At 46.8% G+C, this 65,906-nt stretch overlaps 2 long non-coding RNA genes across 3 annotated transcripts; one reads left to right on the forward strand and one right to left on the reverse strand.

The window, feature by feature from the left end:
• Window positions 1-33,077: 33,077 nt before the first annotated feature.
• LOC129619500 (uncharacterized) lies at window positions 33,078-43,364 on the reverse strand. 2 transcript variants are annotated; one of them, XR_008697910.1, is made up of 4 exons: window positions 42,139-43,364; window positions 36,696-36,882; window positions 35,507-35,854; window positions 33,078-34,133 (listed from the first exon to the last, which is right to left on the reverse strand). It is a non-coding gene; the product is annotated as an uncharacterized LOC129619500 (long non-coding RNA). The 2 variants fall into 2 exon arrangements; XR_008697909.1 differs by lacking the exon at window positions 33,078-34,133 and having other exon boundaries at window positions 34,419-35,854.
• Window positions 34,073-35,232, forward strand: LOC129619501 (uncharacterized). The gene is made up of 3 exons (XR_008697911.1): window positions 34,073-34,209; window positions 34,490-34,604; window positions 35,108-35,232. It is a non-coding gene; the product is annotated as an uncharacterized LOC129619501 (long non-coding RNA).
• Window positions 43,365-65,906: the final 22,542 nt, after the last annotated feature.

The following is a 65,906-nucleotide window of genomic DNA, read 5'->3' on the forward strand; positions in this document are numbered from 1 at the left end:
ACAGAGGTCCAAGACGACATCTTTTATCTGGACTGTGGTACACAGCAGTTTGGGATGCACACCAACAGCAAAAGAAATTGGCATAAGGACATTGTAGTCTTCGGGACTGTCTCAAAATAAGCTCCGTCATTTCAGTGTCTAAGCGCAGGTTCTGCTATGAATGATCTTTATGCCCTGCAAAAGTTGGTTGGTGCAAGAAATATAAAACCTATCTTAAGGGGCTTCCCTGATAGCTCACTTGGTAAAGAATCCGCCTGCAATGTAGGAGACCCCGGGTCGATTCCTGGGTTGGGAAGATCCCCTGGAGAAGGGCAAGGCTACCCACTCCAGTATTCTGGCCTGGAGAATTCCATGGACTGTATAATCCATGGGGTAGCAAAGAGTCAGACACGACTGAGGGACTTTCACAACATAACATGTGGATTGAGGGACTTCAGTGGAAGATCCTAATAGGCAGCTTGCATACTGTGCAAAATGAGTTAAATCGGGTTCTGTTGCAAAACAAATTTTATACACAGTTTCAGCAGCAGATATAACGAATGCCACCAGAAAGTTATTCGCTTCCTTTGTGCATCAAAGGTGAGAAATGACACATTCTGCAAATATATAAAGATACAGATGTCAGTAGATATGGGGGGGGGGGGGGGAGTAGGATCTGCTTTGAGGGGAGAAAACAAGCCTGGGTAAGGGCAGGCAGAGGAGTGGGTCCTGCCGCTGACATTCACCAAGGACGCGGTGATGGGGTGGGCACCCGCTAGCGGCTAGCTCCGCCCCTGTGACTCCGGAGATGACCGCTCTCGAACCTTGGATCTGAGCCAGGGAGACGCGGACACACGCTGCAGCAGCCGGGAGATGCGTCCACCCGATAGAGAGACCTACCGCGTCGGTGCCGCGTTGCACGGCCGCCTCACGCTGTAGCGGAGACTGAGAAATGAGGGGCGCCGGCGGGGCGCCTCGGAGCTGTCAGCGCCGTGGCATCAGGGACGCGCAGTAAACAGCATCCTTTGCAGTCCCCGGGGGAGGGAAAGCCAAAACAAAGACTGTGCTCCCTGCATTCTACGGCGAGAAGCTGAACGCGCCATCGCCTATCCTGTCCCTCCTGGAGGACCTAACAGTGTGTGCGGGTGAGCCTGTGCGCGCGCACGAGTCTGTAAGCACGTCCTTTGCGCGAACACACTCACAAAAGCATATAGTAGTCCTGCATGAGGACTGAGTCAGGAAAACACGTAGCGCCTGCAACTTAGCCTTAAATGCATATGAATCCTACAGATATTTCAGTACACACTCCACATCCTCATTTTTCATCATACTCCTCCGTGTGCGCACGAAGATATAATTTGTGTGTTGGGGAGTCAGCTGAGCTCCGCTGACGTCAGCACCTCGAGCTTTGTTCCGTGGCCATCAATCAACCTGACTGCGGCGGCCCGCCCACTGCGGTAAGACGCATGCGCCGCTGGCTAAGCCCACCTCCCCCGTGAGTCAGTCCTTCAGTCGCTCAGTCGTGTCCGACTCTTTACAACCCCATAGACTGCAGCACACCAGGCTTCCCTGTCCATCACCAACTCCCAGAGCTTGCTCAAACTCATGTCCATTGAATCGGTGAGGCAGTCCAACCATCTCATCCTCTGTCGTCCCCTTCTCCTCCCACCTTCAATCTTTCCCAGCATCAGGGTCTTTTCCAAGGAGTCAGTTCTTCACATCTGGTGGCCAAAGTATTGGAGTTTCAGCTTCAACATCAGTCCTTACAATGAATATTCAGAACTGACTTCCTTTAGGATGGACTGGTTGGATCTCCTTGCAGTCCAAGGGACTCTCAGGAGTCTTCTCCAACACCACAGTTCAAAAGCATCAATTCTTCGGCTCTCAGCTTTCTTTATAGTCCAACTCTCACATCCATACATGACCACTGGAAAAACCATAGCCTTGACTAGATGGGCCTTTGTTGACAAAGTAATGTCTCTGCTTTTTAATAAGCTTAGTTACCTTACTGGCTTAGTTAGCCGTTGTACTCTTGGTATGTTTTGATTTTATTAATTAAAAGGAAGATAAAAAAGCAAAAGAAATGTTAAAGGACTGTAGGATTGTGTTTCAAAAATGCTTTTTTCCCATGTGAAAGATTGGCATGGTGAGATTAGAGGCACATTTCATTGGTAAATATGTTCTTGCTAAATATTACAGTGAATTCGGTGAAATTGTGTCAGTATCTCCTCCCTAGAATAAATGAACCTCTGGATGCTGCTGCTTCTCTCCTCTTTGTGTATCCATGTTTAAAATTATGTGGGAATGTTTTTTATGCGTTGCCAGTCTTTATATGTTATGCTTCTCAATTATTTTTACCAGTTTCACCACATAAGTTTGTGTGATTATGTTAGCTTTCTAATGTATTTATTTCATTGTGTAAAGGAAATGAGAGAGATGAATTAAGCATATCTTTAATTGAATTAGGCTTATGGATTAAGCACAAACGGTCACAGATGAAACATAGTTAATACTTGCAAAGTTCCTATGGGTTGTAGGATAACAGTAGGAGGGGCGCTGTTGGGCAAACTGCTAAGCGTCTCATCACAGGCACACAGGGGACGTTCTGGAAAAATCACAGCTCCTGCTCTGAGAACTTGTCTCTGGGCCTGGATACAACAGGATTAACTCTCTTGAGTAAGCAGAGGTAGCAGATGTTTCCTGGATCCTCAGAGTTTCCAGAGGTGGAAACCGGAATATGGGGAAATCACTCTGCAGAGAGAGAGCCAGGCGCTCGGGGTCTGTCTTGGGAAAGTGGCTGTGAGTGAGCACCGATCAGTTGCCTGGAGCTGCCCTGAGAAAGGGCCACACCTAGGAAGAAGCAAAGGCAGCATCTCGCAGTGCTGGAGGCTGGCAGTGTGAGATGGAGTCATGGGCAGGGCCATGTCCCCTCCGAGCCTGCTGGAGGCTGGCAGTGTGAGATGGAAGCGTGGGCAGGGTCATGTCCCCTCCGAGCCTGCTAGACCCTGGCTGGCCTCTGCCAGCTTCTGGAGGTGCTGTTGAGCCTTGGGGTCCCCTGACTGCACCACGTGACTCTCAGCCCTGCCTTGGGGGTCCCACGGCCTGCTCTCGGCCTGTCCTCTGCTGTTCTTCTGAGGACCCCAGTCCTACTGGTTGGGACTCGCCCAGATGACTTCATCTTAAGTGTGCCAAGACCCTATTTCCCCACGAGGTCACAGTCTCAAGTACGGGTTGAGAACTTCAGCCTAACTCTTCAGGCGACGCGATTCCACCACAGCTGGTGTTTTGGGGTTGTACCGTTTGGATGGCCTCTAACTCAGCCCATGAGGAACTTGTCCTGAGTTTCTCAAACCATGCAACTAAGAGCAACAGAGGGAGTTAAGTCCGGAGCTTTCGCCCTGTCTGTCCTTACAGGGTTTCAAGTCTGATGGTGTTAACGGCCTGGACAAGACCCAGGTCAGCAGCAGCAGCTACAGGGATACCCTGATCCTGGGGGTAGGGAGGGTACTGATGAGGTGATGTGGGGGCAGACCTGCCAGCAGGGAGGCTGGCTTCTCAGGCACCCGGGAGAGCAAGGGGACAGCAGGGCCCACGCCAGGAGAGGAGAGGAACAGAGGAGACTCCAGATGCAGGCTTAGCGCCCAGGCTGCCCCTGGCCCTGCCCTCTCTCCCTGTCCTTCTCGGGTTGGTGAGGTCTGGGGAGGCAGAGATGACCCTCCATATGCTGAGCACAGGTGGACCAGATGATTGGCTGGAGCTTCTATTTCATCCTGATGTGTGCCTCGTTGTGTAGAAACTCACGGGTGACTACGATGCGTGTTAGTCTATGAAAATAACTCACATGTAAGGTACAGCCAAGTCAGTGATTTCCATCTGTCTTCCACTGAATCCTAGAGTTGGCAAGAGGTATCCCAAGGAACACTCCCCGCATGAAGGGGAGGGGTCCTGTGTCTCCCAGCTCAGGGCTGAAAACGGCCACTTCATTGGCATGAGTTCTCTGGCACTCATAGTACACATGCAGTTTGTGAAGGATTCTATCTGGGTTGAAAGAGCTGAATAGGTTAACTAAGTAATTAATGCCTTTATTCGTAGGACAGATACATAGGGCACCTGTGTTTGAAGCATTATTCTAGGTGCATAACATACATCCACTTGTGGAATTATCATCCTATTGGATGAGGGATAGTTAAGGATAAGACATAATAAAGGCAGATGTTATAATAGAAGGTAATCCATGCCTTGGGTAGAAATACAGCAGTATAGGGGAATCGTAGGACAGTAAGAGCAGAATTTGCCAAGAGGGCGGCACTGGAGCAGAGCTGGGCTGGCGAAGCAGTTAGTAACGTGGGATCCATGCAACAGCTCTGATTAGAAGGAAGGACTGAGGACAAGCACACAGGGCAGTTCAGAAACCTGCAAGGCCTTCAGGTTTTACTGTGTGACATGGAGGGCCAGGCACTGCTCCGTCGTTCAGATGAACGACACTGTCCTACAAGCATCACAGAAGGATCTCTCGGCCCAGGGCTGAAACTGGGCATGTGGAGAGGAGACGCTGCAGAAATCCAACGTAAAGTGATGCCATTCAGAGCCACGCAATCGTGGTCAGATAGTAAGATGCGGTCATGTTCTGAATACATTTTGAAGATGGAGCTGACAGGATTTCCTGTGGGATGTCAGAGAGGCATCAAGGGTGACTCTAAAGAAATAAAACCTCAGTTAGAGGTGAAGGTGAATATAAGAGTGGAACCCCAGATCAGAAGAAGAACCGAGTACTCCCTTCAACTGGACAGAACGTCCGAGGGAAATGAGGCTAAGGATGTGTGTTTGCCACCAAAGCGTGATCGGGTGGAAGTGCGTATGAGCACGTGCAGAAAGAGACATGGAGATGGGAGAGCAGAGACTTTCTGAGAGCCATGCAGAGCCTGCCAGCCTTCATCAGGGCTTTGGCTTCTGCTTCTCTTTAGAGAAGAGCCAGCTCAAGGAGTGTGTGGGTCAGAGGAGCGATCTGATTCCCGTTTGTAAAAACATCTCTCTGAACAGACTTTTGGACATTGTGGGAGAAAGAGAGAGAGGGTGGGATGATTTGAGAGAAGAGCTTTGAAGCGTACACCAACGTTCGCCACGTGTAAAATGGATAGCCAGTGGGAGTTTGATATATGACACAGGGAACCCAAAGCCGGTGCTCTGAGATCACCTGGAGGGGTGGGGAGGGGAGGGAGGCGGGAGGGGGTTCAGGAGGGAGCGGACACGTGTGTGCCTACGGCCGACTGATGTTGATGCATGGCCGAAGCCATCACAACGCTGGAAAGTAATTTTCCTCCAATTAAATAAATAAAGGTCTCTGGCCACAGTACTGACAAGAGCCCATAGGGAGGTGAGGTTGTGGCAACCGTGCCGCAGGTACAGCTGGCTGGAAGCACAGAGAAGAGCCAGCTGACTTCAGGAGAGACGTGCTCCTAGTCTCTTCACTACTCGCCCACCATGTGCTGCCATTGTGGCCGTGCCAAGCCACACAGCATTGAAAGTGCATCCTCGGTGTTGCTGGCTGTACCCTTCCTCATGGCATACGTTTCAGGCTGGTCATGTCTACTGGATAGAAAACCAAGAGGAATTCTTTCACATTGCATCATGTTCAAAATCTCAATGGACTGAAAATTCTCCACGTTGGTATTGCGAGAGCAGTCATCCAGTTGTAAGAAAAAATCATTTTGTCTAGACTTATTTTTTCTGCAGTTGGATTTCTGCATCACTATCAGCTCCGAAATGCAGTTCTTGGATGCAATCTCAAAAACGACAGAATGATCTCTGTTCGTTTCCAGGGCAAACCATTCAATATCACAGTAATCCAAGTCTATGCCCCAACCAATAATGCTGAAGAAGCTGAAGTTGAACGGTTCTATGAAGACCTACAAGACCTTTTAGAACTAATACCCAAAAAAGATGTCCTTTTCATTATAGGGGACTGGAATGCAAAAGTAGGAAGTCAAGAAACATCTGGAGTAACAGGCAAATTTGGCCTTGGAATATGGAATGAAGCAGGGCAAAGACTAATAGAGTTTTGCCAAGAAAATGCACTGGTCATAGCAAACACCCTCTTCCAACAACACAAGAGAAGACTCTACACATGGACATCACCAGATGGTCAACACTGAAATCAGATTGATAATATTCTTTGCAGCCAAAGATGGAGAAGCTCTATACAGTCAGCAAAAACAAGACCAGGAGCTGACTGTGGCTCAGACCATGAACTCCTTATTGCCAAATTCAGACTTAAATTGAAGAAAGTAGGGAAAACCACTAGACCATTCAGGTATGACCTAAATCAAATCCCTTATGATTATACAGTGGAAGTGAGAAATAGATTTAAGGGCCTAGATCTGATACATAGAGTGCCTGATGAACTATGGAATGAGGTTCATGACATTGTACAGGAGACAGGGATCAAGACCATTCCCATAGAAAAGAAATGCAAAAAAGCAAAATGGCTGTCTGGGGAGGCCTTACAAATAGCTGTGAAAAGAAGAGAAGCAAAAAGCAAAGGAGAAAAGGAAAGATATAAACATCTGAATGCAGAGTTCCAAAGAATAGCAAGGAGAGATAAAAAAGCCTTCCTCAGCAATCAATGCAAAGAAATAGAGGAAAACAACAGAATGGGAAAGACTAGGGATCTCTTCAAGAAAATCAGAGATACCAAAAGAACATTTCATGCAAAGATGAACTCGATAAAGGACAGAAATGGTATGGACCTAACAGAAGCAGAAGATATTAAGAAGAGATGGCAAGAATACACAGAAGAACTGTACAAAAAAGATCTTCATGACCCAGATAATCACGATGGTGTGATCACTGACCTAGAGCCAGACATCCTGGAATGTGAAGTCAAGAGGGCCTTAGAAAGCATCACTACGAACAAAGCTAGTGGAGGTGATGGAATTCCAGTTGAGCTATTCCAAATCCTGAAAGATGATGCTGTGAAAGTGCTGCACTCAATATGCCAGCAAATTTGGAAAACTCAGCAGTAGCCACAGGACTGGAAAAGGTCAGTTTTCATTCCAATGCCAAAGAAAGGCAATGCCAAATAATGCTCAAACTACCACACAATTGCACTCATCTCACACGCTAGTCAAGTAATGCTCAAAATTCTCCAAGCCAGGCTTCAGCAATATGTGAACCGTGAACTACCTGATGTTCAAGCTGCTTTTAGAAAAGGCAGAGGAACCAGAGATCAAATTGCCAACATCTGCTGGATCATAGAAAAAGTAAGAGAGTTCCAGAAAAACATCTATTTCTGCTTTATTGTCTATGCCAAAGCCTTTGACTGTGTGGATAACAATAAACTGGAAAATTCTTCAAGAGTTGGGAATACCAGACCACCTGATCTGCCTCTTGAGAAATTTGTATGCAGGTTAGGAAGCAACAGTTAGAACTGGACATGGAACAACAGACTGGTTCCAAATAGGAAAAGGAGTTCGTCAAGGCTGTATATTGTCACCTTGTTTATTTAACTTATGCAGAGTACATCATGAGAAACGCTGGACTGGAAGAAACACAAGCTGGAATCAAGATTGCCGGGAGAAATATCAATCACCTCAGATATGCAGATGACACCACCCTTATGGCAGAAAGTGAAGAGGAACTCAAAAGCCTCTTGATGAAAGTGAAAGTGGAGAGTGAAAAAGTTGGCTTAAAGCTCAACATTCAGAAAACGAAGATCATGGCATCCAGTCCCACCACTTCATGGGAAATAGATGGGGAAACAGTGGAAACAGTGTCAGACTTTATTTTGGGGGGCTCCAAAATCACTACAGATGGTGACTGCAGCCATGAAATTAAAAGATGCTTACTCCATGGGAGGAAAGTTATGACCAACCTAGATAGCATATTCAAAAGCAGAGACATTACTTTGCCAACAAAGGTTCATCTAGTCAAGGCTATGGTTTTTCCTGTGGTCATGTATGGATATGAGAGTTGGACTGTGAAGAAGGCTGAGCACGGAAGAATTGCTGCTTTTGAACTGTGGTGTTGGAGAAGACTCTTGAGAGTCCCTTGGACTGCAAGGAGATCCAACCAGTCCATTCTGAAGGAGATCAGCCCTGGGTGTTCTTTGGAAGGAATGATGCTAAAGCTGAAACTCCAGTACTTTGGCCACCTCATGCCAAGAGTTGACTCATTGGAAAAGACTCTGATGCTGGGAGGGATTGGGGGCAGGAGGAGAAGGGGACGACAGAGGATGAGATGGCTGGATGGCATCACTGACTCGATGGACGTGAGTCTCAGTGAACTCTGGGAGTTGATGATGGACAGGGAGGCCTGGCGTGCTGCGATTCATGGGGTCGCAGAGTCGGACACGACTGAGCGACTGATCTGATCTGATCTGATCAGCTCCTGGATGGATGGGACATGAGTTACCTTGTTCGGCACAAATACACCCAGTATATGCAGGCAAACATCTGTGATATTAGGTCTTCCTTAGTGGCTCAGATGGTAAAGGATCAACTTGCAATGTGGGAGACGAGAGTTCGATCTCTGGGTCAGGAAGATCCCCTGGAGAAAGGAATTGGTACCCACTCCAGCATTCTCCCCTGGAGAATCCCATGGACAGAGGAACCTGGTGGGCTGCAGTGCCTGGGGTTCTAAAGAATCGGACACAACTGCGCGACTAACACTTTGATTTTCACTTGCATCTGTGATATTCTCTTACACCAGAGTCTCAGTCACCGTATGTGGTGTTTTAGTCTTATTGGTCTGAAGTCCTTCTTTATAAGACGTCCCCCGGTGTACCAGGGCTTCCCTGGTGGCTCAGAGGCTAAAGCATCTGCCTGCAATGAGGGAGACCCAGGTTCGATCCCTGGGTTTGGAAGATCCCTCGAGAAGGAAAGGGCAACCCACTCCAGTTCTTGCCTGGAAAATCCCGTGGATGGAGAAGCCTGGTAGGCTACAGTCCATGGGGTCATAAAGAGTCGAACATGACTGAGCGAATTCACTTTTTCACTTTCCCCAGTATACCAAGTCTACTTGTAAAATACTGAACTTCTATTTCTCTCTCTCGCTCTTTTTTTTTTTTTTTTATTTCAATAGTCTGTCCTTCAGGGAGTTCTATTGGTGTATTAAATACTGATTTCCTTCTGCTTTGTTTGTAAATGCCTCTAGAATTTTAATGGCTTCATTGCTTTATTAGCCAGTTCAGTTCAGTTCAGTCGCTCAGTCGTGTCCGACTCTTTGTGACCCCATGGACTGCAGCACGCCAGGCCTCCCTGTCCATCACCAAAGCCTGGAGTTTGCTCAGACTCGTGTCCACTGAGTCAGTGATACCATCCTTATTAGCCAGTGCACCTCTGCAAATACAGTTCTCTGGTTTGAGCACTGTCTGTGACTGCATAAGCAACCAAGAGCAGACCCCGGATCACACTTCTGAAGAAAACTAGTGAGACTCTCGGCCCTAATTTCTTTACAATAACTTTCATCACACTCCCTAGGTTTACTACTACTAGGGCACTAGTGGAGGTAATAAATAAAGTTAAATAACACAAAATGCACGGCTAAACGCATACTTACTGCTGAGAAACTCGAAGCTCTCGTAGATCAGAAACGAGCCAGAGAAGTCCCCTCTCACTGCTGCTTTTCAGCATTGTCCTGGAATTGGTTTTTGTCCATTTTTCCCCCAATTTGGTTTACACACATAACTGTAAAAGTTTAAGGTGTGCGGCACAGTGACCTGACTTACATACACTGTGAATTGAGTTTCAATAATATCCACTGTGCCTTACAATTACAAAAGCAGGAGGAAAGGTGCTCTTTTAAAAGTTTGTGATGAGAACTCAGGATTTTCTCTCTTAACAACTCTCCTGTATATCACATAGTGATGTTAGTGCAAGTTATCATGTTACATATTGCATCCCCATTCCTGTTTATCTGTTAAGTGGAGACTTTTGTTCATTTATCTGAAATTTTAGAGAAGTCTAACTACTGCAAGCAGATCAGGGCTGGCCTGAACGTGGAGGGTTGGTTGACAACCGAGAGAACTCTTGGGTGTGATGGAAACATTCTATAACCAGATTATGGTATGTATGGTATTTGTGTGTATTTATATGCCCTCTTCTCGTGGGCATCTCAGGTGCCCCTCCCTCCTCCAAGCCCTGGCTCAGAGCCGACAGCACTGGAAACCACAGCCACAGAGCTGAGCCTGGGACCTCGGTGGACAGGAGACCCTCTCTCCCTTCTGACTCACACTTCGCAAAGCAGCGCTCTTGGTGATACTGTGTTGCACAGAGTTTTCAGTGAAACATCTTTTTTTGGTTTTTCCACCATCCCCAGCCTATGGGTGGATGACATCCTGGTGGTGGGGAGTGCACTGTATTTATCTATACCATCATCTAGTTGGTATATACACAACTGTACTGCTGTATACATTTGCCAAAACCAATCAAACCGCACACTTAAATGGGGTGTGTTTCGGTGTGTGAAAATCATTCTTTAACAAAGTTAAAGTCGACTTAATGAACTGAGTCCTAAGAGAGAAGAAATGTGAAACTCCAAAGCTCAGGACACCAAGCCCAGCTCTAAAAAGCATGCCAAGTGGCTCCCCGGTGGCCATAAGGGTCCTTCCGCCCACCAGGGTGAGCTGGGGAGGAGGGTGGGAGCTCTGTAGAAACCATCCCTAACTCGTATTACATGAAAATTCCTGTTTAACGGAAGGGAGACACTGTTCAGTGGGTGGCGCGTTCAAAGCATCAGAAAAAGCCAGAGTCCAGGCACAGAGAACCCTGCTCCCCATCCCGTCCTTCTCCTGGTTCCGCGGGGGTCAGGGGGTGGGGCGGGGACCCCCCCAGTGCCCGCCTCCTCCGGGGCCCCTTTCAGCCCCTCCCTCAGCCCAGCCCTCACGACCTGGAACCTGGGGCATCGGGAGGTGGGCGATCCTCGGGCTGGGGGGAGAGCGGCTCAGCCCACTGCTGCCGAAAAGGGGAGCTGCCCGTGGTGGCTCCTTTCAGAGCCATTTTCATTTTTTATAGCTTTGGGCAATCCACAGTGTAGGGGCCCCAAGCCACTGCAGAGCAAACACGTGAAAAATTCACCACAGCCCACATTAAATATATATGGGTTTAGCTAAATTATAGGAAACTAGTTGGTATACTTTTTGCGGACATTTAGTTACACACATTTATTTCAAATTTTCCGTGTTTTCCCCACCCACAAACGGCAGCCAATATTTTCCCCCTCTGCCATCCTTAAAAATTTTGAAATCTCCAGTAGAGTAGGCCTCTGTGCCCACCAAGCCTAACATGGTAAATAGTCTTTCCCTTCACATAGCTGTTTCCAACACCCTGGTTGGACTATTTTTTCTCTAAAGTTCCCGTTTCGTTTAAGGAGCACTCGCCCATACCGGGGTGAGCGGACAGGGCAGAGCGCTTGTCGCCTGCCCCTCCGGCGTCCATCAGGCCAATCTTTGGCCTCCTCCCTGTTCACCTGCCCAGGCTGAGGGGCTGGGCTGGGCTGGGCCGGGGTCTTGCATCTCTCACCAGCCCCGGGGGAGGGGGGGCAGAGTGGGGGCTGCTCCTTGTCCTAGGCTGGGTTCCTGTCTAAGTAGTTCTTGAGGAAGAGTTCCCAGAGGAGCCAGTCAGGAGGGGAACACAGGAGAGGGCAGAGAAGAGTGAGCAGAAGTGTGCTATGGAGGAGGTGGGGGGGCGGGGGAGAAGGGGGACACAGCTTCCACGGCAAGCCTGGGGCTCTGGAGCGAGCATCTCGCTGCCCTCACAGGCAGGCAGAGAGCACCTCAACCTCCCAGGACAGCCCTCAGGAAGGGGCACTTGAAGCCACTCTCAGGGGACGTTCACAGCGGCAGGGCCCTGGAGAGGGGCTGCAGGTCTAGGGGCCTCGCCGGGCGCAGAACTCTGGTGCCCAATGCATCAGCAGTGGGGTCTTCCCACCACCATGGATTTCCAGGATCCACTCCCAAGACAGAGATATTTGCAGAAACTTCCCAGGAATTCCAATTGCAGACAAGTTTGGATTGCACTGAATTTTAACTGGAATGGCACTGGCTTTAACGCTCCCCAGTAACAGGCATCCACGGCCTGTTTCTGGCACCCTCTCTGATGGGCATCTCAGGTGCCCCTCCCTCCTCCAAGCCCCTGCTCAGAGCTGCCAGCACTGGAAACCACAGCCACAGAGCTGAGCCTGGGACCTCGGTGGACAGGAGACCCTCTCCCCCTTCTGATTCACACTTTGCAAAGCAGCGCTCTTGGTGATACTATGTCACACAGAGTTTTCAGTGAAACCTTTTTTTGGTTTTTCCATCATCCCCAGCTTACGGGTGGATGACATCCTGGTGGTGTGGGAAGTGGACTGTATTTATCCGGGTAATAATGTTGTCAGGATCTCTGCTGGTCCCATACCTCCTGTGGCTGGTAAGGACTGAGGACCGGGGCCATCTTTCTGAGGAGATTCCTTGGGCTTTCTTGCAGGGTAAACCCCTGGCAGCCTTTAGACCAGTTCTGCTGACACAGGAACTGCTCAAGCCAGCAATTAGCCTATCTGATTCTATCATTTTCTCTGGTTCTAGAAGTGATCTAAGTCCTCTCCTCTTTCTCCTTGTCATGCTTTTCACCAGAAAGAGCAGTTAATTCCTCTAACACATCCAGTGTTGATCCTGAGTTCTTGGGGTAAGAAGACTGTGTGTGTGTGTGTTACACGCATGTGTCCTTTTCACTTTCCACTCTTCTGTATCCATCAAACTGCCTACTGTGCAGACACTGAGCACGTGTCAGGCTGTCTCTAATCACAAAGGCTAAGTTGAGAAAGGGTGGGTGTTCAGCATTTTTTGATGTCTGTAACCAGGTATATGACTCAAGTTTCATGAATGACCTCATTCTAAATTTCCCTGCATGTGAAGGAAAAAATAATAGGAGGTCTTTTGAACATTTTCTTCTATAGTTAGCCTGCTCCATTAGCTACAAAAATCATAGTATATGAAAACCTCAGAGCTTCTAATGAGCTGTTAGAATATTTTAGTTTACAATTATCACCTAAAATGAATAGTTTTGTGGAACAGAAACCATTTGTACATCAAACTGCCAAATATCTGTAGGCTTTATGTGGTTTTTCCAGACACGCTCAGAGAAAGACCAAGAAAAGCAAAGAGGGTGTTGGTTTCATGCATGTTCCAAATTACTATAAAATGCATATAAAATAACTATTTCATATGCATGTATGCATGCTAAGTTGCTTCAGTCATGTCTGACTTATTGTGACCCTATGGAATGTAGCCCACCAGGCTCCTCTGCCCATGGAAACTATCCAGCAAGAATACAAGAGTGGGTTGCCATGCCCTCCTCCAGAGGATCTTCTCAACCCAGGGATCGAGCTTCATTTCTTGGTCTCCTGCATTGGCCAGGGGGTGCTTTACCGCTAGTGCCCCCTAGGAAACCCCAATGATTTCATATATACTAGCTCAAAATGCAGGTCTGTTTTGTCACAGATAATATAAGCATGTCTGAATAAGAAGATGAAATGTGAAGATTCAACTCGTATCATATTAATCTCATCCATGTGGGCATCAACTTGTGTGTTTCAGGTTAGAAAAGTCTTGACGTGTTTTTAGCATAGCTGTCTTGACTAATCTGATATATGATGATCACTAACACTTTGGTTGAGATAAAAAGTCCAGTGACTGCTACTGTCAGATTACACAAATTATCTTCTGTTGGCATGTCTGGGAGTCAGGGGAATTCAAGGAAAAGAGAGTTGGGTGACTTCGGGGTCTGGGGTTCCATGTCACCTCTGGCACTCACAGCTGTGTGTCTCCTTGTAATCACATCATTGTTGAAGTTTGAAAAAAAAAAGAAGGTGTTAGTTGCTCAGTGGCATGCAACTCTTTGGGACCCCATGGACTATAGCCCAGCAGGCTCCTCTGTCCCTGGGATTCTCCAGGCAAGAATACTGGAGTGGGTTGCCATCTCCTTCTCCAGGGGATCTTACTGATCCAGGGATCAAACCCAGGTCTCCTGCATTTCAGGCAGATTCTTTACTGTCTGAGACATCACCACATCATTGTTGAAGTTTAGATCCAGGCAAACTGTAAGTCCACTTCCTGAAGTCCTGTGGCATTCTTGTCTTGAGAATATGGCTTACTGAAGGCTAGTTCAAAATAAATCTCAATTGAAAAAGACAGCATGTTATAGAAGAAAGTAACTGTAACACATCTAGAAGTTAAACATACTGTCCAACCCATCTGGCTGCTTTTCTTAACATTTGGACTGTAAGATGGATGCCTACAATATGTAAACAATTCAGCATTTGCACATAGAAAATGGCCGTGAAGCTAGAATAATGAGACAGATTTTAATGCCAGAGATACCTGAAATTTTTTAAGAGCTGCATGTTGGGAGACGCTTTTCCGTGTGTCTTTTGTGGTTCTGAATGACTTGCTCCAGAGGCACCGACCATGTTTGTTCTGGACAGCTTTTCAAGGACGCTTGCATGTGACCAGCCTTGTGAGACAGAGCTAGAATCTTCCTCCCCAGCAAAGCTCAGGCATGCTCAGCATCCAGTGTGAAAAAGATAATGTCCTCTTCCTGGTGAAGGGCACACTGGCCCATTATTGAAACCCAAGTCAGGGCTCTTCTCGTGGACTACCAACAACTGCAAAGTGAAAGTCCCTTTGAGTTGCCTCATGGGAGCTGGGGTTTGGGGGTGCTCTGAGCTACTGGTGGCAGTTGAAGTTGAAAGTGATAAACCATCTTATCCCCATGAACACACATGATCTGTGCAGGCTGACATGTTAGCTCACAAACAGGGAAAGGCTCAGACCCCTCGCATGTCTTAACTGAAGGTTGAATTTGCACAGCTTTCCTCTGGGGATCACTAAAACTGACAGTCATGATGATTAATAGGTTTCTTCTTCCTGGTAAGTTTTCAAGTATCAGTGCCCTTCTGAGAATGATGTTATAAGTTGCTTAAATCTTTGATCCTTCATCTCCTCATTTATAAAATATGAATAATGGTGTGATCCTCACAGGGGGATTGAATGAGACATCACACGTGGAAATACCCAGACAATGCCAAATGTTACAGACACTCAGTTTTCATTTGTGGATTTTGAATTTGACATGTCATCAAGATTTGTCAAAGAGCACAATAGGGAAAAAAAGAGATTAGCCTTCAACTCAGAAATTTAAAAAGTTAAACAATACATAATTCTCAGTTCTTAACTGAATTCTAAAAATATTAATTGTTTAAAGTAAAAATAATAAAAATATATTCTTGGGTGAAGAATTCATGAAGAAGTAAAATACGTCAGAACAGTAGCAAAGAAGACAAGGATTGGGAAAAGGAAGTAAAGAGTTGTGAGTTCTTTTCTATATGCACAATATTTTATGAAGAGTAGTGCAAATGTTATCGGAAGTATATTTGAAAATTTTAAGATGCAGAGTAGGCTCTAGGGCAAACATATACACACGAAGGAAATACAACTAATAATCCATTTATGGCAATAAAATTGAATTGTTAAGAAATTAAATACATTATGCCATATGGTAGCCTTGTGTGAGAAATAAAACATGTGCATATATTGAAAAAACTGTCAATGCAAAAGAAAACAGCAGAATAGGGAAGTAGACAAATAATAGGTGGAATAAATCAAAAGCAAGATAACAGACTTAAACCCAAACATACTGATAATCTCAGTACCTGTAAATGGTCTAAAGCAGGGATTTCTGCCAAGGGCCAGATAGTAAACATTTTATGCTTTTGCATGCAATACGATCTCTGCTGCAAATACATTAACTATGCTGTTGTAGCAAGAAATCAGTCATCCGCTTTCCACCAATGAATGGGGGTGACTGTGACCCAACAAACTTTATTTACAAAACTAGGAGATGGGGTTTGGTGTAGGGTCCATAATTCACTGTTGTCTTGTCTAAACACTTCAATCAAAAGGCAACAATATGGAGATATATATTTATGACAATGATAAGCTAATAGTAAAATATTGGAAAAACATATTTTATTAAAGCACCAATCAAAAGAAGTGGGCCTTAGGAAGCATCACTATGAACAAAGCTAGTGGAGGTGATGGAATTCCAGTTGAGCTATTTCAAATCCTAAAAGGTGATGCTATGAAAGTGCTGCACTCAATATGCCAACAAATTTGGAAAACTCAGCAGTGGCCACGGGACTGGAAAATGTCAGTTTTCATTCCAATGCCAAAGAAAGGCAATGCCAAATAATGCTCAAACTACCACACAATTGCACTCATCTCACAGGTTAGTAAAGTAATGCTCAAAATTCTCCAAGCCAGGCTTCAGCAATATGTGAACCGTGAACTTCCAGATGTTCAAGCTGGATTTAGAAAAGACAGAGGAACCAGAGATCAAAATTGCCAACATCTGCTGGATCATGGAAAAAGCAAGAGAATTCCATAAAAGCATCTACTTCTGCTTTATTGACTATGCCAAAGCCTTTGACTGTGTAGATCACAGCAAACTGGAAAATTCTTAAGCGATGGGAATACCAGATCACCTGACCTGCCTCCTGAGAAATGTGTATGTGGGTCAAAAAGCAACAGTTAGAACCAGACATGGAACAATAGCCTGGTTCCAAATTGGGAAGGGAGTACATCAAGGCTGTATATTGTCACCCTGCTTATTTAACTTCTATGCAGAGTACATCATGCAAAATGCTGGGCTGAATGAAGCACAAGCTGGAATCAAGATTGCTGCAAGAAATATCAATAACCTCAGATATGCAGATGACACCACCCTTATGGCAGAAAGTGAAGAAGAACTAAAGAGTCTCTTGATGAAAGTAAAAGAGGAGAAAGAAAAAGCTGGCTTAAAACTCAACATTCAGAAAACTAAAATCATGGCATCCGGTCCCATCACTTCGTGGCAAATAGATGGGGAGACGGTGGAAACAGTGACAGATTTTATATTCTTGGGCTGCAAAATCACTGCAGATGGTGACTGCAGCCATGAAATTAAAAGACACTTGCTCCTTGGAAGAAAAGCTATGATAAACCTAGACAGCATATTAAAAAGCAGAAACATTACTTTATTGACAAAGGTCCATCTAGTCAAAGCTATGTTTTTCCAGTAGTTATGTATGGATGTGAGAGTTGTACTATAAAGAAAGTTGAGTGCTGAAGAATTGATGCTTTTGAACTGTGGTGTTGGAGAAGACTCTTGAGAGTCCATTGGACCGCAAAGAGATCCAACCAGTCCATCCTAAAGGAAATCAGTCCTGAATATTCATTGGAAGGACTGATGCTGAAGTTGAAACTCCAATACTTTGGCCACTTGATGTGAAGAACTGACTCCTTGGAAAAGACCCTGATGCTGGGAAAGATTGAAGGCGGGAGGAGAAGGGGACGGCAGAGGATGAGATGGTTGGAAGGCATCACCAACTCAATGGGCATGAGTTTGAGTAAACTCTGGGAGTTGGTGATGGGCAGGGAGGCCTGGCATGCTGCAGTCCATAGGGTCGCAAAGAGTCGGACACAACTGAGCTACTGAACTAACAACTAACCAAGCCGTTGCCTTATTCGGGGAGCCCACTGGCTGCTGTGACCCGCCATTCTCTAGTTCAAGTGCGTGGACCTGGGCTTAGGTTTCCCTTCTCACTAGGCTACAGGGTGTGTGGGCACCCCAGGCTACCAGCGTCCTTGTCTAGTGAGGAGCTCCCATTCGTGATGTGTAAGTCTTCTCAGAATTCTCTATCAGTGTCTAAAATATCTGTCTTCCTTCTCTTCAAGCAACCAAAGCAGTGTTGTCAAACTTTGACCTTTAAGATTATTCCAAAAGTTTTGAAATCTTACAGGATTCCCAAAGGACAAAACCTCACAACACTTTAGAAAATAACAATGATAATAACTAAACTGACAACAGTAATACCTTGCAATAGGAAGAGTACTTTCCCCAAGTAAAGTGTCACACAATTTTGAATCTTACTTCAAGTTTGTTATTATCATTATTTTGAATTTTCCACGGGAAATCAGACCAACAAAGGCTCAGAAGGTGTATATTTTCTGAATTATACTAAATGAGTAGAGATCTAAATTTTAGGGAGTTTTCAGTACATATGCCAGATTCATCCCCAGCGGAAAAAGAAATAAGAAATTCCTGGCAATTAGAAGACACATGGGAAATTGCTGGGGTAGGCAAATTGTCTTCCAAAGGCGCACTCTCATGAGCAAGATATAAGAGAGTCTACGGACTGGTCACCTGGCTGATTCTGTCACTCCAGTGGACACAAAGGATCTCTCACTGTGGCTTTGATTTGCATTTCGCTCTTCACGTAACTATTAGCCCTGCGTTTCTGCTTCTGGAAAAGTCTGTTCATAGGTTTTTGCCCATTTCCCTGCTGAATTTTTGCATTTTTCTTATTGATTAATATGAGGTATTAAGTACTCTTGATATCAGTTCTCTATTGGTTACACTTTACAAACATTTTCTCCCAGTTTTTACCTCACTTTCACTTTTTTTAAGATCTCATTTGGTAAACAAAAGTCCATAAGTGCAACATCATGGATAAAGATCGTCTCATTTTTTTTCTTTCTGAGTTTGTGTCAGACAGCCAGGCGGGGTGAGTATAAAAGAGTGCCTGCCAGGTAGCTCTGGAGAAGACAATGGCACCCCACTCCAGTACTCTTGCCTGGAAAATCCCATGGATGGAGGAGCCTGGTGGGCTGCCGTCTATGGGGTCGCACAGAGTCGGACACAACTGAAGCGACTTAGCAGCAGCAGCAGCAGCCAGGTAGCTCAGAGAAAGATGTTCACCACGGAACTCCTTACAAAGATGTTGAAAGAGCTGAAAAGATAATGAGGACCAGGAGACAGCCTGGGGGGGTGACCCCATCAAAGGTGTGAGCATCCCTCCGCCTTGAGGAACAAAAGGGAACGTGGAGGAAGGAGGAAACCGACCTGAGAAAAAGCAAGCAAAAGGCCTGGACAGTTTGAAAGTATTGCTGTTGACGTTTTAAGTTCTTCATCCATTTGGACTGGATTTTTACTCATGGTGTGAGGTATGGATCTGATTTTTTTTCCAGATTGTCCTGGAGGTGACAGAATTTCTTGCTTCTCTTCCGGGGACTTGAGACTTTTTTAAGAGAAGAGGATTCAGGGAGTCCTCAGAGCTGTGCGTCTCCCCATCAGCCCCTGCTGCTCACCCCTCCTGCCTGTCTGCATCAGAAAGGGGGGCCCTGCCCCCGAGCTGCTGCGGGAGCACAGGTGCTTTTGAGCAACAAGAGAAGCCCCTGCAATGAGAAGCTGGTGCACCGCACCTAGAGAGACCTCGATGACCTCACCTAAAGAAAACCCCTGCACAGCAATGAAGACCCAAGGCAGCCATAAATAAATAAATAAAAGCTATTAAAAAAAGAAAAGAAGTGGGTGGAAACCAAACAATGGCTTCAAGCTGTTGTGGTTTTTTTCTGACGCTGTTGGACCAAGGGCGGGCAATCTTCCACCCGCTCAGGTCAGAGTGTTATGCAGAGGCCACCCAGGGACCAGCCAAGGACTCTCCACTCCAGCCCTTGCCTCAGTGCATTCAGAGAGAGGGACCAGGGAAGCAAGTCTGATAAAGGAGGAGACTGGTTTAGGACACAGCGTTACAGCAAGACTGAGGCCAGCAGCTGGGAAGGGGGCACCCAGGATGCCCCCCGGGACACCCCTAACGTTTCCTCTGGTGCAGCTGGCCCCACCTGAGGGAGGAGGAGATGCGAACGGAGGAGCAGGAGTCGGGCAGGCTGCGGAGGCAGGAGCCAAGGAGGAGGCCTCTGCCACCCCTTGGGGGAGTCCGAGCAGGGGCGCTTGGGCTTCGTCTCATGATCTGTAAAGACCTGGAGGAGGAAATGGCCACCCACTCCAGTATTCTTGCCTGGAGAATCCCATGGACAGAGGAGCCTGGCAGGCTACAGTCCATGGGGTCCAAAGAGTCGGACACAACTAAAGTGACTTAGCACAAAGATCTGTAAAGTCAAACAGCTGGACCACACCATACTTAAGATGCTTCCCTCCTTTAAGATTGCATTTCTTCCTTGTTTTAGATTAAAAGTGAAAGCAAGCCCACGCTGTCTCACTCTGGGAATCAGGTCTCAGACGCTGGGCCAAGTCCTGGCTGGTGACACCCAGGGTGAGATTAGGTGTATTTCCACTGGTATGTGTGCCTGCTAAGTGAGTTCAGCCGTGTCCGATTCTTGGTGACTCCATGGACTGTAGCCCACTAGGCTCCTCTGTCTATAGGATTCTCCAGTCAAGAGTACCGGAGTGGGTTGCCATGGCCTTCCTCAGGCAATCTCCTGACCCAGGGATCCAACGTCTCCTGCATTGGTAGCAGGTTCTTCACCACTAGCACCACCTGGGAAGCCCCAAAATTCCCGCTGGAATAATTTCCACTGGAATTGAATTAAATGGTGAAATGAGAACAGGAAGGTAATTTTGAAGATCTTGTTTTTCTGAGGAGAGAAAATAACCTATAACATACTTCATCCTCAATTTCCCAAAAGAAAAGGGCTTTACATAAAACTGTCTTTGAAAGATCTGCCATAAATTAGCAAGGCACTTTTTCATGTCCATTGAATTTTGCTTAGAGAGGAAAGGAATGTGTCCTTCAGCGTCAACTGAGAGTTAGGAAAGAGTAATTTAAGGTTTGGACAAAAATGCCAAACTTCACATCATCAATGCACATCCTTATTTTTCATATTAGTAACAACGAGAATCACATCCAACCTAGAAAAACTTCCACTTGAGAACTTTTAAGCAGCTATCTATTTATGATCTTACTTTTCCTCGCTGAACCTCCAGGAGGAAATGGGCTGGATTACTGCTTTCTGCAGCTGTGCAGAGAGGGCGTAGGACCCCTCTCTGTGGACGAGGTGGGGGCTGTGGGGGCTGTTCCTCCAGAGGTGACTCCAGCCCAGGGCTTTGTCTCCCGGACCAGACGCCATCAGCTGATGGGACTGTTGCCCTGGTGGGCGTCACCAGAATCCATTCGGTGGTACAGAATAGACTCATTCATTCAGCCTGGGTGGCACAGGCCCCACCCAGACGTGTCACAAGTCCCCGTCCCCATCAGTTCTCTGTCTTTCCCTTCTTCTTCTGTCCTTTCTTCTTTGCTCTGCTTCCCATGGACTTGTTTGCCTGCTCAGGGACTAGTGGGTGTCACGCATAGACGGCGTCTATAAATATTTACTGAGTAACTATACTGAGTAACTAAAGGGACACACGAAACATGGAATGTTTACAGTGGCTCTGAAGGTAAACAACCTCAGCCACGCCATTTGTCCCACTGACATGATTAAAAGTGAGAAGATTCGTGCAATGCTATCCTATTTCCTGGCTTGGTATCCGGGAGGGATCTCTAAGCAGAGCAGCCTGAGAGTAACGCAGACACGAGTGCTGAGCCTCTGTCAGATACCAAGCCACAGTGCTCCCGGCAAGATCCTGTAATTTAACCCTCACAAGTCTCTTGTATGGTTGGGGTGCCTGGCAGCTACTCACAAAAATCAAGGCCTGATGTACAGAAAGAGCTTCCCAGGTGGTGCTAGTGGTAAAGAATCTGCCTGCCAACGCAGGAGACATAAGAGATGTGGGTTCGGTCCCCGGGTCAGGAAGATCCCCTGGAGGAGGAAATGGCAACCCATTCCAGTATTCCTGCCTGGAGAATCCCATGGATGAGGAGCCTGGAGGCTACAGTCCACGGGGTCGCAGAGTTGGATGCGGCTGAGCCGCTGAGCACAAGATATAGAAGGGAATATTTCAGGTGTGTGTTCTGTATCTTATGAAGCCTGTAAGAAGATTGGGAAAGAGGCTCAGTAAGCAGAAACCAAGAGAGGTTAAGGGATGCGGGCGAAGGTCAGGTCCAAGGGACGGTCCGCCAAAGACGCCCCCCACACTTCTGCCCTCCTTTCCAACTCACTCTCGTGTTGTGACCCTCCCTCAGGGTGCAGCAGCTTGGGTGAGAGCGTCTGATTGGTTGGCTAAAGTCACAGGCTCACATCCTAGCTGCCAGGGTTGTGGGCTTTTCTGGGGGAGAGGTGGGTCACCTCCACCAAGACTCATAATACAAACCATTAGGATCCAAAAGAATGTGTGCTCGTATCTTGAGTAAGAAAAAAAAAAATCCAACTAGCCGTAGGTAGTATTATTCCCGGGCTTCCTTGGTGGCTCAGTGGTAAAGAACCCACCTGCAATTCAGGAGCCAGAGGAGATGTGGGTTCAATCCCTGAGTCAGGAAGATCCCCTGGAGGAGTGCATGGCAACTCACTCCAGTATTCTTGCCTGGGAAACTCCATGAACAGAGGAGCCTGGCGTGCTCCAGTCCACGGGGTCCCAAAGAGTCGGACAAGACGGAGCAACTTAGCAGAGCACAGCACTGCCACACCCGCTTACAGAGGAGGAGACCCAGGCTCGGGAGTTACGTGAGCCGTCGAAAGCCACACACGACCAAGTTGTATTGAGATGCTGAGGGATGAGCCGAGGCCTGGGGGGCTGTCCTGCCTTTTCACTGACCAGGGAGTTCATTCAGCGTAGCGCAGGTTGAGCAATTACTCTGAGCCAGGAAGTGTTCCTGGTGATACAAGTACTGGGGTGAGCCAGCTACCGTCTGCCACGGTGCTCCCCATCCTCTTGGTGTTTACAATCTAGTGGGGATAAAGACATTAAACGTGTAAGCTTGAGATGAAATAAACAAGGGCCACTTTGTTGCGATTAAGAAGAAAAAAATACCATAGGGGAATTTAAAGTTGAACGCGGTTTGTTAAAGTTGTCTGAGACAGGAGCTTTTATCTGAGTGGGGGCCAGTGGCAGGAGGAATGGGGGACACAGTGTCACAGGTGTTTCAGGATCCAGGAATTCCTGGGGTTGGAAAGGGCTTTACTTGCCCGACAGGATCACAAGCTCCTGTGTCTCTTCAAAGACAACCTTGACTAGAGTCTGCCCAACTCTCGTTTTTCCAAGGCCAAAGTAAACACGTGTAACCATTAAATGCACGAGAAGATCTGAGGGGTTATTGATCGTTTCATGTCATGATGCATTCTTGACAAAAGTAACAAAAAGCTACAAGCCTGCAAAGAGCTGAGGGAGGTCTCTCTGGCCTCGGGGAGCTTCGTCACCCCAGAGGTCGTCCTCAGTGGTCCTGATGTCCGCGTGGAAACCAGAGATGCAGAGAAGGAGACAGAGCTCTGGGAGGTGGGAAGTCCACCCTTCAATCGAGGAAACATCACCAGACCCTCTGCCGGTTTCCACAGCCCTGCGCAAGCGTGCCGGTGCTCCAAGCAGGAACCGTCTTCTGTCCACGTCCAGCTGGGCTTGGCTGAGCTTCAGGGACAAACGGCTGCCGTTCCTAACTTGTGGGGACGGCACTACGTGCTTCCTGCTCACGCTGCACGTTCACTGTGTGTAGGTGGCCGGTCTTCACTCCCTGCGGTCACTTAGGAATGAGCTCAGCAGGGACGGACCTTGGCACATGCGAGGAGAAGGGCCGTGGTGGCGGATACGCACCGACTCTTCAGGCTTCGTCCTTCAAGTGACACGTGGCTCTCACCAGAGCAAGTGACGGGGTCACCGCCAACTTCAGAGAGGGTGGGAAAGTGCCTGGATGGGGGGAGAGAACTGAGACCTTCACCAGGAAACCTCGAGAAAACCACGGGGCAAGCGTAGCCCTGGGCTTCGGGGGGTCTCAGGAGCATCACCAAGGTGTGCAGCCAAACCTGCACTCTCCCCTCCTTTAAATCTGGCTATCCACCAGGATCCATTCACGAAATCAGAAACTACTGCAGGTATTTCAAGCCTGGAGGAATTTAGTTCTACAGCGTTGGAAACGCTGAGAGAGGGACAGGGAGGGGAGGCAGGAAGATCAACAATGACCAGATTGATCTCGAGGGCACTGGTGGCCCTGGGCTGGGGTCGCCAGGCCTCCACCGCAGCTGCACTGGGCTTTGCGTCTGCCACTAAGATGCCCCTTCCCAGGGGCTTAACTGTCACCGACGGTGTGCACACAGCTGCACCACTCGCCGTGGTGGGGCTTGACTGAGGTCGCGTCATTGTTTTTATTTACAAATCAGAAACAGAGCCACGGACACAGAAAACAAGCTTATGGTTACCGAAGGGAAAGAGGAGAGGAAACAGTTAAGAGTTTGGGATTAGCAGGTACACACTGCAACATATAAAACAGGTAAGCCACAAGAACCTGCTGTATAGCACAGGGAACTTTGCTCAACAGAATGGGAAAGACTATGAACAAGAATATATACATGCATGTGCCGGGGTCCAGCCCTGGCTGATCCAGGGTATTCGAAGCGGGGACGGCGTCAGCGAGGATAAGGATACAATAGCTTCAATTAGATATTAATTAAAGATATAAAGAGTAATAGAATGAGGATAGCTCAGTAGGAAAATTCAGTGGAGAAAAGAGGCTGAGTAGCTTGGTTTACGCGGGAGACCAATAAAACTTCAAGACAAGAAGTTTGCACCACTTACGTAGGCCGCAGGTGTCCTTCCGTTCTCCCGAAGGAGAGGAGACAATGAGGCCTCCCCGGTCGGATCTTAGAAGCCCAGGCATAATTAGCAAGCATGGCGGGTTCCGCGCTCCAGATGGAGACTCAGCCGGAAGTTGAAAGAGAGAGTGACATGGGGAGACCCAGTTTTGGTGAACAAGGCCCGCACTTTATTTTCCAAAGTAGTTTTTATACCTTAAGTTATGCATAGAGGATAATGGGGGAAGGGGTGGAGTCATGCAAGGACAGCAGTTCCTGGTTCTAATCGAAGCCAGGCTTTCAAACTTATCATATGCAAAAGTTCAGGTGAATTACATCATCTTCTGGCCAGGAGGCCTGTTAACATTTTAAGAAACTTATTTTTTTCTAAAGGTGATTATTCCAAAGTCAGGCACCAGCCTCCAAAAAAGCATTGGACAAAGCTGCATTTTACATTTCTATACACCCATTATATCAATCAATACACTGCCAAGGACACAGTAGGTAAGGAGTATGGAGACTTAGCAGCAAACATTGGCTCAATAAGTGAAAAACCCTTCACCAATACAATTTCTAATCAATCTTTTAACTACTCAAAAGAATCTGTGTTTAGACAGTTTAGAACATCTCCTGCCTCTCACAGTTGGGAGGCTCTGAACAATCACATGTGGCCGGAAAAACCTATTCAGGCAGGCTAGAGGATTTCCAAAGGAGTTTGTAGGTTGAAACACTGTCACACCCAGGAATTATTAACTGGAGCTGTAAGCTAACTCTTTTTTCAGAGAGAGGTAGTGGGGGACAGCCCCCCGTAAAGTCAGAGGTATAGGTGAAAGCACAAAGCAGAAAGTAGGCAGACTCTGGTTTGGGGGGTAGATGCTCGAGAATTTCCAGGGGGACTCCTGAGGCTCGATCCCGCCTTTGCGTATGCCGAGCCTCCTTCCTCATGACCTTTGTCATGGGCGGAGTTCCTCACACTGGCTCCCGGCAGGGATAGAATTCCAGTTGAGCTATTCCAGATCCTGAAAGATGATGCTGTGGAAAGTGCTGCACTCAATATGCAATATGCCGGCTCCCGGCATGCATGCATAACTGAATGACTTTGCTGTTCAGCAGAAATAAGGCAATGTTGTCAATCAGCTATGTGAAAGTCAAAGGTGCTCAGTCATGTCCAACTCTTTTTGACCCCAGGGACTATACAGTCCATGGAATTCTCCAGGCCAGAATACTGGAGTGGGTAGCCTTTCCCTTCTCCAGGGATCTTCCCAACCCAGGGATCAAACCCAAGTCTTCCACATTGCAGGCAGATTCTTTACCAGCTGAGCCACCAACCAAGCCCAAATCAGCTGTGTACTTCAATTTTTCTTTTTTTAATGGCTGTATTGTGTTGTTGTTTAGTTGTTCAGTCGTGTCCGACTCCCTACAACCCCGTGGACTGCAGCCTGCCAGGCTCCCCCGTCCATGGGATTCTCCAGGCAAGAATACTGGAGTGGTTTGTCATTTCCTAGTGTGGGTGTGTAGGAAATATCTTTACACTTAGGCAGCACACATTAAAATATTAGAGGGTGACAGAGCATCGATTTGGCAAATCACTTTCAAAAATGCAGGTGAAAACCCATGCTGTGTACTGTCTGGATTGCAAATATTTACAAATTTGAGATTATTTAATTTTTTTACATTTAAAAGCTGACGGGCTTCCCTAGTGTCTCAGCGGTAAAGAATCAGCCTGCCAGGGCTGAAGACGTGGGTTTCATCTCCGATCCAGGAAGGTCCCACAAGCTGCAGAGCAAATAAGCCCGTGAGCCAGCACTCCTGAGCCTGTGTGCTGCGCTTCTGAAGCCGGCACGACCTACAGCGCGAGCCCCACGACAAGAGAGACCCCGGCAGTGAGGAGACAGCGGCCACGGCTGGGGAGAAGCCTGTGCAGCAAGGGAGACTTGAAGACGTAATAAATAAGTAAATTATGTTTTCAAAAAGGAGCTGAGCTTGGGAGCGTGAGTAGCTCAACTGAACAAGAAATATCCTCTTGCCTTCCCCGGGTGAAGCCACAGCCTCGCTCTTTGGGAACACCTGCCAGTTCCCAGGCCAGGCTTGCTCTGTTGGCACCGGGACCCTGAGACGCTGGGTGGCAGCCACCGCTTGGACTTTAACAGGACTCTCACCGTGTGCCCAGATGGACATGTCTGCTCTCTGGGAACTGGGACCATTAGGACGTTGCAGACGCCTTCCATTGGGAGAGCGGGCTCTCTCAGAGGGTCAAGAAAGAGGGTGGCTGGACCCCTCTCCTCCCGCCCTGTCCCCAGCCCCCCAGGGCAGGGCTGCTGGGGACACAGCCCCTGGAAAGGTCACTGCTCGGGGTGCAGACTTTTTTAGTAGCTCTGGGGCACCTCTTTCCAGGGCATTCCTTATTCTTCAAATCAACTCCATTGACGTGAATTGACGTACCGTGAAATGCAACAGTCTCAGGTGCAGAATTCATGGGTGTTTCTTGGGATTAGAATTTCTATTACCTCAAATATTTCCCCATACTCCTTTGCTTTGTACTCACTGCCCCAAACCACTGATGTGGCCTCTGACAGCACCGTCGCGCTTCTGCTAGAATTTCCTGGTGATGACTCACACGGTCTGTGGTCTTCCATGTCTGCTCTCCTTGGCTTGGTGTCATGCTATGGGGACTCGGCCCTGATGGGCTGTTTGAGTGACTGTGCCTTTCTTCTGCCTGATAGAATTCTGCTCCGCACACACACCGCAATTTGTTTATAAGAATCCCGAAACCAGTAGCGTAAGTCCTCCAACCTGGTCATCATTTTTAAAAACTGTCTTGGATTTTTCAGGTCCTTTGCATTTGCAAATAAAGTTTAGCATCAGCTCATGGGCTTCTACCAAAATGCCTGTTGGGTTTTGATTGGGATTGCATCGAAAACCAGTCAGTTTGGGGAAAGAAAACATCCCAACAATATCGATTCCTCTGTGATGTGAAGGTGAAATCTCTCTACACTTATTTGGTCCTTAATTTTTTTCAACAATTTTCTATATTTTTTTGTTTGAGTTTACAGTATAGATTGCCAAACTCTCTATGCTGTTATTTAGCATGTTTTGTTTAATCTATCCCTACGTATTTCACTTTCTGATGCTCTTTTAAGTGATCAGACTCAAATTGCAGTTTTTAGTCAATTACTGCTGGTATACAGAAGTATAGTTAATTTCTGTGTATTGCTCATATAATCTGCACTTGCTAAAATAATTTTTTTAGTAGCTTTTCAACAGTTTCTTGGGAATTTTTCTGTGTAGACAGTCATGCAGTCTGTAAAGAAAGTCAGCTTTAATTTTCCCTCTCTAAGCTACATACTCGTTTTCCTCCCCTTACATTATGGCATTGTGTGGGGCCTCCCAAACCAAGTGGTGCGAGTCAGTCTTCTCGCCATATTTCAGATCTTAAGGGCAAAGCAGTCTTCCACTTTGACATACAAGGTTGGCTACTGTAGGTTTTTTTTTTATTGTGTGCTTTATCATGTTGATGAAATTAATTCACATGCCTAGTTTCCAAGAGTTTTATTTACTACAAATGAATATTAAATTTTGTAAACATCTTTTTTGAATTTATTAAGATGATAAAATTTTTCTAGCCCATTGATATGCTGAATTATTCTAATTAGTTTTCAAACATTAAATCAACTTTACTTTCATGAAATGATACCCATCCATTTATGATGTACTATGTTCCTTAATATTGGAGAAGGAAATGGCAACCCACTCCAGTGTTCTTGCCTGGAGAATCCCAGGGACAGGGGAGCCTGGTGGACTGCCGTCTATGGGGTCGTACAGAGTTGGACACGACTGAAGCGACTTAGCAGCAGACTAGGCAGCATTCATTTTGTGAATGTTTTACTGAGGTCATTTCCACCTCTGATCATAAGGTATATTGATCTGCTTTTGGAGTCAGGATCATATTGGTCTCCTAAACAGAGTTAGGAAGTGTCTCAACTCCTTACCATGTCCGTGAAGGATTTGAGTATAACTGGTGCTGCTCTCTCCTTCCGTATATGATATTCATAGAACTCGCCAGGGAAGCTACCTGGCCTTGAGGGTTTTGATTGTTTGGGGTGTTTTGTTGGGAATATTTTAAAGTAGAATTTAGCTCCTTTATAGATATAGAGCTACTCAGATTACTAATTTCTTCTTGAGTGACTTTGGTAGTTGGCAGACTTTGCCTTCTTTATTTCATTTTGTCTGCTTATAGTTTGGTAATTTTGCTGACTTTTTCAGATAACATAGTTCTGATTTCACTGGTTTTCTTTACTGACTTTCTATTTCACTGATCTGTTCTCTTTAACTTTTTTTTTCATTCCTCTTGCTTAGGATTAACTTGTCATTTTCCCTTATTTCTTAGAGTTAAAGCTTAAGATTGGTCTGAGACCTTTCTTCTTTGACAATATAAGTATTTTATGCTAAAAAAGTTACTCTCTTGGCACAGCTTTATCTGATTGCCACAAATGATGGCACGTTGTGCTTTCATTTTTGTACAATTTAGCATGTTTTCAAATTTTCTTTATGGTTTCTTCTTTTACCCCTGGTTACTTAGAATGCTTTGTTCTGTTTTCAAATATTTGGATATTTTCAATGTAATTTCTGTTATTAATTTCTGATATTTTGCTGTCATGAAAGGAGAATATGCTTTTATGCTCTCAGTTCTCTTAAATCTATTTAGACTTGCTTTATGGCTCAGAATATAGTCTTTCTTGATAAATGTTTTATTTGTACTCAAAAAAAATGTGTATTCTGTTGCTGTTGGATGGAGTCTGATACAAAAGTCAAGATATCAAGTCGGATGGTAGTTGTAAGCTGAATGCGTGAGTGCTCAGACACTCAGTCATGTCTGACTCTTTGTGACCCCATGGACTGTAGCCTGCCAGGCTCCTCTGTCCAAGAACACTGGCGTGAAGTGCCGTTTCCTCCTCCAGGGGACCTTCTGAACCCAGAGACAGAACCACCGTCTTTTACATCTCCTGCACTGGCAGGCAGGTTCTTCACCCTAGCACCACCTGGGAAGCCCATAAGCTAGATAAGGGCCCCAAGTAAGTCCAAGCCCCAGGACCTGTCTATGTTGCCATATATGGTAATGGGGACTTTGCATATGGGATTGAGTTAAGGAAATTGAGATGAAGTAATCCTCCTGGCAATAAGGAGTTCATGATCTGAGCCACAGTCAGCTCCTGGTCTTGTTTTTGTTGACTGTATAGAGCTTCTCCATCTTTGGCCATAAAGAATATAATCAATCTGATTTCAGTGTCGACCATCTGGTGATGTCCATGTGTAGAGTCTTCTCTTGTGTTGTTGGAAGAGGGTGTTTGCTATGACCAGTGCATTTTCTTGGCAAAACCCTATTAGTCTTTGCCCTGCTTCATTCTGTATTCCAAGGCCAAATTTGCCTGTTACTCCAGGTGTTTCTTGACTTCCTACTGTTGCATTCCAGTCCCCTATAATGAAAAGGACATCTTTTTGGGGTGTTAGTTCTAAAAGGTCTTGTAGGTCTTCATAGAACCGTTCAACAATAAACTGTGGAAAATTCTGAAAATTCTGAAAGAGATGGGAATACCAGACCACGGGACCTGCCTCTTGAGAAACCTGTATGCAGATCAGGAAGCAACAGTTAGAACTGGACATGGAACAACAGACTGGTTCCAAATAGGAAAAGGAGGACGTCAAGGCTGTATATTGTCACCCTGCTTATTTAACTTATATGCAGAGTACATCATGAGAAACCCTGGGCTGGAAGAAGCACAAGCTGGAATCAAGATTGCCGGGAGAAGTATCAATAACCTCAGATATGCAGATGATACCACCCTTATGGCAGAAAGTGAAGAGGAGCTAAAGAGCCTCTTGATGAAAGTGAAAGTGGAGAGTGAAAAAGTTGGCTTAAAGCTCAACATTCAGAAAACGAAGATCATGGCATCTGGTCCCATCACTTCATGGGAAATAGATGGGGAAACAGTGGAAACAGTGTCAGACTTTATTTTTCTGGGCTCCAAAATCACTGCAGATGGTGAGTGCAGCCAGGAAATTTAAAGATGCTTACTCCTTGGAAGGAAAGTTATGACCAACCTAGATAGCATATTCAAAAGCAGAGACATTACTTTGCCAACAAAGGTTCGTCTAGTCAAGGCTATGGTTTTTCCTGTGGTCATGTATGGATGTGAGTGTTGGACTGTGAAGAAAGCTGAGCACTGAAGAATTGCTGCTTTTGAACTGTGGTGTTGGAGAAGACTCTTGAGAGTCCCTTGGACTGCAAGGAGATCCAACCAGTCCATTCTGAAGGAGATCAGCCCTGGGATTTCTTTGGAAGGAATCATGCTAAAGCTGAAAGTCCAGTACTTTGGCCACCTCATGCGAAGAGTTGACTCATTGGAAAAGACTCTGACGCTGGGAGGGATTGGGGGCAGGAGGAGAAGGGGATGACAGAGGATGAGATGGCTGGATGGCATCACCGACTCGATGGACGTGGGTTTGAGTGAACTCCGGGAGTTGGTGATGGACAGGGAGGCCTGGCGTGCTGCAATTCATGGGGTCGCAAAGAGTCGGACACTACTGAGTGACTGAACTGAACTGAATCCTCCTGGGTTATCTCCCTGGGACTTAAATGTAATCACAAGAACCCTTGTGACCAGGAGGCAGAGGTTGATTTGAAGATGCTACAGGGCTGGTCTTGAAGATGTAGGAAGGCACCATGAGTCAAGCAATGCAGACAGTGTGGCTTTAGAAGATGGGAAAGCCTGGAGATCAGTTCCCTCTGGAACCTTGTTTGTTTCCTCCTGCACTGCTTAGTGTGACGTCTGTAAACCCTGTTTTACAGTTTGTCTGGTTTTACAGTTGTTTTAGTTAAGAGGGTAAATCCAGTCCCTGTTACTGCATCTGACCTAGAAGTTCCCCGCAAATCTTGTATTCGCGCAGTGGATGGGTATCGTCTGGACATCGCACAAAACATGATCTGCTTGTGGGTGTTCTGGACTTCAGTTGTGAAGCCACCCTTGACCACTTCTCTAAGATCCCTCCCACCGCCACCTACCATAGCTGTTCTGCCATTCCCGCTTCCCTTAATGGAAAAATCCATCACTTTTCCAAAATTCCAGGCCGGCCTTGCTGTATGTTTGCACCGTCTTCTGGGGTCTTGCTAGGATGTTATGTCCCTGGAAAGCACTCCAGGGAGAGTAGGCAGGTAGTGGGGAGACATTTGAAGAAAAGGAAAAAGGTTAAGTGGCCTGGTCTGATCCCTTTTTGAACATGCTGGTAGTTAGACCTCATGACAAATGGCATTTTCTAGACGAGTCCTTGACTATTGAATGTTTAAACATCTTATTGGTATATAATTGCTTGACCGTGTTGTACTGGTTTCTATTAAACGCGGAAGTCAACCAGCCATCTGCACACACGTGTCCCCGCCCTCCTGGGCCTCCCTTCCTCCCTACCCGTCCCATCTCTCCAGGTCGTCACGGAGCACTGAGCTGAGCTGCCTGCGCCATAGAGCAGCTTCCTATTGCGCTGGGGTAGTGAATACACGTCAATCCCAACCTTCCAATTCACCCATCCTCTCCTTCCCCTCCCACCCGTGTGTAAACCTAAGGTCAATAAACCTAAACTCTGCGGGTTTATGGCACACGGTTCCCTGGAAGATGTTACATCAGCCATGCAACTCTCTGGGTATAATATGAAGACATTTCATAGCCTCTGACCTGCCCTGCTGCATGAAGTGACCTGCTGCATTTTGCTTGGGGACCTCAACACTACTGCCTAGGCCAGCATCCTCTGTGTCCTGTGGAAGTGAGAGCCCCAGAGGTTCCAGACCCCTCAGGGCTCTGCAGGCACCTCCAGACCCCGGCAGCAGAGATCTGGACCCTGGGCACCCCCCGATCCAACCACACTCCCTCCGTCCTCCTGGGAGCCCGCATACCCTCAACTGGACTTCAGTTGCATTTGACAAAGATATCTGTCTGGTTTCCAGAAGAGAAAATGGATATCTTCTTACCCAGGGGCCTCAGCAGAGCCTTCCTGCTCACCCACTCAAGTCAAGAGCTCAGACTCCACACCCATCAGCTGGACCCCGGCCACAGGCTCCTCTTTGGTCTCGGTGGTCCCTGAGGTCACAGGCATCATCCTCTGGGGGAGGTGGCTCTGAGCCGAGCGCAGCTGAAGTTCTCAGCACCCCAGGTGTGCTGTGGGGCCCCAGGGCACGTACAACAGCATTCGATCTGGATGTTTAAATGCTAGCTGGAAATCACGGAGTCATAACGGCCTCCCTGGTCATCCTCCCTGGGATGGAAAAATACTGACCCAGCTCCTGCTTCAGCTGGCACCTGGCACCACGCTTGACGCATCGTGGGTGATAGATCACCCTGCAATTCCAGCTCGCCGATGAAACGCCTTCTCCCCAGGAGCTGCAGCCCAAACGGCGTGCGTTCGCTTGAGTCATCCTTTCCTCTCGCTTCCCACCAGCGCCCCTCCACCTTATCCGGTTGGCTCCCGCTCCCAAAGGCAGAGCATCCAGAATCCGAACACCTCCTCCCCTTCCGCGGCTGCCGCCCTGGCAGGCGCCCAGACTTCCACCAAAGGGATGCTTTGAAGATGTAAAGGAGGTAATATCACTTGCTCTCCTTTGCTCAGAACCACCGTGGCTCTCTCCACTCCAGTCTGAGTCCAAGGCTGAGACCTGACAACCGCAAGTCCCTTAGGGCCCCTGACCCCGCTGTGGACACAGCTCCCGACGTGACGGCACGCGGTCCGACCTCGGGGCCTTTACCTGGCACGCCATCCCTGGACACCCTCTTCAATGGGCTGACCAGATAACCGGCCATCCACCAGCGAGGCCCATACGCCGCCCTTCTGTTAGGAATCACGGCTCCCCCACACTTCTTCCAAACCCCTGACTCCGCTCCGCTTCTTCACAGCGTCTCTGTCTCCGAGCATAGGAAGCGGTTCACTTATGGATGCTACCGTTGTTTCTGTCTCCTCCACTAGACTTCCCACCCCACGAGGGCAGGTCTGTCCGCTTTGCTCCTGGGTGTGCCCTGGGTGCCTGCTCCATGTTTGTGCCCAGCAATTTGCTTCACTCCATCAACGGCTGACCTGGGGACGCCCTGACTGGTCATCTGTCCAAACATGACCCAGGTTTTTAAAGCATTCTCATGCCCATAATGGAAGGTCTCGAGGTTGAGCCCTAAAATGTGAACTTAACAAAACGATTTGTTTTCAAAAGGTTTTCACTCCTAGATTGTATTCCTCGGTTCAAATCTGGTTGGAAATTAAGAACTGTTTGATTGATGTAACTGAAAAGGCATTTGAGAGAATATCCTTTCTCCAAGGAATTTTTCTCTCCGGGGCTTCTGCTAAAAGCAGCCTGGGATTCTAAGAGTCTGTTCTCTCTGCACGGCCGTACCCCACTGTCTTCACGCCAAGCCCACGGCCTGCACAGGTGGGCGGCCCAGCTGGTCCCGGCGTGTCTGGGGGAGGCTCGCGGCAGCTGACGTCAATTGGCAGAGCTCAGCCTGGAGAAGCCACACTCAGCCCGCCTCCCACAGGCTCCTCTTTGCGCCCAGTCCTGTGAGCTCACTTTTGCTTCTCTGTACTCAGATGCATCTTCCACCATCTTCTCAACCTGGAAATTCACGACCTTTCTTTGATCTTCAGTCTTATTCTTAACCTGTGAATAGGGCAGTAAAAAAAAACATAGGAACGTAGGAATTAAGTGTGAATGGGTTTCCCTGATGGCTCACACGGTAAAGAATCTGCCTGCAGTGCAGGAAACCTGGATTCAATCCCTGGGTGGGGAAGATGCCCTGGAGGAGGGCATGGGGACTCACTCCGGTATTCTTGCCTGCAGAATCCCATGAGCAGAGGAGCCTGGCGAGCTACAGTGCATAGGGTTGCAAAGAGTCGGACATGATTGATGGTCTAACGCTGAGTGTGAAGGGTTAACACTTCATGACACTTTTACTTATTTGTTTCTCAAGGTATTGATGTTAATTTTTTTTAATATCTGAATCCATTCTTTTACAGTTTTACATTTTCTATCTGAAAGTAGGATGAGGAGTTTTGCAGAGAGGAGCTATGAAACGGTGTGAAGCAGAAGATGATGACGACTGATGTGTCCGTGCTACTCACTGGCTTTAAGGTCTGAGAATTTCTCTTATTTTCACTTTGTGTGTGAAGACCAACAGTGTCCCTGGTTAGGCTTATTAAACAGTAACACCTCTTTGTCACCGTAGTGTCCAAATGAACCAAGTAGGGAAATCACACAGCAAAGCCTATGGTAGTTTTGTTATCATTGAGGAGGGAAAGACATCCCAAAGCAGCACAGTTCATAACATGAAGAGGAAACGGTTTCTTTAAAAAGCTCATTTATCTAGCATTTGCTTTCATCTGAAATTTCTGTTGCTATGTTGGCTGTTTAGTTTAACTACAGGGCTTGAGGACCCAAGTATCCAAAACCAGAAACAGAAACAAGGAGGGTGATGGAGCCCCGCGGAAAGCCGCACTGCTGGCCAGCGAGCCCAGGCCCTGGATGCTCAGGGCCCCTGCGCACAGCAGGAGCCTGGCTCCTCCTCCCCGGGGACCTCCCGCCCGTGTTTTCAGTGACAGCTCGACAGCGTGCAATTCCCCCTCCGTTTTCCTCAGGCCTCTCACTCACCCTGGGAAGTTTCCAGCTGCGTCCTGACCCAGTGAAAGTACACCTGCTATCTTCTCTGGTTTTCCAGAAGATGCTAGTGGTAAAGAACCCACCTGCCAATGCAGGAGACATGAGAGACCCGTGTCCGATCCCTGGGTCAGGAAGATGCCCTGGAGGAGGAAATGGCAACCCACTGCAGTGTTCTTACCGGGAGAACCCCATGGACGAGGAGCCTGGAGGGCTACAATCCACGGGGTCACAAAGAGCCAGACATGACCAAAGGGACTTAGCACACGTGCTCTGGTTTCCTCTGCAGCCTTGTCATTGCCGTGCATTTGTAAGCCCATCCTCAGTCTCACCTCTCAAGGTTTCAGCCCATTTTGTCCTCAACTTCTGAGGACACTCACCCCATCTTCACATGTCTGACTTTAACCAGCCCTTCTCTTTCCTCCTTGCTTTAAATAAGGTACCAACGTCATTCCTCGCATGGTTCTCCATTCCTACCTAGAACATTAATTTGAACAGTGTTTCTCAGGATGAATAGGTTCATAGTAGTAAACCAGCTTCCTTTATACTCATTTCAAACCTGCCCGAACGTCCCTCCTGTTTCTAGTCCCTCGAGCTCACTCTCGGGCTCCGTGAGTCTGACTTTCATTGAAATCTTCCTGTGGAAACTACTCTTCGGTGCCCGTCAGCCCCTGCTTGTCCACATCTTGACCATCCATCTTCATATGACTTTTCCAGAAAGTGTCTGTCTGTGAAAGACACACAGAGTCACATTTTCTCATTAATTTTCACTATGATTAGTGAAATCATACTCTCCTATAGAAACATACTCTCCTATAGAAAGAAAACTACTTTCAAGTATAATAAAAATCACATTAATAATCATGAAATTCCCCTCTCAGTGCGTTTGATATTTTTAAATGCCTTGTCCTTATTTATTAAGGAAAACCACCTCTATATAGGTTGAATAACAGTAAAAATTAGTGGATCCATAGCAAGTTTGGTACATGGTTAATGGTAAAGTGCCTTATGGAAACTGGCTTCCAGGTGGCATGGTGGTAAAGAATCTGCCTGCCTATGCAAAGATGCAGGATACTTGGGTTTGATCCCTGTGTCAGAAAGATCCCCTGGAGTAGGAAATGGCAGTAGTATTCTTGCCTGGAGAATCCCACGGACAGAGGAGTCTGGTGGGCTACAGTCCATGGGGTTGCAAAGAGTCAGACACGACTGAGCGCCCACAGCCATATGGAAAGAGGTTTCTAGTGGAATGCCACAAAGCTTTTAATACGATCTACAGCCTTAGAAACCATTCTTGGAAGAAAACGATCTGTGTGTAGCATTTATGGAATGCTCCCATGGATAGTAAATGTGAAGGTTGAATTCAAAACCAAGTAAAACAAAAAGTAAAAACCTTAGCAGTCTGACATATTGGTCTAAATCCCAAACAATGAAATGTGATATCTATCGCATCGAGTCTTGCATCTGAATTCTGCCCCAAGACAGCACAACGTAACAGCAGTTTATAATTAAGAGATTTGGGGAGTTAGAAACTCCAGGACTCCAAGGGCAGCTTTGGCATGATCCACTGACCAGAAATCCACTTCGGCTACGCTCTTGGGCTACATTAAAAGCCTTGTTGAGAAGAGAGGCGATGTTAACTCTGCTGTGGTATTCCACCCAGAGCTGCAGTGGGGTCTGCAGGGCTCCTTCTCAAGGGACATCAGCAAAGTTGTACAAACCCCGCTGTGAGCAGCCCGAGTCCTGGGGTGAGGGTAGCCTGTTTGATGAATAAATGGATGAAATGAAAAAAAAAATCTCTACCAGAATTATCTTTGAAAAGTGAAAGTGTTAGTCGCTCGGTCGCGTCTGACTCTGTGGGACCCCATGTAGTCCTCCATGTTTTTCTGTCCATGGAATTTTCCAGGCAAGAATACTGGATGGGTTGCTATTTCCTCCTCCAGGGGATCTTCCCACCCCAGTGACTGAACCCACATCTCCTGCTTGGCAGGCAGATTCTTTACCATTGTGCCATAGGAAATACCAAAACTGTTGTTTATTGGGCAAGGTTCAAGTAAGTCATGGGTGATGTTTGGCTTAAAAAAAAATCACAGCCATCCTCAAATACGTCAAGAGTTCAGTGCATTAAAAAGTAGACTTTGGGACTTCCCTGTGGTCCAGTGGTTAAGATTCCAGGCTTCCAATGCAGGGGGCATGCTTCCATCCCTAGCTAGGGAACTAAATCCCACATGCCACAACTAGCCAAATAAATAAATGAAAAATAAAAGAGTTTTCTTTTATCGCCAATGTCATCTGATACAAACACCCTCTGGTGATCAGTTTTCTGGAAGATGCTGCCCCGTTGGCACATCCACCTCCAACAAGCAAACACGTATCCCCACTGGAGACGTCCGAGAGCCGAGGAGTTTTTCCCACCTCATACCTGCATTATTCAATGCAATTAACAGTTTAAAATATTATTAATTCAGAGATCAGCCTGGGAGACTGACGGGCTGCATTTCTTTCCACGCCTCCTCATTTCCCACCGTCCCAGGATCTGCCCGCTGGGTTATGGCAGGTGACTGGGGACTATTTCTAATCTGCCTTCGATGGACTTTGGTGTATACCCCCATGGAGTCACCACTGCGATGAACATCTTCGTCTCCCAAGTGTGCCGGCAGTGACGTCACCGCGTGGCGTCGTCACCCACGGCCATGGCTGTGCTTTCGGCCATCCTGGGTGAGAGTGCCCTCTCCAGATCTGCATCTAAATGGACTCGCCCACTTTAGTCTCATGGCTAGTTTTTGATCAGGATAAGTTTTTTTATGAGATTTGTCCATGTCACTACATGTATCAGTAGAGTAGATTTCCCTTGTATGGAAACCACAATTTTTATCCTTTTACCTATTGATAAATGTTTGGGATGTTTTCCTAGGTTTTGGCTATTTTAGGTAAAGGCCTCATAAGCATTTCTGTAAAGTCTCTGTGTGTAAAGGTAGGTTGGCATTTCTTTTAGTTAAGTATCTAGGAATCATGGCTGGCAATTAAAAAACAATCTCTGTTTGTGGCACCAAGCATAAAGGGTAGGCTGACATCTCTGTCTGTGGCACCAAGCATAAAGGGTAGGTGACATGCCTCAGTTCTTGGCACCGTGTCATCACTACTCATGCCAAGCCCTTTCTTCTTTCGTTTATTTACTTATTTATGAATTTGTTAATTTATTCCTTTCATCTCCATTCCTCATACCACTTCCCTGCTCAGCAATTTGACATGTGTTTGATGTCTGGCGGGAACTGATAGGAACTTTCTGAGGCATCTCCATATTGGCTGGTAAGTCCCACAGTCAGTGGGGCAGAACGACTAATCAAGAGCATAAACGTGGGCTACTTAGTGTCACGGTTAGTTTCACAGGTCAACTTGGCTAGGCTTTACTGCCCGACTATTGGATCGAGCACTGATCACAGTGTCGTTGTGAAGGTATTTAGTTGATGTGCTTAACATTTACAGTCAGTTGACTTGAAATAAAGGAGATCATTCTGGATACTGTGGGGTATTGTTGTCCAGTCACTAAGCAGAGTCCGACTCTCTGTGACCCCACGGACAGCAGCAGCCAGGCCTCCCTGTCCTTCATTGTCTCCTGCAGTTTGCCCAAACTCACATCCATCAAGTCGGTGATGCCATCCAACCACCTCATCCTCTGTTGTCCCCCTCTCCTCCTGCCCTCAATCTTTCCCAGCATCAGGGTCTTTTCCAATGAATCGGCTCTTCACATCAGGTGGCCAAAGTATTGGAGTTTCAGCAATGAATATACAGGGTTGATTTCCTTTAAGACTGACTGGTTTGATCTCCTTGCAGTCCAAGGGACTCTCAAGAGTCTTTTTCAGCACCACAGCTTAAAAGCATCAGTTCTTCGGTGCTTTTGTGGTCCAACTCACATCTGTGCATGACTGCTGGCAAAACCATATCTTTGACTACATGGAAAATTGTCAGCAAAATGATGCTTGTGTTTTTTAATATGCTGTCTAGGTTTGTCATAACTTTTCTTCCTAGGAGCAAGTGTCTTTTAATTTCATGGCTGCAGTCACCACCTGCAGTGATTTTGGAGCCCAGAAAATAAAAGATGCCACTGTTTCCACTTTTGCCCCGTCTGTTTGCCATCGAGTGATGGGACCAGATGCCATGACCTTAGTTTTTTGAATGCTGAGTTTTAAACCAGCTTTTTCACTCTCCTTTTTCACCCTCATCAAGAAGACTCTTTAGTTCCTCTTCACTTTCTGCCATTAGAGTGGTATCATCTACATATCTGAGGTTACTGATGTTTCTCCTGGAAATCTTGATTCCAGCTTGTGATTCATCAGCTTGGAGAAAACTAGCAATCTTTACGATATGTCTTGTCCAAGAGAATGGATCGTCTCCCCATTTCTCCATTGTCATTCATTAAATTTAAAATGTTTTCTATAAAGTTTCTATGCATGAATGATTAATTCCTATGTACTCTGGAGTTTTGACTGCTTCTTGGAATAATATTTTTATTATATTTTCCAGCTAGTATTGTCATTGTAGAGGTGTGGTAAGATTTCACAAGTCCTTCTAACATTTTTTAATTTTATTTATTTTGTGTTTGGCTGCTCTGGGTCTCCTTGCTGCTTGCAGGCTTTCTGCAGTTGAGGTGTGTGGACTCCTCACTGCAGTGGCTTCTCCTGCTGCGGAGCACAGGCTAGAGCATGGACTTCAGTGGCTGTGGCAAGCAAGCTTTGCTGCCTCACAGCATGGGGGATCTTCCCAGACCAGAGACTGAGCCTGCATCCCCTGCATTGGCAGGCAGATTCTTAGCCACTGAATCACCAACAAAGTCCCCTCACAAGTCTTGTATCTGAAAATGCTGGCGAATTCTTTCATTAGTTCTAATAGTTGGATTTGGGGGAGATAAATGATCATATCATCTTCAAATAACAATTTTATCTGTTCCTTCCAGTCCTTATTTCTTTTTTTTTTTTTTCCCTTAGAGCATTGGTCAGGAGCTTAAGTACAAATGTTAAATAGTAGGAGTAGTGATGGACATCTTTGCCTTGCTCACAAGTTTAGAGGAAATATTAAAATGACCTTCAGAAGGATAAAGTATGTTGTGACTTTCAAGGTATATAACTTTAACAACTGAAGGAGTTTCTATTTCTAGTTTGCTAACAATTTTCAGTACAAATGTGTGTCAGATTTATCAGGAGCATTTTCTGCATCGCCTTGGATAACCACGTGTTTTACACGTGAATGTTAGCTGACAGCGAATGTGATGAGTTCCACTGACACGTTCCCCAAAGGTGAGCCATCCTGCATTCATGAAAAAGTCGTTTAATTATTGTTCCTTTTTAAAAACATATTGTTGGATTTTCTTAGCTAGATCTCATTTAAGATATTTACAACTGTGTTCAAAAGGAACTATGCTTATAATTGGCTTCTCTTGAATTGTCCCTAGCTAGCTATAGAATTGGAGAAGGCAATGGCACCCCACTCTTGCCTGGCAAATCCCATGGATGGAGGAGCCTGGTAGGCTGCAGTCCATGGGGTCGGTAGGAGTCGGACATGACTGAGCGACTTCACTTTCACTTTTCACTTTCACTTTTCACTTTCATGCATTGCAGAAGGAAATGGCAACCCACTCCAGTGTTCTTGCCTGGAGAATCCCAGGACGGGGGAGCCTGGTGGGCTGCCGTCTCTGGGGTTGCACAGAGTTGGACACGACTGAAGCGACTTAGCAGCAGCAGCAGCTATAGAATGAAAAGCACAATTTTTCTGTCTTTTTATATTTGGGGGAAAATAACTTATTATGAAGTAAGAATTAAGGGTTCATTGAAGGTGTAATAGACTTATTTAATATCAATAAAACCATCTGGGCCTTAGAGTTTGATGAGGAGAGAGATGTTTTTTAATATTATATTTAAATGTGTGAATTGGGTGCTGAACGAAAATATGATTAAAACGGTTTCAAAGGCCCTGGTAAAGGTAGACCCTGGAGCTCTTACCCCAGGTATAATCTGTCTGTAGGCTCCAGCCTTCCCCTTCCAATCCATCCTCCTTATATTCCTGTGTGAGTCACACTGCCTGGTCCAGAGCTTGAACTGAACTAATCAAACGTAGGCTCCTCGCATCATCCATTGACTGTTTTCTGGACAAAAGTCCCAGTGAAATCTACCTGCCTTCTCTTACTCTAAGTAGTTACCTTTCTTCCTATCTAAAACACATTGTATTTTCGCACCCTGAACTCCAGGTGTTAGAAATAACCAACTGAAACAATAGAAGTGGTTCCACCATTGGCCTGGTCTTCACAAACATTCCCAGTGGGATTTGTTCTGTTCCACCGTGGCCAGTGGACAGGATTCACCCTCTGGCTCCAGTATCACCATAAGATGCACACACACCCAGGCTCTGCTCAGGGTCTGGCTTACATGTGTCCTGACGTATGGGAGTGCACAGAGGCCCCAGGTGATGTGTGACTGGGCAGTGGTCACTCCAGGGCACCTGGACCACTCCCTTGTTGTTGGGAAGAAAGCATCCCTTAAGGTGAGAACCGGGCTCCTTTCAAATATTTGTTTCTCTGTGGGTCATTTCTCAGCCCTCCATCTTGTCCACTCTCACACCAGAATCATTAATCTTTGTTATGGCCTGAGTGTTTGTGTCTCTCCAAATCCACCCATTGAAACCCTGGCCTCCATCTCTAGGTCTGAAATTCTCCATCTAACAAGGGGTGGGGCTTCCCTGGTGATTCAGATGGTAAAGAATCTGCCTGCAATGCGGGAGATCTGGGTTTGATCCCTGGGTCACGAAGATCCCCTGGCGAAGGGAATGACTGCCCACTTCAGAATTCTTGCCTGGAGAATTCCATCGACAGAGGAGCCTGGTGGGCTGCAGTCCATGGGGTCGCAAAGAGTCGGACACGACTGAGCGACTAACACTACTACCACCTCTAACAAGGTCTAAGGACGATAGCTGTCCACCCCCGCCCCAAGAAGACTGGTCCTGACACGGGTACTGCTGGGCTTACCACTTGAACCCGAGGACTTGTAGAAGGGATTCCACTAGGACCGCAAGATCCAGCTGTGCGTCTGCTTTGAGGTCTGTCTGTTAATAAAGGCATGTGAGGCAGAACTGAGCCTAGCCTCTCTAGTTACAACAGCCCACCTGGTGTCAGGTTGCAGAGAAGGCGGCCCGTCTCTAATCACCAGTGATTAACAGAGCATCTAAAAAAGGTGAAAACTGTTTGCTAAACCTGCTTTGTATTAATATGCCATCCACCAGACCAGGGACTGGTGTCTGAACCAAAGGCAGGTCTTTCCTTGGGAAAAATAAACACGAGATGGAGAGAGTCCGTGGGCAGAAGCAGAGACGTAGCGCAGGGAGAGAGCGGTCAGTGGGGATCATGAGACGGTGCACAGAGATGGAGAGGGTTGGAAGACGGCAGGAGAGACGGACAAACAGAGACAAGGCAGAGCTGTGACCTCGTGACCCAGTCACCGGAGGGAGCGGCCCTGGTCCCCAGGGCTGGGGCTGGGGGTGGGAGCGCAGTGGGCCACTGCTGGTCCAGAGGCCAAAACCATGAAGAAACATGTTGTTAGGATAACTTTTAAACCTGCAGACACTTACATGTATATCTGTGGCTGAGTCGCTTTGCTGCTCACCTGAAGCTACCACAACATTGTTAATCAGCCACACCCCAATACAAAGTGTTTCCGATGTTAAAAAAAAAAAAAAATTTTTTTTTAAACCTACGGACACTCACTTGGAAGTAAGAGCGACACTGATCTGCTTGTGGCCCAATTAGATGGTCCCAGCAAACCTCTCTCCATTTTCAAATATGTCAACAGTCCTTTCGAGAAGCTGTTGCTGTGCTGAGGCAGAGCCTGGCCTAATTAGAACTCTGATCAGGACCCTCACAGCTCTGCTTCATCTGGGTGAAATGAGAGGCAAGAAGAGGGGAGAGTTTATTTGTTTTTAATGTTTATTTATTTGTCTGTGCCGGTCTTACTTGAGTCATGCAGGGTCTTCGATCTTCGCTGAGGCCTCTGAGATCCTTTTTTGTTTTTAGCTGTGGGGCACGAGGGATCTTTAGTTGCGGCACGTGAACTCTCCGTTGCTGCACGTGGCATCTAGTTCCCTGACCAGGGATGGAACCCAGGCTTCCCGCATCGGGAGTGTGGAGTCTTAGCCACTGGACCACCAGGAAAGCCCCAAGGAGATAGTTTTAAAAGCTAAAGTTTAGAGGGGACGAGAGATGGGAGAACTTGACAAGGAGTTGTACAAACATGTACAGGCTGCCTCTATCCGAAAGGTATTTTGGATGATAAAAAAGGTGCACACCTTCCCCCCGACTCCACCTCCACCCCATCCACTTCTGCAAAGGACTCAAAATCTAGGAGAATGGACAGCTTCCTACAGAACTTCTCATAATAAAAGGCAGTGTGTGATACAACAGAGGCATAAACATAATATTTCAATGTAGATAAAGACACATAGTACTCTCGTTGCTGTTTTTCAGCTGCTAAGTTGTCTCTGACCCTTTGTGAACCCACGAACTACAGCATTCCAGGCTTCCTGCTCCTGCACTATCTCCGGGAGTTTGCTCAAATTCATGCCCATTGAGTCGGTGATGCCATCCAACCATCTTATCCTCTGTCGTCCCCTTTCTCCTCCTGACCTCAATCTTTCCCAGCATCAGGGTCTTTTCCAATGAGTCAGTTCTTCGCATCAGGTGGCCAAAGTATTGGAGTTTCAACTTCAGCATCAGTCCTTCCAATGAATATTCAGGACTGATCTCTTTTAGGATGGACTGGTTGGATCTCCTTGCAGTCCAAGGGACTCTCAAGAGTCTTCTCCAACGCCACCATTCAAAAGCTTCAATTCATCAGTGCTCTGTTTAGCCTCCTGTAATCCGGTACATTGTCTTGGTCTTTCTTTGTCTTTCATGATCTTGATTTTTTTTTTTTTTAAAGAATGTATGGCCTGTAAAAATTTTCAAGAGACTTTTTTTTTTTTTAACAAGATGCTTGGGTTGAAGGAGAATTTACTCAGTATCAGTTTTGTTAGAATAACTTAGTCCTATTGAAAGACACAGAATGCTCTATAATTGACACAAAGGCATAAAAAAAATTAAAAGCAAAATTAAAAATTAAGGAATATATAAGGTTTTTATTTGTGTTTATTTGTGTATCATTAAACCTTGAGATCAAAACAACTTACTGACGTAAAAACATAAAGAGTCTGAATAAGTGTGTGAAGAAAAGGGTGTGTTTTCTGAGAATCGGTTTTCCCCCTCACCTCATTCATAGCTGCCATTGATCAACAGAGGGCTGACAATTTAAGGGATAAAAAGAGTTTCGTGCTTAAGTGCATACACACCAGTTATTTTATGTAGAATGGAGTCATGGGGCGGGTGTTAGAGGTGATCAAGGACCAAGAAAAACACCGTCATAGAGTAGGGTGCAGCCCGCTCGTGGAGTCCCTGAAGGGCATGTATCATGGTCCACACTTGCCCGGCTCTGGATAAAATGACGAGCCTGCTGTTTGCCTGGGCTTTGGGGCACCTTGTTAGCTAGTGTGCCTGCTGGCTACTGCTGTCTGGCGTGAGACACCATGATCCTGCCTGCGTCTGCAGCTGTTCCTCACCTGGCTGCTCTGATCCAGGTGGGGTTTGCTCTGAGTTCCCTCTGCTCCGCTGGCTCGCTTCCTGCACGTGCCTCTCCGTAGTCAACCCCACCACCTGACCATCTCGCCCACCACCCTGGAGTCCACCCCACCACTGCTCTCCTGATCCTGTCCCTCCTTGGGGTTGGAGTCTGCCCTCCGCCTGGGGACTCTCTCCACGTGCAACTTTATCAAAGCAACCCCCCCACATGCAGCTGCACCCACAGAATCTCTCCAGGGAGACAGCATCCCGGGCAGCGGCTCCTGGACACAGTCGGCCCCTCGAGAGACCACAGGGCACTGTGCAGAGGGCTGGGCTCTGGGCCCCTGAGGTGGATGCGGTGGGCTGGGGTGATGGTCAGACACTGAGCGGGAGGGGAGCCCCTCGCCCCGTCCAGCTGACATAGTCAGCAAGCAAACCCACTTTCTGGACACAGGCAGGCCTCTCCCTAGAATTTTGCCAATAACGCAATTTCTTCCCTTGCTGAGTTGTGTGTGAGTTATTTCTCAGGGAGAACACTCAGATCTTGGCCGAATGGCCTTAATGGACATAGTTTTTAAATTCCATTTTATTCCCCATACGAAGGGGAACAAAACCATCAATTACAAGGTTTCTAAGTAAGTTCCTGGAAAAGAATTTGACCAAATATCTTCCCTTCAGAGGCCTTTTGCATTTTCTTCTTTTTCCTTGTCTTGGTCTAGAAATTGAGAATTATCTACTGGTGACATCTTAAACCCAGAACACATTTCAATACACACTGGTGTGGTTTTCTTGCATTCAGGTGGGAACTGACTTATCAAATTAGTATCTGATACCCGGCTCTAACAGACGCAAGGTCACCAATCCTGGAAGGTCACTCTGGGAGCATGTCTCCATGACCCCTTGACCCGAAGGGTCTGAATGGCCAGAGCCACGGGTGGCGATGCCCACAGACCCAGTGGGCTGCCCCTCCTCTATCTGCCTTCCTGTGTTAAGCAAGAACCATTGGCGTCAGCAGGCAAAGCTGAGGAAATGTCCATTCAGCTCTCTAAATTAAAAGGGAGCACATGGAGCCGCCTCTGCTGATGGAATCAACCGACCGTCACAGGAGGGCGGGTCTGGAGCCCATTTAGTCCCATCTTAAAGGGCAGTGGTCACACCCATGTCTCCAACTGCCCACCCAGTCCTCTTTCTACCAAATAAGAAAACTCCTCTGCAATCTTCCCACTTTATTCATGATAAAATAGTGGCTACCTACACAGCGGTTTTGTATATTCTTCTAGAGCTGATTAAAAAAAAGCACAAAACTTTCAACATTTTGACACAAACTCAACATTTTGACACAAACTCAACATTTTGACAATTGCAACAATTCAAACAATAAGGGACTTCCCTAGTGGTTCGGTAGGTGAGACTTCAAGCTCCCAAAGTGAGGGACTGAGGTTCAAAACCTGCTCAGGGAACTAATATCCCACAAGCTGCAACCAAGACCCCCATGCAGCCAAATAAATAAAAATAAATATTTTAAAAAGTCTTTTCTTTGGGTTTTTCCCTTTTCTTCTAGAAAGTTATCTCAGAATACTACACTGAAGCAATTTCTAAGTAAGTATCCATCTGACACTATGAAGTATTGTGAAACTGAGGTTATTTCTTAAAATCATGAATGCATAAACTCTTGCAAGCTAAAGATTTCAACCACCCCAAATTTTTTTCCACAAATTTTTTTCTGAGCAAAACTTCTGTAGTTAAAATAACCAGAATCACATGTGCCTCTGAATTTTGTAAATATTTCTGATTTCATGGATTTCTCTTCCTCCTGTATTTGAAAAGCAGTTCTTTATGAGAATACAAGAAAATGCTGAATGTGGGAGGTGTGAATGGTCTCAGCTCACAGCCCATAGCCCAGCTCTGCTATATTTCAGTAGCATGTAGAAATAGCAAGTTTAAAAATATCACACATTCTACAGTTTCGGCATTCCACATGTGGAGGGATAAAAAACCAACTGTTGACGCGCTCAGGAACTCATGGCTATCAAATATTCCTGCACTGAAAGCCTCCACACAGCCCAGAGCAACTTGTTGAACCAGAAATCTAAGTACATTTTACTAAAAATGGCTTTACTTCCTGCTACAATGGATACACTTTGAATTTGGCTCAAAGTTTTAGGAATATACAAAGCAAATAACACAGACTGTAATTGGCTTCTTAAAGGAGCTCTGGGTCCTGTTTGTCAGGTACTGATGTTGTTGTTCACTCGCTCTTTTGTGTCCGACTCTTTGTGACCCCATGGACTACAGCACGCCAGGCCTCCCTGTCCTTCACCAGCTCCCGGAGTTCACTCAGACTCACGTCCATCGAGTCAGTGATGCCATCTAACATCTTATCCTCTGTCGTCCCCTTCTCCTCCTGCCCTCAATCTTTCCCAGCATCAGGGGCTTTTCCAATGAGTTGACTCTTTGCATTAGGTGGCCAGATATTTGAGTTTCAGCTTCATCATCAGCCCTTCCAATGAATATTCAGGACTGATTTCCTTTAGGATTGACTGATTTTATCTCGTTGTTGTCCAGGGGACTCTCAAGAGTCTTCTCCACATTTGGAAACTATCAATTCTTCCATGCTCAGGCTTCTTTATGGTCCAACTCTAACATACATATGTGACTACTGGAAAAACCATAGCTTTGACTATACAGACCTTTGTCAGCAAAGTGTGTTGATACAGATGTGGACATAATCTGGAATTTTTCTGGTACCATCCTGGTGGGGCCAATGGCAGGAAGGAGGGTCCACAGCTGCCATCCCTGAAAAAAAGAACCCTTATGCTCCTCAGTTACGTGAGAAGTAGATCATGCATGAATTATCTCCAGCAGAAACAATTATCACTCCATCAGTCACTCGACAGTATTTGTGATGCAGTAACAAGCTGATCCTACCTTCAGCCTGGAAAGTAAGGGATAAAATCCATGGTGCAAAGGAAAAGGAGCACCTAACGCTTCCCAAGAGAGTTGTGGAAACTCCACAAAGATTATCTACCATCATTGAACTGAAACTTGGAAAGCAATTAGAAACTTTTTAGGCAGCTAAATAAGAGGAGAGCAGAAGAGAGGTGATGACCGTGTATCATAAGGCAGTCCCCGAGCCAAAGAAACCATACCAGAAGTCATGAGAATAAAAAGATAAAGAACAGTATACGTATAACCAGAAATAAATAATAGGAATTGGGGGACATGCGACAACAGGAGAGGAAACACAAAATCAATGTGGAAGCTGGGTCAGGACACAAAAAATGTACCATTAATTGCTAAACACCTGGAAATTTGGTTCTGTTTTTCCGAGGAAAATACAATCAACTGCCCAACTGACAGAACAAACAAAATTTTTAAAAATTAGTTGTTCCAGAGACGTGCAAGTTAATTTAACTGAGCCCTGACATGTGACGATTCTCTGTGATGTACTGAACAGTGTCCCTACGACATCTGAAAGATGAAGCCTTGGCAAATATGCCAGACAGGTTCCTTATGTTTGGAATTCTTTACCAAATCGCTATATCCCCTGCTGAAAATGACATTTTAAATTGTGAATAAATTAATCTCCAAAATAATAAAGATTAGCCTGAGGATTTTAGATTTTGGTAGCTTTCACAGGACAAAAATCCCTTCTGTCTGTATCCACACAAAAATGCTTGACTTGCTGTTTCATAGCCTAAAAATTTACCCTTAGACATTCAACAGGGGAAAAAAAAGAGAATTTTTTTTTTAATAGAACCGTATTCTCTTTAACAAAAAGGAAAATTCAAATTAATACTGCTGATTAGCAATAGTGTAACACACCCATCTGATTCTTCATTTTTAAGTAAGGGGTAGTTTTAATCTACCCCCCAAAAAAAGGGAGAGGGGGCTTCCCCGGTGGCTCAAATGGTAGAGAATCTGCCTGAAATGCGGGAGACCCAGGTTTGATCCTCTGGGTTGGGAAGATCCCCTGGAAAAGTTTTTATCTATATCAAGCATTTAAAAATCTAAATGCAAATAAACATATAAAGTATTCTGCCCTTCTATTTTTAGATATATTGGGAACAGTGATAGATCTCTCAAACCACACACTTTTAAAATAAATTCTTCTCTAAACTTTACTGCTTACCTATTAGACAGGCAAACTTGCAGGACTACGGTAAAATGTAACAACAATTTCTGCATTTTTAGAAGATATACACAGAATGCATATTATTATAAATGTTAGTTCTGGAAAGAAGTGACAATATATGTGATGTCATGTTTGTTATGGAGCTTCCATTACCCAAGGTCTCCTCTCACATACTCTCCTAAAGATGAGAACCTCAAATGATACGCCTTCTCCAAGCCTCTCTCTTTCCCCTTTTTCTTTCTCTTCTGCATTTGTTTTTCTTAACAGAAGATAAAACCCTTAAATATCTTTTATTACCGCTAGCAGGCTCCTCTGACCAATTTTATTGACTATTGAAAGAGCTTAGAGAAAACAATCAGAGTTCTGGAATCAATGTTACAAAATCGACTGCCTCTCTGAAACTTTGAAAGCATGCCCACAACCCTGACGGTTGGTAAAGGGCTGACTCACACCTTTTTTGTGGAAGCAAGAAGGCTGTATGTTTTAAGAGACACAGTTTTATGGGTTTTATGGAAACCCATAGTTTTTCCAAAATGGGTTTTTCCATAAACGTGGGTAGAACCTCCACTTGGAAAAGTAAACAACCCAATTCCCCCACGCCAGTCCTGGCACACAACTGGTCATTCCACAGCCTCCAAGTCCTCTTTCAGGGCCCTTGCAGAGAAGGATAGCCCATATGGTTTGAATCACTTGATCACCTTCTCCTTCCAGGGGTGTTGAGGCAGGGAAAAGACATTTCCGTCCCTGGCACAGGTGGGCAGTGGTAACCTGCTCCCGATACAGCTCCTGGGAAGCATGGGCACCTGCAGCCACTGGACAGGGAGTGTGCAAGGCAGGGGCTGTGACGGTGGCCGCCTTTCTGGTTGTCAACAGCCAGCTTTGCAGTTTCCAGGCTCTCATGTGCTCTTGTGCCAAGAAGCAGGGATCAGCTTGTTCCAGGCTCCCAGTGGGTCGGAGCCACAGACAGTCAGGGAAAAGTGAGGTCCAGAATAAAAACCAAAGGCCTTTGGCACCTGCGGTTCTCTTGGACTTGAATGTCAGTCTTACATAGTCTGTCCATCGCTCTGACATTTGAATGCATGGTGAGGGTCGGTTTAAATCTATGTCTACCTTCAGTTCAGTTCAGTTCAGTTCAGTGGCTCAGTTGCGTCCGACTCTTTGCAACCCTATGAATCACAGCATGCCAGGCCTCCCTGTCCATCACCAATTCCCGAAGTTCACTCAAACTCATGTCCATCGACTTGGTGATGCCATCCAGCCATCTCATCCTCTGTCGTCCCCTTCTCATCCTGCCCCCAATCCCTCCCAGCATCAAGGTCTTTTCCAATGAGTCAGTGCTTCGCATGAGGTGGCCAAAGAATTGGAGCTTCAGCTTCAGCATCAGTCCTTCCAATGAACACCCAGGACTGATCTCCTTTAGGTTGGATCTCCTTGCAATTCTAGGGACTCTCAAGAGTCCTCTCTAACACCACAGTTCAAAAGCATCAATTCTTCGGCACTCAGCTTTCTTTACGGTCCAACTCTAATATCCATACATAACTACTGAAAAATCATAGCTTTGACTAGACAGACCTTTGTTGGTAAAGTAATGTCTGTTTTTTAATATGCTGTCTAAGTTGGTCATAGCTTTTCTTCCAAGGAGTATGTGTCTTTTAATTTAATGGCTGCAGTCACCATCTGCAGTGATTTTGCAGCCCCCCAAAAGTAAAGTCTCTCACTGTTTCCGTTGTTTCCCTATCTATTTGCCAAGAAGTGATGGGACTGGATGCCATGATCTTAGTTTTCTGAATGTTGAGTTTTAAACCAACTTTTTCACTCTCCTCTTTCACTTTCATCAAGAGGCTCTTTCATTCCTCTTCACTTTCTGCCATAAGGGTGGTGTCATCTGCATATCTAAGGTTATTAATATTTCTCACGGCAATCTTGATTCTAGCTTGTGCTTCTTCCAGCCCAGCGTTTCTCATGATGTACTCTGCATATAAGTTAAATAAGCAGGGTGACAATATACAGCCTTGATGTTCTCCTTTCCCAATTTGGAACCAGTCTGTTGTTCCATGTCCAGTTCTAACTGTTGCTTCCTGACCGGCATACAGATTTCTCAGGAGGTAGGTCAGGTGGTCTGGTATTCCCATCTATTTAAGAATTTTCCAGTTTATTGTGATCCACACAGTCAAAGGCTTTGGCATAGTCAATAAAGCAGAAGTAGATGTTTTTCTGGAACTCTCTTGCTTTTTCGATGATCCAAAGGATGTTGGTGATTTGATCTCTGGTTCCTCTGCCTTTTCTAAATCTAGCTTGAACATCTGGAAGTACACAGTTCACGTACTATTTAAGCCTGGCTTGGGGAATTTTAAGCATTACTTTGCTAGTGTGTGAGATGAGTGCAATTGTGTGGTAGTTTGAGCATTCTTTGGCATTGCCTTTCTTTGGGATTAGAATGAAAACACCTTCTCCAGTCCTGTGGCCACTGCTGAATTTTCCAAATTTGCTGGCATATTGAGTGCAGCACTTTAACAGCATCATCTTTTAGGATTTGAAATAGGTGGCTCTAGGGATAAAGAATTCGCCTGCCAATGCAGGAGATGCCAGAGACACAGGTTCAATCCCTGGGTTGGGAAGATCTCCTGGAGGAGGAAATGGCAACCCACTGCAATATTCTTGCCTGAAAAAGCCCACGGACAGAGGAGCCTGGCTGGCTGTTGTCCATGGAGTCGAAAAGAATCAGACACCACTGAGCACATTTGCACACACATTTGTTATTTAACACTCATATGCTGCTAACCACCAATCTCCACTTAGCACAACCTATGAACTCTGCCCTTTTTTACAAACTTAACTAGCTCCTCTTCCATTCTTAAAATACCTTGAAAGTTTTAACCTATAGTTCACAAACTTTTCCATCTTTTATAGTAAGACTGCATATCCTCAGAAGTAAATGTACATACAAGAACACAAAGTCTAGTGATTCTAACAAATAGAAATGAACAGAGTTGAGTAATGACAGATTGCGTTTCATCCTAAGAAGTAAACAAGCAGGTTCCAACTGGGCAAGGCAGGAAGATCGCTGCTGGGCGTGAAATCAGGGTGACTTCTGAAGGATCAGTAAGGCGATCCATGCAATGAGAAGGGGGTGCCCCACACCACCCCACATCCTGCTGTAGGAGCACAGCGGTTCTAGAACCTGCCAGGACCCGGACCCTGGGGCTCAGGGTGAAGGTGGAGATGCGTGAGAGCTGCAGCCAGACAGGCAGGGGGGACCCAGGGTTACGCTGGAGGCCGTCTGGGGCTTTAAGCCAGGGCACCTCATAGTGGGGTTCATTTATGCTTTTAAAGCTCATTCTGGCCATTCTTTGGGGCCTGGGTTGGTGAGCAAAGGAAGAATGGAAACAGATAAACTTATTAGGAAGCCATTGTGAAATCCAGCTCCCAACGATGGTGGTGTGGACAAGCTGCTAGAGAAACGTGGGTGGTTCTAAGAGATACCGTGAAGGTCAAACCAGCAGGACCAGCGGGTGAAGAGGATGAAGCAGAGTGGATGGGCGGGGTCCAGGATGACCTCCTGGCTTGGGGAGCTGGGAGGAGGGCAGGGCGGTTTACTCCAGTGGGAAGAACACACTTGGGGCAGAAGATGGGACAGCGCCACTGTAGATGGGCCACGTTTGAGTGGCCAAGAAGAGACATTAATAAGACAAGGGAATAGTCAGAGCAGCTTTTCAGATGATGGAGATATAACCCGCGCCTGCTCGTGTGGAGACAGGATGAGTGAGGTCGCCAAGGAAGGCACAGATGCTGAAGGGAAAGCGTCCAGAAAGGCCCACCACCCACGGACCGGGGCCCACGGCGACCATGCGGCCAGCGTGCATGTGGCCCAGCCCCACGTGGCCCCATGGGGAAAAGAAGACCCCCGTCTTTACACAAACAGTTACATGTGAATAATTACAGCAACAGTATTCATAATCACCAAAACCTGGAAGCAATGGAGATGGGCGGCCTTCAGTGGGTAAATGGATGAGCAAGCGGTCTGTCCGCACCAAGGACAGCACTCAGTGACAGGAACGAATGAGCTGTTGGCGCAAGGGACGCCACGGGTCAGCCCCAGCTGTGTTCTGCTGAGAACGGAAGGGGCCGTGTCACACACACACCCCCCACCCCTCCGCCGTAGCGTGGCCACAGCACTTGGGAAGAGGCAGAGCTCTGAGGTCAGAGAGCAAGCCAGGCGTTGCCACGATCAGGGAGCACAGCACGGAGTTCACGGCTGTGAGAATCGCTCTGTGTCCTGTTAGTGTGGTGGTTACAAAAATCAGTACGTGTGAAAACCCACAGGACTGCACACCCAAAAAAATGATTTACTATATGCAAAGTTTTAAATACATGTTTAAAAAGCAAAACCCAAAGAGTCCCAAACCTGTGAGGCCTTTATTTTTAAATGTGGAATTGCTTTATTCAAAATAAAACCCATCTTTATTATGTGTTCTACAGATACATCAGCCTTGCTCCTATTTAAAAAGAGTGTGTTTCAGTTCAGTTCAGTTCAGTCACTCAGTCGTGTCCGACTCTTTGCAACCCCATGAATCACAGCACACCAGGCCTCCCTGTCCATCACCAACTCCCGGAGTTCACTCAGACTCACGCCCATCGAGTCAGTGATGCCATCCAGCCATCTCATCCTCTGTTGTCCCCTTCTCCTCCTGCCCCCAATCCCTCCCAGCATCAGAGTCTTTTCCAATGAGTCAACTCTTCGCATGAGGTGGCCAAAGGACTGGAGTTTCAGCTTTAGCATCATTCCTTCCAAAGAAATCCCAGGGTTGATCTCCTTCAGAATGGACAGGTTGGATCTCCTTGCAGTCCAAGGGACTCTCAAGAGTCTTCTCCAACACCACAGTTCAAAAGCATCAGTTCTTTGGCACTCAGCCTTATTCACAGTCCAACTCTCACATCCATACATGACCACAGGAAAAACCATAGCCTTGACTAGACAAACCTTTGTTGGCAAAGTAATGTCTCTGCTTTTGAACATGCTATCCAGGTTGGTCATAACTTTCCTTCCAAGGAGTAAGCGTCTTTTAATTTCATGGCTGCAGTCACCATCTGCAGTGATTTTGAAGCCCCAAAAAATAAAGTCTGACACTGTTTCCACTGTTTCCCCATCTATTTCCTATGAAGTGATGGGACCGGATGCCATGATCTTCGTTTTCTGAATGTTGAGCTTTAAGCCAACTTTTTCACTCTCCTCTTTCACTTTCATCAAGAGGCTCTTTCGTTCCTCTTCACTTTCTGCCATAAGAGTGGTGTCATCTGCATATCTGAGGTTATTGATATTTCTCCCGGCAATCTTGATTCCAGCTTGTGCTTCTTCCAGCCCAGTGTTTCTCATGATGTACTCTGCATATAAGTTAAATAAGCAGGGTGACAATATACAGCCTTGACGTACTCCTTTTCCTATTTGGAACCAGTCTGTTTTTCCATGTCCAATTCTAACTGTTGCTTCCTGACCTGCATACAAATTTCTCAAGAGGCAGGTCAGGTGGTCTGGTATTCCCATCTCTTTCAGAATTTTCCACAGTTTATTGTGATCCACACAGTCAAAGGCTTTGGCATAGTCAATAAAGCAGAAATAGATGTTTTTCTGGAACTCTCTTGCTTTTTCCATGATCCAGCAGATGTTGGCAATTTGATCTCTGGTTCCTCTGCCTTTTCTAAAACCCGCTTGAACATATGGAAGTTCACAGTTCACATATTGCTGAAGCCTGGCTTGGAGAATTTTGAGCATTACTTTACTAGCGTGTGAGATGAGTGCAATTGTGCGGTAGTTTGAGCATTCTTTGGCATTGCCTTTCTTTGGGATTGGAATGAAAATTGACCTTTTCCAGTCCTGTGGCCACTGCTGAGTTTTCCAAATTTGCTGGCATATTGAGTGCAGCACTTTCACAGCATCATCTTTCAGGATTTGAAATAGCTCAACTGGAATTCCATCACCTCCACTGGCTTTGTTCGTAGTGATGCTTTCTAAGGCCCACTTGACTTCACATTCCAGGATGTCTGGCTCTAGGTCAGTGATCACACCATCGTGATTATCTGGGTCATGAAGATCTTTTTTGTACAGTTCTTCTGTGTATTCTTGCCATCTCTTCTTAATATCTTCTGCTTCTCTTAGGTCCATACCATTTCTGTCCTTTATCAAGCCCATCTTTGCATGAAGTATTCCCTTGATATCTCTAATTTTCTTGAAGAGATCTCTAGTCTTTCCCATTCTGTTGTTTTCCTCTATACTTTGCATTGATCGCTGAAGAAGGCTTTCTTATCTCTTCTTGCTATTCTTTGGAACTCTGCATTCAGATGCTTATATCTTTCCTTTTCTCCTTTGCTTTTTGCTTCTCTTCTTTTCACAGCTATTTGTAAGGCCTCCCCAGACAGCCATTTTGCTTTTTTGCATTTCTTTTCCATGGGGATGATCTTGATCCCTGTCTCCTGTACAATGTCAGGAGAATGGAACCTCATTCCATAGTTCATCAGGCACTCTATCTATCAGATCTAGGCCCTTAAATCTATTTCTCACGTCCACTGTATAATCATAAGGGATTTGATTTAGGTCATACCTGAATGGTCTAGAGGTTTTCCCTACTTTCTTCAATTTAAGTCTGAATTTGGCAATAAGGAGTTCATGATCTGAGCCACAGTCAGCTCCTGGTCTTGTTTTTGCTGACTGTATAGAGCTTCTCCATCTTTGGCTGCAAAGAATATAATCAATCTGATTTTGGTGTTGACCATCTGGTGATGTCCATGTGTAGAGTTTGTGTTGTTGGAAGAGGGTGTTTGCTATGACCAGTGCATTTTCTTGGCAAAACTCTATTAGTCTTTGCCCTGCTTCATTCCGTATTCCAAAGCCAAATTTGCCTGTTACTCCAGGTGTTTCTTGACTTCCTACTTTTGCATTCCAGTCCCCTATAATGAAAAGGACATCTTTTTTGGGTGTTAGTTCTAAAAGGTCTTGTAGGTCTTCATAGAACCGTTCAACTTCAGCTTGTTCAGCGTTACTGGTTGGGGCATAGACTTGGATTACTGTGATATTGAATGGCTTGCCTTGGAAACGAACAGAGATCATTCTGTCGTTTTTGAAATTGCATCCAAGTACTGCATTTAGGACTCTTTTGTTGACCATAATGGCTACTCCATTTCTTCTGAGGGATTCCTGCCCGCAGTAGTAGATATAATGGTAATCTGAGTTAAATTCACCCATTCCAGTCCATTTCAGTTCGCTGATTCCTAGAATGTCGACATTCACTCTTGCCATGTCTTGTTTGACCACTTCCAATTTGCCTTGATTCATGGACCTGACATTCCAGGTTCCTATGCAATATTGCTCTTTACAGCATCGGACCTTGCTTCTATCACCAGTCACATCCACAGCTGGGTAGTCTTTTTGCTTTGGCTCCATCTCTTCATTCTTTCTGGAGTTATTTCTCCACTGATCTCCAATAGCATATTGGGCACCTACGGACCTGGGGAGTTTCTCTTTCAGTATCCTATCATTTTGCCTTTTCATACCATTCATGGGGTTCTCAAGGCAAGAATACTGAAGTGGTTTGCCATTCCCTTCTCTAGTGGACCACATTCTGTCAGATCTCTCCACCATGACCCGCCCATCTTGGGTTGCCCCACGGGCATGGCTTAGTTTCATTGAGTGTGTTTACTCTTTCTTAAAAAATAAATGCCGATTCCTTTTGCACTGTTGTTTTTTAGCCGATAAGACATGTACGGTCTTTTGCGACCCCATGGACTGTAGCCTGCCAGGCTCCTCTGTCCATGGGATTTCCCAGGTAAGAGCACCGGACTGGGTGACCATTTCCTCCTCCAGGGACCTGGGAGGTTTTGGGTGACTCCTACTATCAACTAACTTCAAAAAGCACCACAGACAGGGAGTTAGGGGGGCCTCGAAGTCTGAGCTCACCTCCTCAGGAGACGTTAAGAGAAACAGAAAATACATTTTCCTTCCCCAGATGGACCGTTGTCTGTAAGTCAGAAACCAAACTCATCCGAGTGAAGTAAGCCAGACAGAGAAAGATGAGTATCATGTGACATCACTCACATGTGGAATCCAAAACAAAATACAGATGACCTTATTCACAAACACACAGACTCAGAAAACAAACTTAAGGTTATGAGAGGGGAAAGATATTTTTGGCCAACCTTGTAAGTTTGAAAAAGAGAATGAAAACACTGTACCTAACTTTAAATCACTACAGCACTCGTCAGGTTGTGAAACACACATTTCCTAGTCACCTATTCAAGTTGCATTTTGCACTCTTTGCGTGGTTGCATATTTTAAAGCAATAAACTCACTGTTTTTCTTGACAATCACCTCGTCTATGGCTCAGATGGTAAAGGATCTGCCTGCAATGTGGGAGACCCCCCAGCTTCGATCCCTGGATTGGGAAAGTCCCCTGTAGAAAGGAATGGCAATCCACTCCAGTATTCTTGCCGGGAGAATCCCATGGACAGAGGAGCCTGGTGGGTCACGAGAGTCGGACCTGCCTGAGCTACTAACACTGGTTACTGCCATGCCTCTAAGATTAACTACAGACACTGGAGAAAACACCAGAGCCGCAGGAGAACGCCTCACTGTGAGAAAAAACAAAACTTCCCAAGCCCTAGATCATAAGCCGGAGACCACGTTTTTCCCAGGCACGGTGCACGATGCTTGGTGTGGACCAAGGCAGCGCGCCTCAAGCTGGTAGACTCAACAAGCAGCAGCATCTTCTCAAGGTCGTCCAAAGAGATGCAACAGAAAAACCACAAGAGGGAGTTAGAAACCCAGAAACGGCCCTTTTTCCGGGCGCCCGGATCTGAGATAATCTGTGCACTGTTCAGAAGCACAGAGGCTTCCAGAAATAGGAGTGAAGGAGACATGTAATTCCTGCTCTGCATGCCAGGGAGGAGGAGAGGGCTCAGGGCTGAAGTTCTGGTGGCTCTCTAATGCAGTGGTCACGACTCAGGGAGGGGCCTTGCAGGGAGGATTGCCCCCAGACTAAAAGAAAACAAAACGGAAATTCCTTAGCGTTAAGGGGGTGGGAGGTGAGCGCCAGGCCTGCAGGGAAACTTCAGCTGAGGGCGGCTTGCCGGGCAGCTTCCTTCACCTGCGAGCCAGCATCACACGTGCTGAAAACGAGGAATTGCTTTCTCTCTCCTTGAATGTATTACCATAAACCTGCTTGCTGATTTTCCAAATCAATCAGATTCCCCCAGAGCTTAATTACTCATTTGCTTACTCAGTTACTAGCAACCCTGGGCACTCTTAATAAAGCGCATTTATCCCACTACAATAATTCACAACTACTTTGAATACTCCTGATTTTTTAGAGCTTAGAACAAATTGTGCAGGGCAGACAACTGGGGGCGGTGCTGTATATCTGTTTGGAGGAAAAGGCACAGATCAGCTTTGTGACCTTGGGAGGTCATTTAACCTGATGCCCGCAGGGTTCAGAATTCCACGAATCTGACCCCCTGGAGCGCTCACTTAGCATAGCGCTGGGTCTTGGGTGTGCTAAGCTGCTTCAGTCCAACTCTGAGCGACCCTGTGGACTACAGTCCGCCAGGCTCCCCTGTCCATGGGATTCTCCAGTCAACCCAACTGAAGTGGGTTGCCATGCCCTCCTCCAGGGCATCTTCCTGACCCAGGGACTGAACCATCATCTCTCAAGTCTCCTGCATTGGCAGGCGGGTTCTTTCCCAGTAGGGTCCCCTGGGAAGCACTGGGTCTTCGTAAACAACAAATCGTAGCAATTGTTTCATTATTACTCGATGGGAACCCAAGATTCCTCTGCATCCATGAGTTGCCCAAGATGCCAACAATTTTAAGAGGCTGAGCTAGGATTCAAACCCAGGGTTTTGTTGTTGTTGTTCATTCTCTCAGTCGTGTCTGACTCTTTGCAACCCATGGACTGTAGCATGCCAGGTTTCCCCGTCCTTCACTAAGCGCGGTTCTGGTTGTCTGCAGTCCCCAGCTCTCTCTCCTCACGGGCTTCCCGGCCGCCTCTCTTGCACCATCTTGCTGCAGGGACATCACAGACACCACTGACATTTGCCCAGATGGGATGCAGACAGAGGACCCCATGATAGTGATGGGTCTCTTCCTTGATAAGCCCACTGTTTCATGAACACTCACATCTTCAGTGGTTCCCTGTCCAACTTCTCTGCAGGTAAACCCCTTGGCTCACAAAATCCTCAAACAAACAAATAAGAATACCAAGAGACGAGAATCCCTTTCTCCTCCCAGTTCTCCCGCTCCCCTCTTCCAGGCCCCCCTTGCCCCGCAGAGCACACACATGTTTACAAGTTATCTGCTGTTCAGCTCCCCTCTTTGACCCCTTGCAATCTCACGACTAGTGCATAAATACATAACTCCCCTCCCTGGCCTTCCTGACCCCATTTGTACTTTCTTGCTGTACTCCAACTTTGCCAGTTTGTCTGGCTTCTTCTCTTGACTCTGCTCTCTACTTATTCCTGACTTCTTCAATTTCTCTTAAAAATAAGATAATCTCAGGAGGACAAGTCATCTCCAAAGGTACCTGGATCAACCGCCATCTACTATGTGACCTCTCCCCTCTCCATGTCCCTCTTTAAATGCCCATGTGACGGGCATTGCCCCTCCACCTAGCAAACCCTGTGGAAAGATCTGAAATTTATCATGTTGAGACTGGCTCTGACAGCCACATTCACCCCTGCCCTTGAGGTCAGCACAGTAGACCTCCTCCCAGACCTCCACACCAGCACTCCAGGCACGGAAGGCTCTCACCTGCCCCAACTTCACCCCAAAGCTCTGAGTTTTCTTCTCTCCAGATAACAGCCTGTTTATTCAACTGCAGTGCATGTGACATGACTTCTTACTCTCCACTCTCCTGCCACTGGGCAAGCCCCAACTTACGTAGGTTTAAACTGCGAATTCTGCTTGTCTGAGAGGATCCATCCAGCACACAGAGGAGTGCTCTTCACGAAGATGCAAGTGGGAGGGTCGATTCCCAGCTGGAATGAGGCCCTAAATGGATGGATGGATGGGTGGATGGGTGGATGGGTGGGTGGATGGATGGGTGGGTGGGTGGATGGGTGGATGGATGGGTGGGTGGATTTGTGGGTGGGTGGGTGGATGGGTGGATGGGTAGATGGGTGGATGGGTGGGTGGGTGGGTGGATGGATGGGTGGGTGGATGGGTGAGTGGATGGATGGGTGGATTTGTGGGTGGATGGATGGGTGGGTGGGTGGGTGGATGGGTGGATGGATGGATGGGTGGGTGGGTGGATGGGTGGATGGATGGGTGGGTGGATTTGTGGGTGGGTGGGTGAGTGGATGGATAGGTGGATGGGTGGGTAGGTGGATGGGTGGATGGGTGGATGGATGGGTGGATTTGTGGGTGGGTGGGTGGATGGATGGGTGGGTGGGTGGATGGATGGGTGGATGGATGGGTAAGTGGATGGATGGGTGGATTTGTGGGTGGATGGGTGGGTGGGTAGATGGGTGGATGGGTGGGTGGGTGGGTGGATGGGTGGATGGATGGATGGGTGGGTGGATGGATGGGTGGGTGGATTTGTGGGTGGGTGGGTGGGTGCGTGGATGGATGGGTGGATGGATGGGTGAGTGGATGGATGGGTGGATTTGTGGGTGGATGGATGGGTGGATGGGTGGGTGGGTGGGTGGATGGGTGGATGGATGGATGGGTGGGTGGGTGGATGGGTGGATGGATGGGTGGGTGGATTTGTGGGTGGGTGGGTGAGTGGATGGATAGGTGGATGGGTGGGTGGGTGGATGGGTGGATGGATGGGTGAGTGGATGGATGGGTGGATTTGTGGGTGGGTGGGTGGATGGATGGGTGGGTGGGTGGATGGATGGGTGGATGGATGGGTAAGTGGATGGATGGGTGGATTTGTGGGTGGATGGGTGGGTGGGTAGATGGGTGGACGGGTGGGTGGGTGGGTGGATGGGTGGATGGATGGATGGGTGGGTGGATGGATGGGTGGGTGGATTTGTGGGTGGGTGGGTGAGTGGATGGATAGGTGGATGGGTGGGTGGGTGGATGGGTGGATGGGTGGATGGATGGGTGAGTGGATGGATGGGTGGATTTGTGGGTGGGTGGGTGGATGGATGGGTGGGTGGGTGGATGGATGGGTGGATGGATGGGTAAGTGGATGGATGGGTGGATTTGTGGGTGGATGGGTGGGTGGGTAGATGGGTGGATTGGTGGGTGGGTGGGTGGATGGGTGGATGGATGGATGGGTGGGTGGATGGATGGGTGGGTGGATTTGTGGTTGGGTGCGTGGGTGGATGGATGGATGGGTGGGTGGATGGGTGGGTGGGTGGGTGGATGGATGGGTGAGCGGATGAATGGGTGGATTTGTGGATGGATGGGTGGGTGGGTGGATGGATGGGTGAGTGGATGGATGAGTGGATTTGTGGGTGGGTGGGTGTGTGGATGGATGGGTGGATGGGTGGGTGGGTGGATGGGGGTGGGTGGGTGGGTGGATGGGTGGATGGATGGGTGAGTGGATGGATGGGTGGGTGGGTAGGTGGATGGATGGGTGAGTGGATGGATGGGTGGATTTATGGGTGGATGGGTGGATGGGTGGGTGGGTAGATGGATGAGTGAGTGGATGGATGGGTGGATTTGTGGGTGGGTGGGTGCGTGGATGGATGGGTGGATGGGTGGGTGGGTAGATGGATGGATGGGTGGATGGCCAGAAAGATGAATAGAAGATATAAATAAATAAATGGATAGATAGGTGGGTAGATAAACTGGATTTGTACATCAGAAGGAAAGTCAAGCCACAAGTGGGGCCTAGCAGGTGAGATGTGTGCATGTTGCTTTGCTTGGACACTTGTGAGTCAGTGCGTGAACTCTGTGTGGTCCTGACCACGGAGAGAGCGCCACGTCTCAGGCACAGCTCTGCTTGCTCACCAGAGGCAGTTCTATCGCCTCAGACCTTTACTGCTCTCTGAAATTACCCTTCTTGATTTTGCTGTTGTTGTTGCTTAGTCACTCAGTCGTGTCTGACCCTTTGCGACCCCATGGACTGATGTAGCCCACCAGGCTCCTCTGTTCACGGGATTCTCCAGGCAAGAATACTGGAGTGGGTGGCCATGCCCTCCTCCGGGGCATCTTCCCGACCCAGGATCGAACCCTAGTGTCCTGCATTGGCAGGCGGATTCTTTACCATCTGAGCTACCAGGGAAGCCCACTTTGACTTATTTGTGTTTTTTTTTTCCTGTACCCCAACCCCATACGTGGGGAGCAGACTGTCTCGTTCTCAGCGGTAGGGCCTGTACCTAACATAGGGCAACAACTCCATAAATAGTTGCCAGAACAATAAATGACTCAGTAAGTGGATGAGGGTAGGTCACACGGCAGAGGAGGGGCGCTCACCTAGAACACCGGCCTGGGACGCAAGGCCGAGGCTGCTGCGCCATCGTGTGGCCTTTCAGGGTATTGCGTTTTCACAGCTCTTTTCCAAATGAGGAAACATGTATTGGCCCCACGGGCAGCTGGAGCTAAGTCAGACGCTGATCAGACCTCAGTGGAGGAGGGATGGCAGTCCAGTCCAGTGCTCTGGCCTGGAGAATCCCAAGGACAGAGGAGCCTTGCAGGCTGCAGTTCGTGGGGTTGCAAAGAGTCGGACACAACTGAGTGACTAACACACACACACACACACACACAAACACACACAAAGTCAGGCCTCGCATGCTCCCCTCTTCCTGTCCCAGCTTCCTGTCTGTGTCTACGTGCCGCGGAGTCAGTGTTCCCTGGGGTCCGTTGCTGCCTCTGCTTTTCTCCCTGGGAAGTTTGTGTCGGCCCATTACACCTGCGTGCTAACAACCGCTAATTCCACCTCTCACCCAGAGACCTCAGACTCCCCAGCTCAGACTCATTTAAGCCTTCACAGGTGAATATGGTGTCAGCTGCCTCTCCCAGCCTCAGCAGCCTCTCAAGTCTCTCACAGGCTCAGCAGTTGTGGGGCACCTGCTTAGCTGGTCTGCAGCATGTGGAATCTTCCCGGACCAGGGATCGAACCTGGGTCTCCCACTCTGGCAGGCAGATGCATTACCACTGAGCTACTAGGGAAGCCCAAGAGTTTAATCCCTTTAAAGTTGTTGAGACTTGATTTATGTGCCAATATATCGCCTGTCTTGGTGAATATATTACATGCACTGGAACAGACTTCGTATTCTGCACTTGTTCAACGTACTATTCTACCAGTATCAATTCCTGGTGGCTCCCCTGGTGGCTCCATGGGTAAAGAATCTGCCTGCAGTGTGGGAGACCTGGGTTCGATCCCTAGGTTGGGAAGATGCCCTGAAGGAGGGCATGGCAACCCACTCTAGTATTCTTGCCTTGAGAATCTCAGGGACAGAGGAGACTGGCAGGCTACAGTTCATAGGGTCACAAAGATCTGGACATGACTGAGTGACTAAGCACATAGGCATCAATCACATAAAGGTAGTAGGTAGTACTGTTCAGTCATCTAAGTCTTTACTGCTTTTGTGTCCATTTGTTCTACCAGCAGCAGAAAGAGCACAGTAACTCTTAGCCAAAACTGCCGCATTGTCTGTACTTCGCAGTTCTGTCCATTTTTGCTTTACTTGTCTGAGGCTCTGTTATTAAACACACATGCATATTTAATTGCTAAGTGATCCTGATGAATTGTTACTTTTCATGAATTGTTACTTTTCAATTGTTACTAAGAAATGTCTCTGGTAACACTCTCATAAGAACCGCTCAATTTTTTTGTATCCTTTTTCTTGCTCACAACATATGCTTTTTGTTCCAATTCTTTAAACCTATATATTTATATTTCAAACATGTCTCCTGTAGCCAACATATATCTTGGCCTTACAATCCCTTACCATATTTAGATTGTCAACATTTAATGCAAGTGCTGACATAGTGGGAACCTGATCTTACATTTTATTATTTTCTGGTTTTGTTCCTCTGAGCCTCCCTTCTTTGGGAGAATCTTAATATTTTGTATTTTATTAATCTATCTATGGGCTTTTCAGCCATGTCTTTTGTGCATTTATAGTGGCTGCTGCTGCTAAGTCACTTCAGTCGTGTCCGACTCTGTGTGACCCCAGAGACGGCAGCCCACCAGGCTCCCCCGTCCCTGGGATTCTCCAGGCAAGAACACTGGAGTGGGTTGCCATTTCCTTCTCCAATGCATCAAAGTGAAGAGTGAAAGTGAAGTCACTCAGTCATGTCAGACCCTCAGCGACCCCATGGACTGCAGACTACTAGGCTCCTCTGTCCATGGGATTTTCCAGGCAAGAACACTGGAGTGGGGTGCCATTGCCTTCTCCGATAGTGGCTGCTATATGGATTAAAATATACATACCTAATTTTTCACATTTGACATAGAGTTGTATTGTTGCACTTCAAGTGACGTGTAGAAGACTGGCCTATCTGTGACCCTCTAATAACCCCTGCAAAGCTATCATTCAGATCTGAAGGAGACATAAAGAGTTACAGACAAGCCAAAGCTGAGAGCTCAGCACCACTAAACTGGCCTTAAAGGACATGTTAAAGGGACTTCTCCAAGTGGATAAGAAAGGCCACACACCAATTGTGAAAGCCACAAAAAGAAAAATCTCATTGTTAAAAGTGAACACACAGCACCGATAGTAGGTTAACTGCTCATAAAGCCAGTAGGAAGGTTAGATGCCAAAAGGAGCAAATCATCCACAATCTCAGCCAGCAGGCAGTGAAAGTGTTAGGCGCTCGGTGGTGGCCGACTCTGCGACCCCATGGACTGTAACCTGCCAGACTTCTCTCTCCATGGAATTCTCCAGACAAGAATACTGGAGTAGGTGGCCATTCCCTTCTCCAGGGGAACTTCCCAACCCAGGCACCAAACCCAGGTCTCCTGCAATGCTGGCAGATTCTTTACCCTCTGAGCCACCAGGGAAGTGCAGTGAGTGGGTAAAGGAGACACAAAACAGAAATAGATAAAATACGATGCCAAAGCATCAGATGTAGTAGAGAGGATAAAAATGCAGGATTGTTAAAATGCAGTTGAAATTAAGAGATCGTTTAACTAAAAACAATGATGAGTATTTTCAAGTTACTACATGTGTCCTTCATGGTAACCACAAATCAAAAACCTGTAATAGATACACATACAAAAGAGAAAGGTATCCAGACACAACACTAAAGACATCATCAAATAACACAGGAAGAGAGCAAAACAAGAAAGGAACATGAGAGAGTTATAAAAACAATCAATGAACAAAATGGCAATCAACACACACCTATCGGTAATTACTTTAAATGTAATTTGACTAAATACTTCAATCTAAAGACGTAGAGTGGCCCAATGGATTAAAAAATAAAACCCATCTATATGCTGCCTAAAAGAGACACGCAAACAGGGGACTTCCCTGGCCGTCCAGTGGCTAAGACTCGGCGCTCCCAATGCAGGGGCCCAGGTTTGATCCTTGGTCGGGGAACTAGATCCCACATGCTGCAGCGAGGATCCAGGGCAGCCAAATAAGCACATCAGCTCAGGTCAGCCGCTCAGTCATGTCCGACCTGTGCGACCCCATGAATCACAGCACGCCAGGCCTCCCTATCCATCACCAGCTCCCGGAGTTCACCCAGACTCGTGCCCATCGAGTCAGTGATGCCATCCAGCCATCTCATCCTCGGTCGTGCCCTTCTACTCCTGCCCCCAATCCCTCCCAGCATCAGAGTCTTTTCCAATGAGTCAAGTCCCCGCATGAGGTGGCCAAAGGATGGGAGCTTCAGCTTCAACATCAGTCCTTCCAATGAACACCCAGGACTGATCTCCTTTAGGATGGACTGGTTGGATCTCCTTGCAGTCCAAGGGGCTCTCAAGAGTCTTCTCCAACACCACAGTTCAAAGGCATCAATTCTTATGTGCTCTTTCTTTATAGTCCAACTTACATCCATACATGACCACTGAAAAACCATAGCCTTGACTAGATGGACCTTTGTTGGCAAAGTAATGTCTCTGCTTTT

This window comes from Bubalus kerabau, chromosome 9 (genome assembly GCF_029407905.1).
Source record: "Bubalus kerabau isolate K-KA32 ecotype Philippines breed swamp buffalo chromosome 9, PCC_UOA_SB_1v2, whole genome shotgun sequence".
Lineage (NCBI taxonomy): Eukaryota > Metazoa > Chordata > Mammalia > Artiodactyla > Bovidae > Bubalus > Bubalus kerabau.